The following is a 63,156-nucleotide window of genomic DNA, read 5'->3' as shown; positions in this document are numbered from 1 at the left end:
TACCGAACCGAACCGAACCGAAAATAGAAATATGTTTGGTTTTGATATATACATATAAACCGAATGGATATAATTTTATAAAAACCGTAGGATTTGGATATGGTTTGGTATATAACCGATTAAACCGAATAAACCGAACAAAACCGATTAAAAGTAGAAACATGTAAATATGTATCTATTTTATAACAATACATTAAAATCTATTTGTTACATAACTTAAATTTGTGTTAATAACTATTACCATAATTTTATAGTAATAAAAAACCTTAATTTGTAAAACACTTGAACTATAACTAAATAACAATACATCGTAATTCAGACATCTTATTTCTATGTCTTTTTTGATCTTTTTGATTTATTTTAGTCTTCACTAAATTAATATGAAGATTATAAATTTGATAGACAATAATAATGGAAAATTTTCGATTGAAAAAGCATGACTTTAATGAACATTAAGTATGGAAGAGTGGAAAAACTTTTCTTTCATGTTTCTGTTTTGTTTCATATTTTTATTTTCAAATTTCAAGCTTTGATTTTAGTTATAGATTTGATTATTTTATTTGATGGTAGAAGCATTTTTTATTTTTTTGTTCATTTATTTGAACATGTAATATATTTTTAATAAATGACTGTGTTGACAATATGACTCTAAAATTCATATAATATGATCTCAAACAAATAATTATGTTTTTTGGTATAAAACCAAATAAACCGAAAACCGACGGTATATAAACCGAACCGAACCGAAGTAAATATGGATTTAGAATGGTAGTTATATTTTACTAACCGAAATACCAAAAACCGAAAAAAACCGAACCGAAACGAACCGATATCCGGATTGAACACCCCTATATCAAATTAATATCATACGTATATAACAATAATGATAAATCTATTGACAAAACGGTGGATATATATTGATTGGTAACGAGTTTGACTTAGGATGAGATTTTTTTTTTTTGAACACAAATAATATTAAAAATTAAACAGGTTCTACAATATAATATATATTCATTTTTCATTAAAATAAACCTTTTAAATATTTAATTAATTTCGTATTTATTTAAAATAAATGTATATTTAATTTTCACTTAAACAAACTTTTAAATATTTAGTTAATTTTGCGTATTTAAAAACTAAATGTATATTTCATTTTAACTAAAACAAACTTTTTAAGTATCTAATTAATAATGTAATTATAACTAATCTCATGTACTTAAATTTGTGATATTAATTTTATATATTAATTTTCAATTACATTTTTACCATTAATCAATAAGATTTTTCAATTTTTAATTTGTATCACGTGATATAAAATATGCTATTACTGAAAACTAAAAATAAAAATAAATTACTGCATGTGAACTATTAAAATGGTTGTGTTTTAAAATTTTATGTTAAACAATTGGTAATATAATAAATATTAAAATTAATCATGTAAAACAAATACTTATGTGGATAAAAATGAAATAATTATCTGCGCGGTTGTTTATGTCAAGATCTAGTATCTTATAAATTAAAACAAAAGTCAGAATTTTGATTCATGTGTGATTTTAAAAAATGGATCTTATGGACCTATTCTTAGAAAGTCATGTTATATTTTATATATAATCTTATCATTTAAATTTTGGACCTACCAGAAATTTTTATTGGCAATCAATAATTAGATTTAAACAATAGATGATCTATTGGATTTATAAATAGTTTTAATTAAATAGATATAATTTAATGTTGTAATACTATATATTTATATGCTAAATATTTAAATATTTATCGATGTTAACTTTTAAAATTATAAAGATTTTTTTTTAAATAAAAAAAATCATATTATCTAACAATGATTAATCTTTACTATCTTAAACAATGAAACAAATTTTAAACTATATAGTTTATTATAAAAAATTTTTAAAACTCTAAATGTTTAATTATTTACTCGATAATATAAATCCATGAAGCAAAAAATTAATTTTTAAAATTTTTCTAAATTTGTGTAATGTTACAATATCTTTGAATATAACAATAAAATAATATTTTACTAATCTTTATATATATTGTTACGATTTTAATAATAAAATAATAATCTGAAAAAATATATATAGAAGAAGATACAAATACATGTGAAAGTTTCAAAAATCTATTCAATGAAAAAATATACAGTAAATTTATTATGTTTTAAAAAAAAATTTTCACATATGTATTATAATATATATTAATTTAGAATTGAAAACAAAATATTTATATAAAATAAATGAAAACAAAAACCCGCGCCGTTGCGCAGGTCAAGATATTGTCTTATTCTATTAAAATAAAAGTCATGACTTTTTTATGTGTGATTTTTTTAATTTAGACCATCATTTAGAAATTTTATTAAATGTAATTTATTAAGACTAATAATATATAAAATCTTTGAAATACTAAAATCATAATATATTTAATATCTTTCATTTTAAAAATAATTATATTTAGTAATAAAAAATCTAACAGGTCTGATTTAAAATCTTTTCACAAGATCTTCATTTCAAAAAAGCTATTTAAATATTTTCACTAATTTCGAAATTAGTTATTATAAATTAGTGTTGACATATTATTATACATTAATATATTCAATTATTATCTTAAAAATGAAAAATAAAAATTATATCCTATTTCATCTATTGTATAATCATAATCAATCATATTAAAATAAAATTATTATATTGAGATAAATTTAATAAAATTTTAATAAATGTATAAATTTATATATTTTATTTGCATAAGCATAAAATATTATGTTCAATATTAAAAATATAATATTTTGTTAAGGCGGGTTAAATTAGCAAACTATATGATACATGTATAAAATTTATATGTATTTTATTAAAGCTAATAATAAAAAAAAATTATAACCACTTTTATCATGATATCTTTTCATTTTACATATAAATGTATATTTATTTATTATATTTTATAAATTCTAATAAATATTTTTAAAAATATTCTAACCATATCCTAAAATTCAAAAAGTTATTTAAATTTTTCACTAATTTCGTAATTAGCAATGAATTATTATTATGTATTAATATATATTAATTTTCAATAATGAAATAAAAAATTAACTAAATATGATAAAAAGTATATTAAGTTGATAAATTTTATTTTCATAAATATAAACTATATATGTTAAAAATATATATTATTTATGACATAACGGTTTAAAATTAGCAAACTATATAATACTTGTCAAAAATTAGTATATCTTAGATTTTTGTATATACAATAGTATATTATCTAAAATGCATAAGCATAAAAGATATTGCTAAAAGGAAATCAAGTTTTTAAGCACAGGTCATAATTTAATAAGAATTAAATATAAAATAATTTTTAAATATGTTTCTCATCAATATATTAATTCGCTTAATAACTAAAAGTAAATACAATAAAATAAATATACAATAAAAATGACAAATACATTCGGTTTTAAACATTTGATTAATTATAACAAATAAATTATAAAATTATTGTATTTGAAATATTTGTATAAACATTCAAGTATATGATTAACGTTAAAAATATATTCTAATCTAAAACAGATATCTATGTATAGCACATTCTTACCCAGTATCCCTGAAGTAAGGTCCACAACATGAGAAGGCCTAGTTTTGTATCTTATATTCTATCATATATTCATTTAGATAGTTATCAATAATGCAACGAAAACTATAACAACGCCTCTAAGATTTTATCAGATGCAATCGGTGGGGTTTCTTTACTAAATTTTGGAATTTTTGTTTTTCAGCTAGCGTAAAGAAAAAAAAAGAAAAGTATTCGTCAATATATCTCATAGTCAAGACAGTATTTTAACTGTTTTAAAGTCAAATCAGGGTGTTTAATCTGTTGTTATTCCATACAAAATATATTTAGAAAGGAGAAAACGACCATTAAACCCCTAGAATTTCAAATTAAAGCAATAAACCTTCAATATGGATTTAAGTAAAAAAACAATTTCAATTTTTAAATATCGACTGTTTTAATTCTTATATGTTGTTTCTACTTCTTGTTTTCATCAGAGATTGTTTCTAAATTGATTTGGAAATATGAAATCAAATTCAAGAGTAAGTTTCGAGTGAGGAAGATGATATAAATCAATTTAAAATTTCTTAAATAAAATATTTTTTAAAAAACGTCATCATATCCGATATAACAGTTGTTATTCGAGTTTAGTAACTGACTATCTGAGTTTATTAAATGGTTGAGTCAACAAAAAATATAAATAAAAATGGCAAATATTTAAAAGTTGAATATTGTTTTGGCTAAATTCAAGTGAATTTTTTTTTTAATTTGAAAATTCAGGATTTTGATGGTTATTTCTCATGTACAAAGTCCCGTATGATCTCTATCCCAGACCCTCATGCACCAGATCTCGATTAAATGATTCATTAGTTTCAGTTACATTTTCGTTTGAGTAAATCGCAAATATATCACACGCCAAATAAATCTAAAATCTTGGTTATGATCATATCGAAAAACTAAACTTTTGCATAATATACTTTCAGTGGACGTTGAAATAGTCTAATACTAATGGATACGGAGACTCGTTTGTATTTATTTTGGAGTTACCACCAGTTCTTTGGTATTATTTGTCACGATAAGTAGAAAATAAAAACCAGCAAAAATAGAAATGAGTAGGACATGTAAAAAGAGAAATGTGGGTTTTTATTTCTACTAAGTTGGACCTTAATTAGAAACATATGAGTCATTGAGAATTCATGCATGTGGCTGTGTGTGAGTTTGTCCTAGCAACCAAGCAAATGCAAAATCAAGGAGATATTGAAAAGATAAGCCAAAGTGAACATGGGACATGTCTTCAACTCTTAAGCTGATGTTTTTATTTTTGCGAATTTTCATTGGCATTGGCACATGTGAAATTGTACTATACACATGTAGCATGACCTCTCTGGCCATGGTTATATAGTAATGTGTAAATACAAAAAAACAATAATTTAATAGAGTTTCCTTTATTTTTAATTGATAATATTGGGCCTCTGATTTAATAATCTATATATATAAAGTTGGGTTATGCTCTCTCCATAGGCTTCCACGACATAAAGGAGAGGGGTGCTTTTCGCGACACGTGTCAGTTTGGTAGTACGTCTGTGTATCCCACGCTTTCTCTTCCTTCTCGCGCGTCATTGACTAAGCTATTCTTCCAAGGAAACACTAATTTGACTATTCCTATTCGTCTTCATTGTTCGTTTTCTAATTTTCCTGGCCATTATCTCCTAATGCGATTCTCACCCTTAAGGCATACCATAAATCACACTAATCAATCCATTCCCGTAACTCTTGCAGATGCAGCCCTTTGGAATCCCTCTCCTTCACTCATATATATCTTCAGTGTGATAATCAGCGATCGGAGATATACTTTTGACCTTCTCTTGGGTTATCCTCTCCATGACCTTTGGTTTACATACGACGGTGAATGTCTCCACCGACGATTTTCAGAGAATCAGTTGGGTACCGCCGGATATCACCACGCCTCCGATTTCGTCGATGTCTCCACTACACCATCATATTCGGTGGCGCTAGGTTCAGACCTTTCGGAAACACCGCCTTCTACCCCGCCGGTTATACCCTTTTCACCTTGGCTATCAGATTTTGCTTGCTCAAGTATACTACTAATCTAAGATCCACCTTCTCTTAGTTTTTTTTTGTTTCACATATATTCCTTCATTAATACTGCTCAGTGATCCTTTTTCTAGCTGATTAAGAGAAACTCACCACTTTGGATAGAGAAAGATGAAGATGATGACTGCGAAATTAGATTCCACTTTGAATTCGAGCAGTTGTTTCCTTTCACGAGTTTTTGCTTGGGTTTCCAGTCCACTCAAACTATGCTAATAAACTCTACTCAAACTTTTGTTTCCTTTCTGAGTGGATCAGGACAAGAACGGATTAAATCAGCAAAAGCTTGAGAATTGTGATCCAGAAGGAAAAGCTGCTGACTTTAGGGAAGTTCTTACTCATGCTTCAGAAGATCGGTTCGTACTTGATTATGTCTTACTGTCCATTACCCGTCAGGTTATCCATTTTCTTAGTTATTTGTGCTATCTGTACCTGTTCTTCTCCCCATCTTGGTTTCTCTCTTTATTACACAATAGCAATGCATCTTCACGTTTTATTTTCACTTATGTATAGATTAACCATATATGATTAGTACTGCTCAGTAATTCAATGTCCCTGTAAATTTTGGTTTTTTAACTAAGGCTGTGTATGTTTTATCTCACATTGGAGTCGTGCAGATTTAGACTGTTCAAGAAAAGAGAATTTGTTTACAGACTTCAGTTATCAAACATGTCTCTTTGTTTCAGGGAAAGTGTTTGTTTAGCATCCACGTTAGTTTTTAAAACGCAAATCATAGCTGAGTGTGTGGTTTTTGTTTTAGGAGTGTCTCTTTGTTGCCTATATGTATAAAATGTGCTCTGCATCAATGATTACAACGTGAGTTTGGTTTGGATTTTCTGTTCAAATGGTTCAAGTATAGCTGCTCTATTTTGTGAGCATTCAAAACTCTCATTCTCAGAATTGTAAGAATGATTTTGTAGATTGCTCTTTTAAGGATTGTTGGCCTCTATAAAATTGAATTTTTAAAACTGCTATTTTGTAGATTGCTCTTTTAAGGATTGTTGGCCTCTATAAAATTGAGGATTTTTAAAACTTACCAGGGGGCATCTATGAGCAAGCTGCTATTTGGAACCTAAAAACTGAGGATCAAGATGCTTTTCAGATATTTTTTCTTTTGACATTGGCAAAGGTGTATCTCTGAAAGGGGTATGATTTTGTTAAGCATGAAAAATGTGGAGAGAAGCCTCAAGGAAGTTACTACAGGCAAGTGGATCAATTATATGAGGGTTTCGGATCTGAAACTGGGGGCAGCGTAAAAAGCTTCTTCGAAGAGCATAGCGTAGGATTCAATCGCTCAGAAATGATCAGTTGCATAAGGCTTTCCATCCTCTTAGAAGGAAGGTAGTGAAATAATCTCTAAGCAAATAATAGTTGATATGTTTCGTTTGATGACACTAATTCATTGAAGCATCCTTGATGTCTAAGTGTGTTGTTATCGAGATCAAGGAGCCTGAATCAGCAGCTTCTGCTGGTAACCTTCTTAATTTCTATTGAATGATTGAATCTTCAGAATTACCGGCAAATCGGTAACCTTTATCCTGATATCTCTGTTGAGTTGCATGTTATGGCTTCTAAGGTTGCAATGAGAACATAGTAATGTTTGAGAAAGCAAAAGCCACGACCAAGTTATTTATTTCCTGATCTGGAACATCTTTTATCCTATACAGATATGTTTCCCCGATGACATGATCATATAAATTTATTGTGTTGTGTGAATCAAGAGCAAACAAATCTTTGGATATGAACATGTTTTTTTTTTTAGCACTGAATAAGAACATTTTACCAAAGCCTTCTTTTTTTTTTGAAGTTCTTACAGCTCATTTATAACCATAGTTGAACTGCTCTAAATTATGGATTATAGTTCATATCGTAAAGAAAAAGTGAGGATTAACCAAAAGCTCAATAAATAAATAAAAAAAGGGGATAGGCATTCAAGATATGTGCCCTTTCGGAGCTTCCAAAAATACTCACAAGTTCTGAGGATAGCACTGTTCGCATTTGACACACCACGACTTGCAAGTGTTTTATCTAAAACCTTTTCTGTCAATAGACATAACAATGCTGTTTCTTTTTTTTCGTATTTAAGTTAACTACGCCTTGGACACGTGAGATTCTTTCCTGACTTCATTTTCACAGTAGATTTGTTTTCTTTATTTTGTCTTTTGGTTTGTTTTTGTATTTTATATTTTTCAGGCTAGAGAACATTCTAAATTATGTTCTCGAGAGAGTTTGGACCATTAGTTACATAAAAGGATCGGGCCGGTGAGTTTCTGTATTTTTGCTTCGGCATTTTATGTTTCTATAAGTCAATATTTGTTAGATTACTTTCCATGAGTAGATGTTCTATCTTGGTAGAATCTTTGTTTCTGATTTGTTCTTAGTTCTCTTCTGAAAATGACGATTTGGAGAGCTAATGGCGACTAGGATCTTGCTAAGAGCTGTTGCGGGATCAGTGTTATACAAGACCATCAACAAAAAATGTGTTTGCATTTTACAGGGTTGTACTTGGATACGATGCACGAACCATCACGTTAAACCTACTACCTAGACCAAAGAATGATCAACCTCCAGTGTCAAATATCAGCAGACTATTAAAATCAACCACGACGATTACATCCCTATAATATACCCCATCCATATTAAGTAAAACCATAGAATGTGTGACCTGCACGTCAAAATTATAGAGCCACGATCACCTGATAACTCATAAATGGTCCAACTTGATTTGCTAACACATTAGGCTCCCCAAAAATAACAAAAAACAATACAAGATAATAAAAGCCCAGACGTCTAAGTAATTATATAGTGAAATTAATTAGAATTGTTACATCTTTTTAAATGGATGATTTCCAAAATACCCTATTAGGATTTGAAATTTGGAAAAAAATACTGCTTTATTACTTTAAAAATAATTACATTTATTCATATGTAATAAGACTTTTGGTCCATATACTGATATTCAAATATCAAATATTTGAAAATATACTGACTTTAATTATTAAATACATAAAATATATATACATAACTCTTAATTATGTGAAATATTTAATTATGTACTTATTCTATTTGTTTATTTGGAGTGTATAATTTATCGGATGTAGAACCACAAAAAATAAACTACATTGATGACATATGATCTCTTCTACAACTCAAATGTGAATGACATAGGAGGAGATACAGATGGTTAAGTCCATGCTGCCACATGTAGAAGCCACTCATCTTTTTCATGTATGGAACATGAATGTTGCTTAATCATATCTCTATCAATTTTGACTCTCCAAAATATATGGATCCACTATTAGAATCTCCTCCTTATGGATAAGGATATGCTTTGCTTCAATATTGTTGATTCACTTTGCCAACTATGTAACAAATGTCAGTAAAAATATAGATTTTCATTTTAATTAATAGAATACACATGAGTTTTGTCAGTAAAAATATAGATGCTACACCAAATCAAATCTTCAGATCTTGAGAATATAGTGACCATGGAAGCAAGTTAGATAAATAGGACCAGTGTGAATCAATTGGAGTAGATAGATGCAAATAAAAAGGGTAAACTCTAGACTTCTCCTGATTGGGATAAGACAAGTTTTGTGTAATTTAAAATTAATTTCAATTTGAGACAAAAATATTATAAACTTCTACTTAAACTTCTAATTTGGTTATTTATTAATTTCACGTATAAATAAGTGCAGATTTCAAAAATAATTATAAATGCCATATTTCTCAAAATATAATCTCATTTACATGTATTTACAATGAGTAAATTTTAAATTTAATTTGCACATTTATCCAATACATTATTAAGCACAAAAGGTGACTACAAACCATACATATGTCTAACATGAAAAGTTTCTTCTACTTCCATGAACGAAACACATCAAACATCAACAATACGACCCCATTGACACCAGTAGACAAACCATCGTATGCATTTCATATTAGACAACAAACATACAAATTGATATTTTAGTTGAATATAAAATTAGACAAACATACCAAAAAAAACTGACCATATCTAAATAACTCAAAACAAAATAATACACTATTGTCACTAACCTATCAAATAAATTAAAAAACAATTTTGAATTCATTAGAGAATAAAATACATGAACCCGGCGCGTAGCGCCGGAATACCACTAGTAAGAAAATAATCTAAGCTAATATACACATCACAGTAACTGGATCTGCATTTATGGTTGCAATATAATCATCTAATTAATATACAATATATTTGAGTTAGTACATAAATTTCTTGTAGATAAAAAGGTTTGTATTAACATTTAACAATCATCTACCAAACGCTTATATCCTCCACCTTCTCTAACCGGTATGAAAACTCAATCAACCAATCGCCTTGCTGATTGGTAGCCACAGTAGAAGCAATTTGTTTCCCAATCACAGCATTGTGTATCGAATTCCCACTAATGAAGCTTTGAGATGTTATAATTTATAGGGAATTTATAAGAGAACTATGCATATAGATTTATTTCAAAACTTGGGGCTGGATCCGAATCAATCGATATTTTTGTAGGCCCAAATAAAGAGGCATTATGAACCACTAGATACATTTTGAAAGTTCGATTTAATATTCCAAGGCCCATGAAATCGAAATTTCGGTTTCATTCACATTTCACAACATATAATTGCCGCTTTACCAGACGTAAACAAAGGCGACTCCTACGCCTAAAAACACACAAAAATAAATAAACTAATACCAAATGTTCGTAAATTATACTGTCTTCACCTATAGTCAATTTTTATATCCAGTATTTCTAGTTTAAAATTTTGAATCATTTTAAGTCTAAATTCAATGGATAGAAATAAATATGCAAAAGGAATGAATATGCAACTTTTTGTTAGAAAACTTAAAAGTGATTTTATTTGTGAAAGCTTCGTTAGTTTGGTTTAAAAAATAGTTCATTAATGCTTTTATACGAAAAAAAATATGATTTTCAATTTTTGAAAAAAGCGAATTATGCAGAATATTTATAAAAAATATTTTGCATCGCACAAAAAATATCGTCAGCAATGGATTTCATAGAACGGCTCAGAGTGATGTAGTTATACATAAATCATTATACGTAATATAGAATTGCTGATTGTAATATACTTTATTTAATTGTCTTTATAGTTTGTGATAAAATAATTATCTAATTTTTTTTAGCAAATAAATAAATACGTGTTGGCAACATATTAACAAACATTTTTTTTGTCAGCTATTAACGAACATATATATGTATATTAAAACATTAAACTATGTAACAAATTCAATGCATTAATTTTTTTACAAAGTTTATCATGTGAAATAATGTTGCCAGAAAACTCATTTAACAAACTAATTTTTGGCATGATAGTATTATTTAGTTAACAAAATTAATCGCCTACAATAAATTATAAGGGATTTCTTTAGATTTATTTTGAATAAAAAATATATTTAATAATAAGTGTAATTGACAAAAATATTAACGATCATATAATATTAATTATAATATAAAAATTGAATTTGGAACACGTGTTTGACTTTTTTTTTCGGTCAATTGAAATTTTTATTAAAAGGGCTGACAGCCCAACTAACCCATTACAAAAGGCCAAGTAAACGGGTCTAAAAAAACACAAATCACAAACCGGGTTCAAGGCCCACCTACGACACCCGATCAACCCGAAGAAGCCCCGCCGCTGCGCTGACAAACGCTACGGCTCCGACGTCGTCCCCTTTCGAAACATCACCGGGTAAACCAACCGTCGATTCACCCGAGAGAATCGGAAACCACTCAATCCACACATCACCACCGCAAACGCCTTCCACTCCGGTGAAAACTAAACTCGGAGAGCGTCAATCGAGAGTTCGAGATCTCATCCGACACCGTTCAAACCCATCACCGAGATAGAAGCTTCGCGCAACCCAACACAGTTAACCGTGGTCGAGTTTCGATCACCCTCTTACGGGATCTCCACCCACCCAAACAAGCCAGAACCGTAAAACTAAAAGAAAGATGAGAACAAACCCTAAAACGAAACCTAGGGACCAAAGGCGGCGAGGCAAAGCAGCGAAACGCTTTCACCCCCCGGGATCTAGACCGATGACGTCAGAGCTAAGATAGCCTCTACCTCGCGGAGACAGGAACCGGCATCGACGGAGCTGAAGGAGCCTCCGCCTCCCGGAGACAAAACCAAATAACCGAACGAGAAACCTCACCGCGCCTTCCTTACCCCGACTGAAAGTTCAGGGACTACCAGATATAAGAACTAAAATACAAAATACCAAGAACGCTTTCTTGTATATTAGAAATCTGTTAAACAATCTTCCTAGATCTGTTTAATCCGATTTACTCTCAGTCACACACGACTAGAGACGGACCAATTCCTAATCTTTCAAAACAGAAAGTACGAGCTACACCTTTGAGTACTCGTCTTTCTTAAGCTCTCAAGAACAAACCTCTTGCTCTAGCTTTTCAATTAATCAAAACGGCTAACCTAGATACGCACAAAGTAATCAGGTTAAATACCCTTAACACAATACCCTAGTTGCCTAAATATTGTGATAAGCCCAAATCTTCCAAATCTTCTTTGCTTCTCGCCAAAGTAACATCTTGGAACCAATGAGACATTGACACGTCATCGTCTCATAACCGACTTGTAACAGCAAGTCACACTTCCTTTATTGTGCATAGCACATCCTCCGTTTCTCAATCCGACAAGCTCCTTTTCTTGAGCTTACATTCTCCCCCTTTTTATCTGAATGTGACAACCTATGCAACCTGCAATGTAAACATCCACGCAGCACACATATCCAATACAAAGAAACTACTCAATCAGTGATCATCAACTGAAAACACCAAACATGTTAAATAAGTTGCACAAGGAATAGATAAAAGCACAGTCGAACCACATAGTCTGAGTCTTAAATAGTACAAGCCGGATTAAAACTTAAAAATGACATTAAGCAACAAGACATGATCATCCTACGCGTCTTCCTCATCTTCATCCTGCTCGTCGTTTTCTTCAAACCCTGGATGAGGAACATGTTGCTCATATTCTCCCCCTGCATAGGTGCACATTTAGAGAAAAAATCATTCGTTAGACATAGAGTAGACAGTAAGACAAAACACTGTGCATCTCCCTTACTCCTCAGGCGAACTCGAATGGCTTTGAGTCCCGCAATGGCGCGATCGATGTCGACCTCAAGGCTGGCAGCACTTGAGTCTGCTCCAGACCCTCGACCAGCCTTAACATCCTTGACAACAAGCTTCGGTGTCCCAGTGAACTCATCATGAAGCAACTCAGGAGTTATAGTTCGCTGAAAGTGGATGACCTGCTGAATCAAGTTAGGGAACATGATGCACCGAGTCTTCTCTGTCTGAGTGTTCGCTGCCATTGCTATGATCTGATCATAGACGAGTTTCCCGAAGTCAAATCCATCATGATGATGAAGCATGTAGACGAACCTGAGTCGCCTTTGGTTCATTGAGGTGTAGTTCCTGGTGGGAATCCAATTCGAGCATACGAGCTTATACAGAACCTGATTCGTAGCTGTGAGATACTTCGAACTCATGTTCTCACCTCGTCTTATTCGTCCATCAGTGAGAAAACCACAAACTTCATCAAGACGTTCATCCATCCAGTTAGGATCTTCTTCAAACCCCGGAATGCAATACATTGAATTAATCAGACTCGGAGAGAAATCAACAAGAGATCCTCTAACATACACCGCTACACCATCATCTCAATCCTCAGCTTCAGGAAGATTAGCGAGGAATTCGCGGATTACATTGGGCTGATAAGGGTCGAGATCAGTGAGGGTATGAATCAGGCCTGCCCCGATCACAATTCTTCTGACATCAGAGAGATTCTCGTCCGTGAGTGAGATAGACTGCTGAGGAATGAAGTTCCGCCCTCGGAGCTCTCTGAAACGCTCAGTCGCCTCGATTGAGAAGAACCGTTCAGTCATTGGCATCCTTGTAGGGCGCATAAGCTCTGGATAGAACTGAGCTTTAGTTTGATACACATTCCGACTCTCCTCAAATCTCTGTTCTTTGGAGCGGTTTGGAGGAGTGTCTGCTGCCATTGGAGCTTCGTCGGAGTGGTCATCTGAGGATTCCCCATCCGAGAGAGACTCAACTTCAAGCTCAGAGTTCTTGGGTAGAGACGCAGTGTCACCAGCTGAGACACGACGGCGACTCCTCTTGCGCGAGGATGACCCAGAAGAGAGATCAAACGTGTTCATCGGAGTAGCCCCGACATTCTTCAGTTTCATGAGCCGCGAGCTTCTCCTTGTTGGTTGCATGTTGAGAGAGATCGATTGCGCCGGTGAGAGAGAGAGAGAGATGTAACACTTGAAGACAGCTGCATCATACACTTCTCAAAAATAACCCTAATTATACTCACCAAGCCCGTTAGACACAAGCAATGGGCCCAAGACATTAGACCAAAAATGTTTAAAACGTGCAATAGACACAGCCATATTTGTTTAAACAAAATATCGACAGCACCTCAGTTTGTGAGAGAGAGAAATTGTGAGATTGATAATCATGTCCTTGCAAGTGATGCAGCACACAAAAAGGAACAGCAACAAAAGCACCTTGCCAGAAGACATACTCAAGAATGTCTTTTAGCGTCCAGAGGAGAGAGACGGAGATTGCTTCCCACTTGTACTCAGCCACCAAGAAGTTTTTGATAAAGAATCAGTGAGACCAACCCACATCTGTAGCTGTTTCTCAGCCGAGTAGCTGTCACAGACATGATCCTATCATGCAACTCACTCACACCTGAACTTCTGCAGCACAGTCATTTGTATGGTCTGGAAACACAGTGTAGACATCTTGTGTGTCTGTCTCTTCAACTCGACAGTTATTGTAACCTTGATCTGTAGCTGTTTCTCAGCCGAGTAGCTGTCACAGAAAACAATTTTTTTTTTTTTTTTTTTTTTTTTTTTTTTTTACCAATCAGAGTTGACATCAATCCTGCCCCATCCAGACAGTGATCGAAATTAGAGTCTGAAAGTTGTGTCTTCCAGCTCCATTACGAGTGTCCATCATTCAGGGCCTTTTGTTTTTCTTTTCTGTTGAGTAATCCAGGACACTCTTCTTACCCAAACTCCACGCAGTCTCTGCTGTGTTTCCTCATTCAATCCAGACAGTGATCAATGCTCAGATCGAAAATGTTGCAGCATCTTGATCCAAGATGAGTGTCTTTCACCAGTGAATCAAATGACTTTACTGTTAAGGAGGCAGGTGAAATAAGCTGCACAATCGAACTTGTTGACTCAGAGTTTTGTGATTGTGGTGGCCTATTGACAAGCAGTAACACATATATACAACAGCCATGCTCTCCTCTTCTGACATGACTTATTCAGAGATTCACAATTCCCAAGGCCTTTCGAAGACCTAGGAACGTGTTGTAGTCTAGAGGTTTGGTGAATAGATCAGCCAGTTGCCTTTCAGTAGATACATGCTCCAAAATCACGATTTTCATCTCAACTAACTCTCTCACAAAGTGATGTCGAATGTCAACATGTTTGGTGCGTGAATGTTGAACCGGATTTTTAGACAAGTTTATGGCACTCATATTATCACAGTGAACAAGCATAGGGTCAGAGATGATACAATAATCAACGAGCATTTGGCGCATCCAAAGTAACTGAGTGCAACAGCTTCCGAGAGCAATATACTCAGCCTCAGCAGTTGAGAGAGAGACGCAATTTTGTTTCTTGCTGTGCCATGCCACCAAGTTGTTCCCAAGAAAGAAACATCCGCCAGAAGTACTATGACGATCATCCAGACACCCTGTCCAATCAGCATCACAAAATCCTGCAAGATTCTCGTTAGTTTCAAAGGTGTAGTGAAGACCAAAATCCAATGTACCTTTCACATATTTGATAACCCGTTTTACTGCATTCATATGTGACTCTTTTGGATTAGCCTGGTATCGAGCACAAATGCCGACGCTTAGACACAAGTCAGGTCGACTCGCGGTAAGATACAGCAAGCTCCCTATCATAGCTCTATACAGTTTCTCATCAACTGGTTTCCCATCCTCATCTCGCGACAGCTTTGTTGTTGTGCTCATCGGAGTATTGGCTGTCTTGCTCGTCTGCATCCCGAATCTTTTGATGAGATTCTTTGCATATGTGCTTTGTGAGACTGTGATTCCATCGTCTAACTGCTTGACTTGTAGTCCAAGAAAGTAACTCAGTTCTCCCACCATGCTCATTTCAAATTCAGAAGTCATCGTCTTTACGAACTCATCAACCATTGCCTGAGATGTTCCTCCAAATATTATATCATCGACATATACTTGAATGATGAGGATATCTCTTCCATCCTCTCCAATGAACAGGGTTTTATCAACTCCTCCTCTTTGAAATCCAGCCTGAGTAAGGAACACCGTCAGACGATCATACCATGCTCGAGGAGCCTGTTTAAGCCCATACAATGCCTTCTTGAGTTTGTAAACATGATCTGGAAACTGAGGATCCTCAAAACCTTTAGGCTGTGTGACATAGACTTCTTCTTGTCGTAAACCATTCAGAAATGCACTTTTCACATCCATCTGATATAGTTTGATCTTCAGATTACAAGCCATTCCAAACAACAGTCTGATTGACTCTAGTCGAGCAACTGGCGCGAAAGTCTCGTCAAAATCCACACCTTCGATTTGAGTGTAACCCTGTCCCACTAGTCTGGATTTGTTCCTGATCACGTTTCCTTTCTCATCGGTCTTATTCTTGTGAATCCACTTAGTGCCAATGATATTCACACCATCAGGTCGTGGTACCAGTTCCCAAACTTGTAAGCGATCAAACTGTTCAAGCTCCAAGTGCATAGATTCTGTCCAAAACTCATCGTTCAGTGCTTCTTGAAGTGTCTTTGGTTCAATCAACGAGACAAAACACTCTAGCTCGTTCATCTCAGCAGTGAAGCACGCAAGCTTGACCATTTGTTGAAAATCAATCTGTTTCTTTCGTGTGACTCTTTCACCAAACACTTCACCAATCACATCAGCTGAGGAATGATTCTTATGCACTTTGGTTTGGTTCAGATCCACTTGTTGATCCTCAGACTGTTCGTCATCTTCTTCTGACTCTTCTTTGACCCTTACGTCAGAGGATGCTTCAGCTGGTGGTGTAACACACTCAATCTTCTGAGTGACTCGAGCTTGATAGAATCCAATACTGTCGTCAAACACGACATTTACTTTGTCTCCAATGAATTTGGTACGTTGATTGAACACTCTATATGCCGAGCTGTTAGTTGAGTATCCAAGGAACATACCTACATCACTTTTTGCATCAAACTTACCAAGATGATCTTTGTCATTGAGTATGTAGACTAAGCACCCGAAGACATGCATATGACTGAGGTTCGGAGTCTTCCCTCTGAAAACTTCATACGGAGTAGTCTTTGTGTTGGGTTTGACATACACTCGATTTATGACATAGCATGCAGTGGCTATAGCTTCTGCCCAAAACCCGGATGGCACACTGTTCCCACATATCATCGCTCTTGCCATCTCCTGTAGAGTTCTGTTCTTCCTTTCAACTACTCCATTTTGTTGAGGGGTTCTAGGAGCTGTATATAGGTGCTTGATTCCTTGACTGTGACAGAATTTATCAAATTCCTCATTCTGAAATTCTCCTCCGTGATCACTCTTGATCTGCACAATGCCACCCTTTTCTTGTTTAAGTTGCAAGGCCAAAATACGGAAGCTCTCCAACGCGTCAGACTTATTTCTCAGGAAGTCCACCCACGTGTATCTAGAAAAGTCATCTACTAGGACAAAGATGTATTTTTTCCCAGCAATGCTGTCTGGAGTAATTGGTCCCATGAGATCCATGTGTACTAACTCGAGTATTCCCTTGGATCTAATCTCTGAAATCTGTTTGTGCTGGACCTTCACTTGTTTACCTTGACAGCATTCTCCACACACTGTATCGGTCTGTTTCTCAAGTTCTGGAATTCCCCTAACAACCTCAGCGTTGATTAGTCGGGTCAGACCATTAGTATTCATATGTCCGAGCTTCCTGTGCCACAGATCAAATTTAGACTCCTTAGCTGAGTAGCATAGGTGTGACGGCTTCCACATGTAACAGTTGTTTCCAGACCTTACTCCACATAGAACAATGTTCCCTTTAGCATCAACAGCTCGACATTCTTTGTTGTTGAAGATAACTTCTAACCCCTCATCACACAATTGACTGACACTGATGAGATTTGCTTTAAGACCATCCACATAGAAGACATTAACAAGCTTAGGTAAGACAGACCTGTCCAGTTCTCCAACTCCTCGTATCTTTCCTTGTCCTCCATCACCAAAGGTCACTTTGCCTCCTTTGATAAACTCAAGTTTCTCAAAGAAATCCTGATTTCCAGTCATATGTTTTGAGCAGCCACTGTCGAAGTACCAGGGGGTATCAAACTGTGAGTTAGAATCAGAACTTGTGTACGCGACGTTGCTTACCAGCTCAGTTCCAGTGGATAGGTTCGCGAAGTTGCAGATGATAGATTGCTTTACATCAGTGCGTGTTTCAGACTTCTCACTGTGTGCAACAGTCAAGGCTTTCTGCTTATAGTTTGGGTACAGGTCTTTCTTAGCTATCCAAACATGACCATACAGTGATGGTTCCATAAAACAAAGATTCATCCTCCATGCACGTTGATACTGACTTTTACGAAAGAAACAATATCTGACATTATGACCACGCTTTCCACAGAAATGGCACCCGTTTCCTCGTCGTGTAGCAGCAGTCTTCTTTAGGTTCTCTCCTTTCTGATTATTAATCTGTACCTTCGTCGTGGTTTGAATTTCTTTTTCATTCGAACTCCCTTTCACGAACACTGTTTCTTCCGCAGATTTGGGGGTAACTCCTTGAAAACCTAATCCCCAGTTACTGCTAGGACACTGACCAATGGTGAGAAGATGATCTAGAGTTGTTGTACCAGTCGTGAGCATCCTTACTTTCTTGAGATTGTCAGCTAGTTGATTCTCTAGTAATTTGTTCTTGTCCATCTCCTTGGTTAGTAGCTCATTCAGACAATTCATCTTCAGTTCAACCTGCTTTTGAACCCTCTCTTGTTCAGTCATCGCTCGTTTCAATGATAGCAGTTCTTGGTCTGAGTTCTTGAGTATAGACAACTCAGTAGCTTGTTCAGAGGGTTTCTCCAATTCCAGAATATTCACCTGAGCTTTCAGCATTGCCTTATCTTTAAGTAGTTGTAGATTCTCATGACTGAGTTCAACAAACTTGTCGAAAAGAGACTTGTATTCTGATTCAAGATCGTTGTTGAGATCATCTTCATCCTCTTCCATACCTGAATCCATTTTTGGTTCTTCTTCCTTGCTGACAAGTGCCATAAAGTTTAAATGAAGCTCATCTCTGTCGCTGTCACTCTCTGACTCTGTATCACTGAAACACATAAGTGACTTGTCCTTTTTCAGATTGTTAGGACATTCACTTCGAGTGTGTCCAAATCCCTTGCAGTCAATACACTTGAGCTCTTTGCGTTTAGCTAGTGGACACTCATTGCGAAAGTGTCCATACCCCTCACACTCATGACATTGTAACTCCTTCTTCTTAGAGTTCTTCGAGTCTTGCCTGGTGTTTTGAGAGCTGCTTCGATCTGAGTCGTTCCTCTGAAATCGTGAGTTTGATCTGTTCCCTCCTTTATCCATTCGCTTAATGAATTTGTTGAAGTTTCGAGCCATAAGCCCCAAGTTCTCTTCTATCTTTGTGACTCGGTCCTGTTCGTTTGAGTCAGATACAAAGGCGATGCTCTTTTGAGAGTTTGTAGTTCGATTGGATTTCTCCAGGTCATGGACCTTCAAGATACCAGACAATTGATCAAACTTCATTTCATCTGTGTTGACAGCTATATCCAGTACTGCCTTGTAAGCTTCAAACCGTGGAGGCAGACATCTTAACAGCTTTTTCACCAAATCCTTCTCATCATATTTCTTTCCAAGAACAGAAGCTTCACTGGCAAGTTCACTGATCTTGGATATGAATCCATCAATTGGTTCATCATCAGTCATGCGGAGATTTTCAAACTTTGAAGCTAAGTGATCGATCCTTGTTCTTCGCACGCTAGTATTTCCTTCAAAGTGGTTGGTCAAAATATCCCAAGCTTCCTTAGCAGACTCACATCCCTGGATGATCTTGAACTGATCCAGATCTACTGAAGAGAAGATTGCGGTAAGAGCTTTTGAGTTGAATTTGGAAGCTGCCTTTTCAGGATCAGTCTACTGATTCTTTTGTTTTGGAGCAAGAGTTTTGTCGTCAGTCATCATCGTAGGCACTGACCACCCTTCTTCTACTGCAGTCCACGCATCCTCGTCAATTCCTCTGATCAACTGTCGCATCCTTGCCTTCCAATGACCAAAGTTGCAGCTGTCCAGCATAATGGGTTTATGAATTCCAAATAGTTCCTTCATGGTGTCCATGAAATCCGCAGGATCTCAACCTGTTAGTAGTGTATGATACCACAGAGGTTTCCCGCTCTGATACCAAATGAAAGTTCAGGGACTACCAGATATAAGAACTAAAACACAAAATACCAAGAACGCTTTCTTGTATATTAGAAATCTGTTAAACAATCTTCCTAGATCTGTTTAATCCGATTTACTCTCAGTCACACACGACTAGAGACGGACCAATTCCTAATCTTTCAAAACAGAAAGTACGAGCTACACCTTTGAGTACTCGTCTTTCTTAAGCTCTCAAGAACAAACCTCTTGCTCTAGCTTTTCAATCAATCAAAACGGCTAACCTAGATACGAACAAAGTAATCAGGTTAAATACCCTTAACACAATACCCTAGTTGCCTAAATATTGTGATAAGCCCAAATCTTCCAAATCTTCTTTGCTTCTCGCCAAAGTAACATCTTGGAACCAATGAGACATTGACACGTCATCGTCTCATAACCGACTTGTAACAGCAAGTTACACTTCCTTTATTGTGCATAGCACATCCTCCGTTTCTCAATCCGACAAGCTCCTTTTCTTGAGCTTACACCGACCGCGCCCTTGCGCCAGAGACAGATCCGCCATGGACGACCTTGTTCCATAGCTCAAGCAAGGTGGCTAGAAGAGGAGACGAAACCGAAGCTGAAATCGACAGTTTTACTGGTGGCTGGAGGGCTCCGGTGACGGCACGCGCGCTAACGCGCCGCCAGTCACCGGATCCAATAACAGATCTGCTTTCTCTTTCTTAAACTCTCTCTCTCTCGATTGATTATTCTATTTTGCTACTATCAACACGTGTTTGACTTAGAAAGGGAATATATATATATATACACAAATATTTTTTTGATTAAAAAATATATATATATGTATTATGCAATACAGCTGTACTAGATGCTATAAAACCAACGTGATTACCACTATTACTATTCTTAATTTTATCCTCTCACGTGGTAGCTAAATACTGCAAGATTAAATTAGCAGTTAGTATAAAATGCGCGTAAGCTGGTAAAAAAAAATATATTGATAATTTAGGAGTATTCGATGGGTCGAAACCCAATCGATAGTCTTCTGAAGTTTGTTTACGACGGTGCCAAACAAACTCGGTTGCTCGTAAAGACAATTAGATATCCATATATCTTAGCCACACAAAAGAATAAATTTGGATTTGGTGGATTCCAAACCCGAAATTGTGTTTAACATCTTTTTAATTTTGTCGTACTACTCAGACCATCCAGGTGTGTGGTTAAGCTGGTAAATATTACTATTAGTTTTCTTGCTGATGTGGATATATATCTCTCATTTAGCATGTTACTTACTAGTATGTTTTAAGTTATGAACTATGGTTTTAGTTTATTAATTGAGTGTCCAATAAATTGTTTGCATTTTTATATTTAAAATACCTCTCCATATATTGTATTAATTGTATGTCATTAAAAGAAACACATGCTGTAGAAAAGAAGAAGTTGACTAGCGTAAAATCAGTTAAAAAATAATCAAAAGCCAAAACAATACGTTAAAATTCAATGGACGTGGCACATGGATTTTTATAATTCAGGTTTTATTACTTTATATACGAAATACCATTTTTCTTAGTTTTAACTATTGAAACATTAAAATATCAATTGCATAATTAAATATATTATTTTTATGTTTCTTTATATGCAATCGTTTGGCATTTTTTTTGTTTTGCTTTATTTTATTTTTAAAAAACATGTATACTTATTCATTCTGACATTATTTTAATATGAATGAATAAATTGTATAGCACATAGTATTTTATCAGTTAAACTAATTTCAATTTTTCTGTCGATAGTTAAATTGCTTTTAATATGAGTATAAAATAAAATTTTACATATTTTAAATATAATTCTTTGGGTAACACCGTAATTTTAGCTTCTTATAAAACAATGATAAATTAATATTTTTGGTCGGTGATTGATCCATAATTAAAACCAAAAAACAAACAAAATTGCGTTAAGATTTCAACTGGATCTCATCACTAGATGTTTGTATACATATATTGACTTACCTATCATCATGATCTTGTTCTAATATTGGTTAATTATATAACATTTGGTACTATTAACTAGATTATACTCCAAATGTGGAATTTAACTTTAGATTTTGATTCTAATAACAGAAATTAAAATATCAGGTTTTGTCAGGATATTGAAAAATTTATTTAGAGAGGTTATTGGGAAAAAAATTCTTAAGAAATCTATCAACTTATAAAATTTCAAATTTTACACAAATCAATTTCTCAATAATTCCCCTTTGATTTGAATATATTAAACCATGTTTTATTGATATTGTATATCATGAGAATTATAACAATTTACATATGTAGTTTTATGTTTTTAAATTATATATTCGTCTCGGTTTTAAGTTAATAACTAGATTTTGACCCGCGCTTTAAAAAGCGCGGAATTAATTCTCTTTTAAAATTCTTCAAATTTTTTAATTATAAAATTTTATTTTAAATTATAAGATTATGTGTTTTTATATATGATAACCATATACATTTAAAATTTACTGATTGTTTATGTTATAATCATAGATATTAGATATGATATATAAAAAATTTATATTTATATTTATGAAATTATTTTTAAAGAAGTTAATTGTTTAGAAAAATATTGTATTAATTTTAATTTATTCTAAAGTATTATATTTATATACTAAAGATATTTTCTCATTACATATTTTAATATTATTTTTGCACATCTTATTTTTTATTGATAATATTTTATTTGATCATTTAGATGCATATATTTGTTCCAATTATATAAAAACACTACTATATAAGTTGAAAAAATGAATGATATTTCACATTGCATATTTTAATATTATTCTTTGCAGATTTTAACTTTTAATGATTATTTATTTATTTATTTATTTACTTAGATGCATATATTTGTTCCACCATATAAAACTCAACTATAAAAATTGTAAAATGGAAAGTTTATGATTTTTTTATTTCTCATATTAGGAAAATACACTACAAAAAAACACTTCAATTAATTTGTATCTAATAAATAAATTATATTAGTTTAATTTATTTATTATCCACAAAATTAAGTATATTTCATATGATTAAAAATATCTAATTATTCAAAAACAAATCTAGTCGAAACAATTTTGCTATGGATATGATAAAGTTTTACCTATAGTAAATGCTAATAGTTAATTAGCATTATGGTTTTGTTTTGGTTTGTAAAGAAAATTTATTTGTTACCATAAATATGAGATATTTCTATTATTTTGTAAATATGATTAAAATTCTAGGGTAGAATCCTAAATTTTTAAAATAGGATCATGCTTTAATAGTATAGATGTTGCAACATAACAATCATGACGTTGGGTGATAAAATATTTTTTAATGGTTATTTTTGTATAAAATATCATTGAATATGATCTTATTAATAAATATGTTATACTGCTATTTATGGCTTTGGGACTGAAATAGTGATATATTAGAATACAATGGTTGATTAAAATATTAAAATAAATATTTTACTTTTAGTTAAACGTGAATTGCAGAAGATAATTATTTTATATGATTAGTTTTTCTTTGGCAATCGTAGAAGATTTTATTTATAAATATAGTTGTGTAAAATTGCAATTAACTGATCTTTCCTAAAATGCAGGAGATTATAACTATTCCCTTATATTATTTAGGATATGTTATGTGTAGAGATTAAATAATGTGTCTAACTAAATTCTAATTAATAGGTCCAAACAACCTTTATAAGTAGATTTATTAAAAATGCTTCCCTTTTAATAGAATAGATTAATCGCAACATTTTGACTTGACATTTTATATGATTAGTTTTTCTTTGGCAATCGTAGAAGATTTCATTTATAAATATAGTTGTGTAATATTTCCTATAAATATAGTTCGAATCGTCTATGTAATATTTCCTATATCATAATTGTAAGATCATAATAAATCAGCGTTAAAAAAAAATATAGTTGTGTAAATATTGCAATTAACTGATCTTTCCTAAAATGCAGGAGATTATAACTATTCCCTTATATTATTTAGGATATGCTATGTGTAGAGATTAAATAATGTATCTAACTAAATTCTAATTAATAGGTCCAAACAACCTTTATAAGTAGATTTATTAAGAATGCTTCCCTTTTAATAGAATAGATTAATCGCAACATTTGACTTGACATTTACCCCCCCCCTCTCCCCCCCCCCCCCCCCCTCCCCCAAAACTTTAAATAGACTATTAAGTTCAAAAGTCGATGTGTTAAAAAAAAAAATTCAAAAGTCGACAAAGGGGAAGAAGATACATAACAATACCTAGGCGCGCTAAAAAATTCTACTAAGACAAAAAAAAGGGACTAAAATCTGAAATGGACCAAAAGGCCAAAAACAAGTCTCACACATCCAAAAAAAATCTGTATGGACCAAGTGATTGTAAACTACTATTTTACCCTTAATGAATGAATAATATGAACCATTGGATTCTATAATCTTTCTATAAATCACAACCGTCGGATTAAGAGAAGAAAAGAGGAATGTTATATTTACAAAAATGCCATTAATGAAACTCCAACCAGAGCCATTGATCATATTTTCTATGTTTTAATCTTGGCCACACGCTTTCACAGATCTCTCATTCTCTATCCTCTCCCCCTCTTTAATCTGATGCATAAATAACTCAGAGCCACACGATTTTCATTATTTCATTCTCTCATTCGACTAGGTACAACTAGTATAACTCATACAACTATACATGTTAAAAAATAATATAATTGGTACAACTAGTATATAAATGTTATAATTTATGTACAATTTGCAGCTACTTAACTCAACTATTAAATCATTTTTTACATATGATGATAAATTTCATCTATTTTTTCTGAGGTTCTTCAATTATTGTTAAATTATTAAATCACACTACCAATTTTATATAAGATATCTTATACTTTTAAGGTTTGTTAATTAGATTGACCATATTATTATGAAAAATAAACATCAAAAATATATTTACAAAGTTATAATGTGAAAAAATTGGTACAACTCCTAAAACTAAACATATAAAAAATTTGGTATATTTTTTTATTATATATTAGTTTACATGATCTACCTTATACTTTTAAGGTTTATTAACTTGTTTGTCTACATAATTTATGGAAAACATACATGAAATGTATTTTAACAGTTATGAAATGTATTTACCGGACTAGTAATACTGATATAACTAGTACAACTACTCAGGTTTTGAAATTTAAATATTCCTTCGAGTATGTCATATGAAAAAAATCAATAAAGTGGCTAAATTGTAAAGTATTTATAAAGGTTCCTTATGATATTTCATGGGGGGTTTTTTTTTTTTGCAAATCTAACACAATCACATAAGTTTGCATAATCTACCTTATACTTTTAAGGTTTGTTAACTTCTTTGTCCACATAATTTTTGGAAAACATACATGAAATGTATTTTAACAAAATTTATGATTTCATTTTATTGGGGCACAGACATGTACACATAATGAAGTGGTACAACTGTGTTATTTCATTTTATATTGTGCATTACATTTTAAACGTGTATCATGTCTTAAACATTATGGTTGAATATTAAATCAAGTTGTTGTACTAATAGTACTATTCCTAGATATTTTTGTGTAGTTTAACCTGTTATCTATTTCTTTTGGTTGAAATACATTAAATCAAAGTCGATAAAATTAAGAGAAAAATTTGTTAGGTACGTAAATACAACACGTAAAACTAAATAATATTTATAAAAAAAATAGATATTAAAAAAACTGATGGTATTGGGATTATAAATTTTATAATTTTTTAAAAACTTCATAAATTTTTGAAGATTTATTTTTTTGTAGGAAAAAATTTAAATTATAAAATAGAATTAAATAATAAACTGAGTGAAATGTACGAATTTGCAAACATAAGAATCAAAAACTATTTGAAATCAAATTTGTAGATACAACAAACATATGTATATCATATTTTATATCAAAATATGCAAGTTTCACCATGTTCTTTTTGTGTATGTGATTACAATTGCTCTATTTCTTGTAATATTTTCATGTCCATATCAAGAAAATGAACTTTGAGGCGATAAACCTACTAACCAACACTAGAAAAACACAAATCAAGTGTTGCCACAATTAAACTAGTAATAGTACTACTGTAGTTAAACCGGTTAAACTATTATTGTTGTAGTCCAAATACCAAATATTAATGTTTATGTATTTTTTTCAAACTCGTGATGGCTTATGCATTAATTATATTTTGGACTATACTCTTCCAGATCTTAAACTGCAATCTTTTCTCACTTGGCAGTTGTCTTATTTGGCTTCGGGAGCAAAAACGTGAAGATAATTTTCTTCCATATATAATACAACTAGTACAAATGGTAAAATAAATCATTATCAAAACAAATATTATATAAACAAACTATTAACATATTTTGACACATCCATGAAAATTAAACCAATATTTTCATTGGTGATACATCATCCCTTTCTAAAATATCATTCATACGTTGAAAACAAAAATTAAATATAATCATATTAATTGTAAAATTGTAGTAAATATACATGGTACAACTAGTTTTTTCGATTTCAATGCCAAAGTATAACTATGTACAAACTGGTACAACAATATACAAACCAATACAATTCAATTACTAGTACAACTATGTTATTTCATCTTGTATTGTGCATCATTTTTTAAACGTGTATCATATTTTAAACATTATGGTTGAACTACATGTGAAGATAATTTTTTCCGTAAATAGTATAACTAGTACAACTGGTACAATTGGTGAACAATAACTATCCAAATAAATATTATAAAATAACTTTAAACATATTTCGACAAATCCATATAGTGGAAGATTATACCAACTTTTTCATTGGTTCTACATCATCCTCTTCTATAACATCATTCGCATGCTGAAAACAAAAAGCTAATATACCATATTAATGGTAAAGTTATACTAGTTATACACGTTCTAATTATATTAGTCATACTAGCTAAATTTGTTGTAGTTGTATTAGTTATTCACGTTCTAGTTGTACCAGTTATATTAGTTTCAGTTGTACTAGTTGTACTAGTAATACTCTGTGTTTTTCATTGTCGGAAATTTTGTACATTGAACACGAGATTCAATTTTATATAAGAGAAAATGGATTGAGAAAGATGGAGAATTGATCGATTTGGGATAAGAATGAAATTTCATAAAGTTTGAAGAATTTTTCGATTTTGATTTGGATAATGAGATGAAACAATTTTGATATGAAATAAAAAAAAATTAAAATCTGGGTTCTTAACATTATGAATCATGATTGATTATGGAATAGATAAAATTGAGTAACACAAGAGGAATCAGGTGGATGTTACATGATTTTAGTTTGATTTTGAAAAAATAGTAATGAAAGATGAAGGTGAAAATCGTGAGAGGGAGGATGTTTGAGAAACAAAGATTTGGAGATTTAGGGATCAATTGAGTAGGATCGGGTTAGTGGGTTAGGATAGTGTGTGGTTGGGTTAGTAAATAAGTAGAACTTTCTAGGCTTCATGGTCTTTTCCTCCTATTTTTGATTTAATTTTAATTCATTTTTAAAATAAAAAGGCAAGAGGTCCATATGAGATTATTTTGATCCCTTGTGGTCCATTACAGCATTTGTTCCAAAAAAAAGATTTCACCGTGAAATATGGTTTAATTGTAAATGGAAAAAGACTCACCACACCACAAATTCACATGCAAAACCAACGGCACCTCCTCGCACGCCACACGTCTTCATCAGACGGCTACTATTACATAATGAAAGCAAACAAATATATAAAAACAAAATAATTTTGAACCAAAAGATACTCATAATTTCATTAAAAAAATCGCCATTTTCAACCCTTTTTCATTTTTTACTGCCAAAAACTAAAGTTTAAGGAAGCAGAATAGAGAATGACATATGCGTGGGATGTGTATAAATAGAAAACATATGCGTGGGATGATCGACATGCAACGATGAAATCATCATCGGTTTTCTGGGAAAGCTCAGAGAAAACACAGAGATGGATAGCTTCAAACATGGGAAGATCATCGCCATTCCTCTCGCCTTTTCTTTGTATAACGCTCTTCTTCACCGTTTTCTTGGTTTACCATCAAAGTCCTTTCAGGTCCATCTCCGATCAAAATGTTCCCACTCCCCAACCTCAAATCGGTAAGGTAACACAAAAGAGAATATAGAATATGGTTTTGTGAGGATTGGTTTCTCCACGAGCTTAGGTTATGGGAACAAGGATTATTTGTACTTTTAGACTTATGAATATATAATTTTATTTGTAACCATTCCTATATTATTGTACCATTCATTTTTTTCTTTTGTTCTTGGGCTATTTTTGGAAAATTCTACTGACTTATTTTATTTTTGTTCTTGTTGTTGGTGTGGCTTGGTTAGATCCTGAATGTAATTTGTTCAAGGGACATTGGGTTCCAGACAAAAGAGGATCTTTGTACACAAACTCAAGCTGTTCCACTATTCCTGCTTCCAAGAACTGCATAAAACATGGGCGATCAGACAGAGATTTCTTGTTTTGGAGATGGAAACCCGATGGCTGCGATCTCCCTAGATTTAACCCTAAGGCGTTTCTCAGTATGGTTAGAGGCAAGAAGATGAGTTTTATTGGTGATTATGTAGCAAGAAACCACATGGAATCTCTTCTTTGCTTGTTGTCAATGGTGAAGTTCAATCTTTTTTTTTTTTTAAGATGTATCTGTTGCTTGGTTTACAAGAAAGTTAAAAAATAGCGTTTGCTTCTGCAGGAAGAAACTCCTAGAGAGATCTACAAGGATGGAGAAGACAGAAACAGGATTTGGTACTTTCCTAGTCATGATTTCACACAATCTACATCTTGGACTAAGTTTCTTGTGGCGGGACAAGAGAGGGTAGACAGTAACAAGACCGGAACTGGATTGTTTGATATAGATCTTGCCAAGATGGATGAAGGGTGGTCCAAGGGTCTGCCAAATACAGACATTTCTATTGTCTCGGCTGCTCACCGGTTCTTCAGACCAATAATCATCCATAGAGGAGACGAGACGCTTGGTTGCATCTACTGTAACTTACCAAACATGACTCAGATAAGCCCGGACGAAGGGTTTAAGCTTGTTTACTCAGCGCTATTTAAGCACATCAGTGAGTGTAAGAACTGCAAGGAAGACTTAGTTACGGTCCTGAGGACTATTTCCCCTTCCCATTTCGAGAACGGGACTTGGGATACTGGAGGAGCGTGCAGCAGGATAAGTCCTTTTGGTGAGAACCAGATCGATCTCCAGAGTAACGAGATGAAGATCAGGACATCTCAGATTCAGCAGCTTGAAGGTGTAACAAAAGGAGACTATGAAGGAAAGAAGTTTGCGGTTTTGGATGTGACTAAGGTTATGCTGATGAGACCTGATGGGCATCCTAATGGTCATTGGGGAAATAAATGGATGAAAGGTTATAATGACTGCGTCCACTGGTGTTTGCCAGGGCCTATTGATGCGTGGAACGAGTTTCTAATGGCCGTAATTAGACAATTAAGATGATCCATTTGTGGATTTTTTTTTTTTTCTGAACAACTATGATCCATTTGTGGATAAACATACAAAAATATACTTTTGTATATATAGAAGTAGACCTCCAAATTAGGGAAACTTTATATAAAAAAAAACTTTTAAAAGAAATGTTTATATCCTCCTCCCCAAAATCTCAGATCTAGCCCCGGAGCCACCAGTGAGCTGTCCTTACAGAAAACTGATAAGCTTGTTTAGCTGTATTTCCACAAAATGAGAAGAGAAGTGTTGACTGAGAAGTCAAAGAAGAAAGACTCTCTTCCACTTGGAGGCTTTGCCGTTGAGATGAAGATCACATATAAATAGAGTTGAGAGTCCGTTGGAGAAGGCAGCTTTGTATTTTGGATTGAGACGAGAGTCCTGAGGAGATTACGAGTGGGTTAAGCCATCGTATCTCAAGTTGGTTCTTGATACAAAGTGTAGTGCATTGTTCCACTGATTCAATAAAGTGTTTGGAGAGTTTGTGATTGAGTTTGAGAGAGCGTGCGTTTGTGATTGAATCGATAGCTCAAACTCTATCAAAACCATGATCCAACGTAACTTGAAACAGAAAAATAACAGCTAAGTTCTTCAGCAACCATTGAACTACAAAGCTTATGTAGTGTTCCACCAGCAACCACGATGTCCTTAAGATCGATCTTAGACAGAACAAGCTCGAAAGCTTTTGTACTCAGATATTAATTGTTTCAGTAGTCAATATTCATATCCAAAGGAATAAACTACAGTCATCAAACCTTAGTGACACAGATACAGCGAGACAAATGATAATCAATACTCTACATTGTTATCACCAAGAACAAAAGAGAAGACTTCACGAACGGGAGAGAACTCAACAAGACAATATCCATGGCGTAACCATTCACCGGAAGCTTCAAATCTCTCAAAACAGAGAAAGCATAGGCCATACGGGGCTTAGGAACTTCAAGCGCCACAGTACATAAAGGAACCCACGAATCAAGATGATACTCTTCCCCAGCCTCAACACTTTAATTATTTCTTCATCGCATTGCATAGCTGAATATAATTTTGTAGAGTTTATCTTTAAATATAGAAAATAATAATAAGAAAAACATTGAAAATAATATTAAATAATTAGAAAATAATTTTGTAAAATACATACGTCGAATTTCACTTATCAAAAATACATTCAATAAAAAAAATCCTAACAAGCCTAAAGTTAGAATTTCCCCTACCGTTAATTAGTTTTAACAATTAGATGACCATTTTCAAGTTCTACACAGTACACATAGTATGTTTTTTTTCCCTACAAAATACTAATAGTATGTTCAGACCAAAAAAAGAAACGATATACTATATGCATGTACACATTCTAAAGTATGGTTACAAATTGTTTCAAATAATTAAATTTGGTCGTCGTTGTGATTCAACAGAAGAGGCGTTTTCTCGTTTTCTAAAAGTGTCAACAACCGAGTCTTGTCTTCGTTTGCTTTCCCCCACATTACAGCGTAAAACCCTAACGTTATCAAAACTCCTCCTATCAAACTGCAACATAAAGCACAATATGATTAGATTTGTTTTTTTATTTCCAAAATAAGTAGATCAAAACCAATGATGCATATATATACCATCCGAGATAGAGAGAATCGCCGAGAAAAATAGCACTCATAACAACCGCTATTAAAATGGACAATGGCTTAAATATCGCTAAGTAAAGAGGTCCTTTGTAACGCACTGTCCATGAATGAATCACGTAGTATACTGGAGTGAATATTCCCTGAAATGTTTTACAAGTAAATACTATGTTAAGACAAAAACAAAGGAAGTTTGATTTAACATTTGAAACTATATATAGATCGTACCATAGTTACAATGCTTATCAATGTAATGTCGAATCTAATGATCCAAATGCTTGGATTGTCCTTCTCGACCACGAGTCCAGTCAACGAGGTCAAGATTGAAACACACATCGAATAGAAAAAGGAGACAGTAAATGCTGCTGGGTATTCAGTCATTATATGTGCCTGCCCAATATATGTATAATAAATATTGCAATGAATTGATGTTTGATATATAGGAAAAAATCAATTAATTTCGTATAGGTTAAACCGATCATTAGTTTGATATATGTTTAGAATATAGTTTAAAAGCATTTTTAAATGTAGCAATCACTGAAGGAGTCATAAAAGAACCTGAAGTATGAAAGAAATAGAAACGAAGATGTCTTTAATGGTAAGAAGACATCCACCGATGATCCAGTCGGAGTTTGAAGAAGATAACGACGGAGAAAGCTGACGGAAGTGTAGATACGGCGGAGAAGATGCAACGAAGACACTTGGACCGTGGTACAGAACTACCACAAGTGCGCCTACTAACGACAATACTGTCCCCATCACTTTGGCTACACTGCTCCTTTCTTTGAAATTTACTTTCTCCATTCTTTTTCATAAATTAAAAATTAATGATTCTGTCACGTTTTATTATTCTAACTGATTTTAAACGATATAGTATCTTTTGTCAAATTGACAAAAAACAAAAGGCTGGCTGCCAAAGAAAATCCGATATATACGCATCTTGTCTAATAATGCAAGCAGCCTTGTTAGATATAAGTACATGGTACCAATGAACAGCAGCGTGTTGTTCACCACAAAGTAGGATTGTGATTGTGCGATACTGATATATAAACTTATTTTATTATTTACCGAACCTGAATAATTGTATCCATCGAAAGGAAGAAGGAAAACTAAATAATATAGAGATCCCAATAATATATGCATTAAAACAAATTTCCTTCAGAATTATCTATGCATTAAACATTCCTTTAGTACAGACTAAAGAAATATAAAAATAAATATTCTCCGTTTTTTCTTCTGTTAAAATTACAAAAGATAGTATAAAAGCTGGTAAATCAAATAATTTATATATAATTTATATATACTTTATTTTGGTGATGTCAAAAAAAAATTATATATACTCCTATCAAATAGATTTTAATTTGTAGCTGAGACAGTGGTAGTGGTGCTAAATAGTTGGCTCAAAAAATTAGTTAGCTATAAAAAATGTGGTTAAGTGTATTGATAGTAAATTAAATTTAACCACCATGAGTTTACTTTAAGAATATGAAGTTGTCGAACTGAAAAAATCATTAAGCAAAATTACATTTTGTTGATTTGAATTAAAAATCAGTTTTAAGTTGCTTATTACAGTTTACAATTAGCCTAAAACAATCATTACCATTTTTTGACTCATTAACAAGATATGATAATGAAAATATATTTTTATTCTTAAAAATAATCAGAAATCAACTGCAAAATTCCATAATTAGCTGACAAAAAAAACTCCATGATTAGGGAAAAGAGAAAGAAAAACCTGAAGATAATGGCTAGGATAAAGGTAAGAGCAGGAGTGATATTGCTAATAGCTGAAGCTAAGGTTGGGTTGCTGTATTTAACGCCTATATACCCTGTGATCACATACATTGAACTATCAAAACAAAAAAAATAATTATATTAGCAACACTTAAGTGGAAGATAGTTCCATATTCATAATTGTATGAAGAATTATATAGATGGATTTACCCTAATAGTCCAAGAAGTCCTATCTTAGAAAGTATTGAGAAACTTAATGGAGGAAGTGATCTTGACCTGTTAGAAATACGTACAGAATCAAATGAAACCAAAAAATAAATGGTTACGAACTACCAAATAGATTGGATTGCTAGAAACCTGTTGGAGATGATATTTGAAGGAAGAAGTAGAAGGGAAGCAAGAAGATAAGAATAGCCTAGGAAAGCGTAAGAGTTGAGTCCCTTTGAAGTCGCTGCTTTGAAAAGAGTATTCATTCCTACGATACCAGTTTCGGACGCAAGCATGGCCGTCAAGAACACGGCCTCTCTCCTCCAGAGACTTACGGCTCCGGCCATTATTAGAAATGATAAATTCTTAGTGTTGAATGAGAGCTGTGATTTATTATTCCTCTGTTTTTCTCTTTATGCTATAAATTCTTAGTGTTGAAATGTCGTTTTGTGGTCCATAAGTGTCGGTTTTATACTTTTAAAAGTTATTTGTAAGGTTACGAATGGAGAAAGCGGATAAAGTGTTGCGGATCGAAAAAATCAAACAGATTGAACGGAACAAAAATGGTTCAAGTAAATCGAATGGTACAATCTATCTGTTCATAACATATATTTGAATAGTGAAAATGGATAAAAAGCGGTTCTAAGTACTTCAAAAATTTAATTATATAAAATTTAAATACTATTTCTTTTCATAATTTAAAAGCTATTTTAAATATACTTTAGAAATAAAATATATAAAATTTTATTCAAAATAATAGAAAATTATTTTAAACATATTTATTATTATTTTGAATTTTAAAATTAAATATTAGAATGAGTGAAACTAAAACAAATCAGATGGATCAAATGAAGCACTAGTGAATCAAACGATTAAAACATTTATATTAATATATTTTATCATAAAATATATATTATTTGCATATTTTAATATTTTATAATATTATATGCTTATAGGAGTATTAAATAATGAATTTTAAATTATAGGAGTATTAAATAATGAGAGGTATATTGAACAATCTTATACTATAAAGAAGAGACTCTCTCCTTCTAAGGAGTGCCACGTCAGAAATTAGGTTCATTAGGCGTCGACACGTGTCTAAACACACATCCAAGCCGCGTTTCATTTAGATGTTGTTTCGTGGGTTTTATTATTTGTTGGGTCATCTTATATTTAGCTAAAGAGCTCATTATCAAAACTATGAAGCCCATCATAATTAATAATCGGTGATCATCTGAAACGCTGCAATCACTTTCTTTTCCATTTAACTTTCGGTTTACCCTGTCTCCTCATCTCCTTCTCTTTCTCAGCCTCTGATAAACGTTCATCTCTCAACCATTGCAATGAGTGATCCCTTCACATTAAACTCGCTTTACTATCAAAGCCTGAAGCATTGTATAACCGAAAAACACATGAAAACCTATAAATATATGAGGGTTGAGATTGGAATATATCATCTAATACACAGGCTTTGAGATTCTCTTACGTCTAACCCTAGATCACTCCTTTGAAAATTTCTTCCTCAGTTCTTCCGATGCAATTGTTTCTCAATCTGATACTCCCCCCCCACGCCCCCCCCCCCACCGGCCACCAATTTTTACTTTGACCTGAGAATTGCTGCCATCAAAGCTTTCACAACCCAGGTACGTCGCAAGTCTCACGTTTTACAAAACTGCCAGAAAAATTAGCAATAGTTTATATCATATTAAACATATGCTTTGGTAACTATTTGTAGGAATTTTAACATTAAATCAATGTGTTCGTGTAAGTTTTTGATTCCGTTATTAGCTTTGCCTTTAGTGTTATGAGTGCCTTTAGCAGTGCACATAGTACAAAACTGGCGTTTATTAGCAATTTGGAGGGTCAATCGAAACCAATGAAGAGACGTAGCAAAATATGCTTCTCTTCTAAAGAATATACTGAGAAGCTTGAAAAGGCATTGCCTTTTGCACTTTTATTTTTGTTGCGTTTATGGTGGCAGACTGTTATTTTACTGATTTTTGGTTGCTTTATTGGTTTTGCAGGAAAACATGACACTGATAAAAGCTCTAGCACACAGAAAGTAACCATCTTTCTCTTTTATGAGTTTGATGAGCGTGGTTTTTGGTGGTGAATGTTTGTTTTTTTTTTTTTGTGGTTGCAGTAAAAGTTTTGATCTTAGCGGGGTTGAGTTTCAGAAACTGAGGATCAACTTAAGGAATGTGCAGGAAAAGAATTTGCAACTTGCACAGGCAAACAGTCATACGTTGGATGTGTGTTCTCCATCTTTTTATTGTTCAGTTTTGAGATGATTAAGAGATTATTTGAAATACTATGGTCAAAGTATGGCGTCTTCGTCTTTTATTTTTCCTGGCAGGAGCTCAGTACAAACAGAGACAGGGCATGCTTTTCTGGAATTGAAGTCGCTCAAAACGAGGCTTTCCTATTTCATTATATTGCAGCTTCCATGACCAACTGACATTGTGTGTACGTTTTCAGCTCAAGCTGCAAGAATGTATTACTCGAATCCAAGAAAATGCATACTGAGGGCAATAGTGTATATCAAATCCTTCCTTGATAAATTCTGATCTTTAACTCTATGTATGTCCTTCTTGCGAATCATATTATATGCTTTCGTAACCATTTGTAGGCATTTTAACACTAAATCCATGTGTTCGTATCCATTTTAAAATAATTATACTGTTTACAGATTGAGAGGTGCGGCTACAAAGCTCTTCCCACGTGTAGAACTTGTGACACCTGGGGATTTTCATACAAACCTCTGCAAGTCAACCGATCAGATAACTTTTACTCTATTATCTTCTAAAAAATATCGTATCTTTTTTGGTCAAAGATATATTGTATCATTTTCAATTGCCTTTGTGAAGATCAAGAAGCTAACTTCCTGTTCAGAGCTCAGATCGTCAGTGGGGTCCAGCAAAATGGATGGTCTTATGTTTTTTGCACCAGTTGCAGCACGAAGTTGGAGAAATCACTGACTTCACTCCATTTCAACAAACGTGTGTCACCAAACCGGTTTTAACAGATTTTGATAATTCATACTTAATCTCAGCTATACAATATCCATATTTGATTAACAAATCCAACTTAGCACACTGCATCTCGGGTAACGTGTCGTGTTTGACACACAAGACGAAACTCACCAAGATAGAAGCAGCCTCACTGGCTCTTGAGGAGGTTTGCCTCCACAAACACACTCCATTTATCTGACGTTTCTGCTACCACGCTATTGTCATTAACAAGCAAAGCTTATATGAACTTGCTGGCAAGCAATACGTCTTTTAGATTTTGGTGATGCCCTACAATTTTACTACCAACCACCGCACCTTCACAGTGTCTACATTTACTGAAGATGTGGCTGTGAAGACTCATCCAGGGGTATGCTAAGCTTTCGTCAAATACCATCTTGACCCAAAATAATAACCCACATACTTATTAGTTTCAGGTTGAAAGCATCAGCACAGTCCCACAAGCCAGAGTGACAACCACTTGCTTCTGGCAGCCAACCGTGACTGAATGTTGGAACTGTATCAGTTAAATGTTTTGTATGAAACTAAGTTTACTGAGATAGGTACATAATTCAACACAACCAAATCCTTAAACAACCATCACCTTATAAATATTTTAATTAATATCATAATATTTTTTTGGTTCCAATTTTTAAATGACGTTTTCAGATTTATATGCAGAACTTTAATGTAGTTTAATATTTTTGACTAATTTTACTCTATCCAAATTTTTGTATTGGGTGGATTAGCTTTAATTAATAATAAAATTAACAATTTATTAATGAGTGTGCAACATCAACTAAATTGAAGCAAAGGGAGTAATATGTTATTACTAAAAACCACCTTTAGCCTGTCATCAATTTAAGATAAACTCCTTTTTTCGAAAAGCATGATGAAATTTTTTATTTTGTTTAAAGGTGTCCGCCAATTGTTATTGATGATATAACGTCTCTTTGATAAAATTAATTTTTGTTAAAAAATATTTGTTTGATTTTAATTATAGATTTGCAAATAGACTTTCATGGTTTATAACTACCACGAAATTATCTCCATTAAACACATTTCAATTAGTTCGATCCTTAAAAAACATATCTGCTGAGCTATATTATCATATATTAACAACTGTAATAGTTATCAACATAAAACAGCCTTAATACCCTTAAAGCTTCGGCTAATATCCAGACATTGAAATGTTAATGAGCTATATAACCTCCTTATAAGTGTGAAAATGATTATTATTAACTTGCGTCTGACTTAACTCCGACGAACAATAAGTAGAAGAGTCCAACCTCATCCGTTGTTGCTAATATAAATGAACCCTTACAACACAGTCGAGAAAAAACAAGAAACCTAGAAAAGCAGAGCCTACTTTATCACTCACGCTATACGGAGCCAAACAAAACGGTAATGAGCAGGCTCAAACAACATCAAAAGACACACACAAGTCAAGTGGTCGTGATTTACAAGTCCTCATCGACTAAACCAAGTATAAACCTACACCTCCCTACTAATGTCCCCATCCACAACCCTCTGCATATACAAATATCTGCAACACAACAACACACGTTTAAGAACAACCTCAAATACTGGATATTCTCCTTAAATTAAGCAACAACATCTACAACCCCGCGCTTGCGCGGGGCTCCGCCCCTAGTGATTAAAAAGGTATCTGAAAGGACAATGATTACGCGAATCCGAATCATTTTTAACAATTTCCAGCTAAATTGAACAAAAGTCATTCTTCTGCCAAACATACACTATTGAATTGTACATAATTATTTTGTTTGTCATCTAAAATTCATTGATTTGTTATGCGTACACTAGATTATATAATTGTGATTAGAAGAAATTTGATTCCTAAAATTAAAGATCACATTTGTATCGTCAAATAAATTAAAAGACTTTTACATATCAAATTTTCATACACAAACACAAATATAGAGAGCTGTATTAACTGGTTGATGATACTTATACATGCTCATCGTTCTTGTAACTTTCCAAGAGAGGAGCCTTCTGTGAACCTGATGGAGAATCAAGGTCAGCTTCGTTAGCATCCTCGTTGTTAGCCTTGTTGTCATCTTCGACTAAGGCCATTTCCTTAGCTTTGCCCCACATCACCGTGTAAAACCCGATGGTTATTACCGTTGCCCCTATCAAGCTGAGATCAAAAACATTCACCAGACAGTTCGTAAATGGAAACAAAATAGTTAACTAAAGCAGAAAAAGATTGGTCTGAACTTAAGTGGTTAGGCTTATCAAACTATTCGATTCACTAGATTAAAAAGGTATCTGAAAGGACAATGATTACGCGAATCCGAATCATTTTTAACAATTTCCAGCTAAATTGAACAAAAGTCATTCTTCTGCCAAACATACACTATTGAATTGTACATAATTATTTTGTTTGTCATCTAAAATTCATTGATTTGTTATGCGTACACTAGATTATATAATTGTGATTAGAAGAAATTTGATTCCTAAAATTAAAGATCACATTTGTATCGTCAAATAAATTAAAAGACTTTTACATATCAAATTTTCATACACAAACACAAATATAGAGAGCTGTATTAACTGGTTGATGATACTTATACATGCTCATCGTTCTTGTAACTTTCCAAGAGAGGAGCCTTCTGTGAACCTGATGGAGAATCAAGGTCAGCTTCGTTAGCATCCTCGTTGTTAGCCTTGTTGTCATCTTCGACTAAGGCCATTTCCTTAGCTTTGCCCCACATCACCGTGTAAAACCCGATGGTTATTACCGTTGCCCCTATCAAGCTGAGATCAAAAACATTCACCAGACAGTTCGTAAATGGAAACAAAATAGTTAACTAAAGCAGAAAAAGATTGGTCTGAACTTAAGTGGTTAGGCTTATCAAACTATTCGATTCACTAGTTACTATGTATATATTCCTCAATAGCCAAGTGAGCACAATCTAACTACTAGACTGGATTTATATGTACATTGTTTTCAAGTGTGAGTTTTATTCACCTGCCGATGTAAAGAGAATCCCGGAGGAATATCACGCCCATTGCGACGGCAATGGCAATGGACAGAGGCTTGAACATTGCAACGAATAAAGGTCCCTTGATCCTCAACGCCCACGTGTGGATTGTATTGTTTATGCAAGATCCAAACAATCCCTAAACATATAAACATAAACAAAAATTTATTGTATACTAGTGTCGAGGAACACACATCAACCCATAGTTATATTCTCACCGAGCAAACGATTGATACTAAAGCTATATTTGGTTTTATCTTCCATGCACTCAAGTCACTCCCTTCAGTGAACAACGTGACCAGCCCGGTCCAAAAGCTCACTCCAAAGCTATAATAGCAAACAACGGTGAACTCGGATGGATACTCTCTCATGATTTGAGTCTACAAAGAGAAATATTAAGATCATAACATGCATAAAACAATTACCATATATATAGAGGTGAAATTATATATATATATATATATATATATATATATATATATATATATATATATGAAAATATAGTTTGATTAAAGTCAGACCTGAACAATGTACCACAACGGAACCATGAAATACTCGACGGCAAGAAAACCCGCACCAATGATCCAATCGTGGTTTGGAGATTGCGATCTCAGAGAAATGGACGGTGGTGACATATTGATCACCACAGGACCATTGTAAAGAGTCACAATAAATGCTCCTCCAATGGAGACTATGGTTCCTAACATTTTAGCCACACTACTTGTTCTCTTGAAAGATACACTCTCCATCCTAATACCAAACTCCAAATAATTTAACAAATGATGCCTCATGGGCTGAACTCAATGCCCAAATATGCTTCATGGGCCGAGGGTATTTTAGGGAATTGATAGTGTAAAAAGAATATATAAGAGGATAATAAACCTGAAAAGGATGGCCAGCAAGAAGGTGAACGCAGGAGTGAGGTTGCTGATTGCAGAAGCAAGTGTTGGAGAGCTATAGTTAATGCCTGTGTAGCCCATTATGTTTGAGCAGCATCTATATTATTTTTAACACCATTTTTATTAACTTATTTATATAACAAAATAGTACTATTAGATTTCGATTATAACGAAGATGAAAGCATCCCCTTTTAAAAAAATAGATAAAAAGAATATATTAAAAAGGAAAACAAAAGAAAATGGGGTATATTTTGCAGTACAGTTTGCTAAAATTAGGTTGATCAAAAAGAAAAAGTTTTGCTAAAATTAGTACATGTCCTTGTATTTCCCCATTATGTTCTAACAGCATCTATATTAATTAAGAATATTTAATTTATTAGATAACTATGTAATAAAGGGTTCGATTTTAGAGTAAAATAGAGTAACATATTTAGGTGAAAAGTGATGGAAAATAAATTGATTAAAAAGAAGTAAGAGAAAAGTAAAATGGAGCAAATGTATTACCAAAACTCAAGAGTAAACATGAGTGTGCAATTTCCTTTTTAGAATAGTAAGTGGAGTAAACATGAGAAAATTATGTTTCACTGGATTGGTAAAAATTTAGAAAAATCTAGAATACTTTAAAGTTTGTACTAAATATTTACTCTTATAATAACTATCCAGTCATAACAAAAAGAATCCGGTTATTACGAAGTTATGAAGATCATGAAAATAACACCTCAAAAATAAAAAAATAATTCATAATAAAGGAAAATAAAAATTAAAAGAATAGGGTTAGATTTTTGCAGAACAGTTGCAGCTTTTGGGAGCAACTTTTAGCCAAGTGTCCTCTCTTAACATAAAGAAAAATTTGAGAATTTGAGGAACTCTCATGCAAATAATTTCTAATTGCTTTTAATAAAGAAAAATATAGCAAAAATGATACTTTACCCAATTAACCCAAGAAGCACGACTTTGTAGAGAATTGAGAAATTCATCGGTGGAAGCGTTCTTGATCTGACAAATTAACAAGAATCCATCAATCTATTTCAAGAAAAACATGAAAACTTCAGCTCAAACTGGTAAAGATCGGATCAAACTAGTAAGGAGAGAAAGAAACTGTAATCTAACCTGTAGGAGAAGAAAAGAGAAGGAAGGAGAAGAAGAGCAGCGAGACCATAAGAGTAAACGATGAAGACATGGAACCCCATGCCTTGTAAAGTGGCTGCCTTGAACAGAGTGTTTAAGCCCACGTTGGCACATTCCATTATTACCAGCGCCGTCACCGGCAACACCTCTCTCTGAAAATATTTTCGCGTCATCTCTACTCTCTCGGCTCTTCTCTCTTCCTCGCTCTGTTATTTATCGTGTAGATGTGGAGATTCGAAGAAGTGATTCTTTTTTTGAAATGAGAGATGTAAAGATGAGAAACAGAGTCGTTTAGTTTTTTTCTTTGGGGAAGAAAAGGAAGAAAGTGCTAATAGTGTGAGTGGGTGAAAGTTAGATTTTCAGGCAAATGTGTACTGACGCACACTTGTGAAGGACGTGAAGCAGACATGTAACATGCTGACACATATGTACATGTAGGGACTTTACTCCGTCCCAAATTGAATTTTGTCAGGAAATGTCAACAAGTTGAAGTTCATTGATCAGTCTTGATTAGTCAGTAAATCATTGTTTACTCTTACCTCTCTTATGTTTCTAAAAATTGATCGCTTTCCTAGCTTACAGATGTGGACTTGTATTATGTAGTAAAGGGTGGTTTATAATAATATAAGGTATATCATTATCACGCAAAGCAGCAAAACTAATTGTTTATGTTATGATTCATCAATACCAAATCACATGGTTTAGGCCGTTGGTCTACTACGATGGACGCATGCATCTTCCACCCGTCATAATATAAAATCTACTTACCTCATTAACAATTATCTAGTCTAAGAAAAATAGTATATATCCTATTTGAAAACTGGAAACTAAAAATCATCATAAATAAACACATGACATGAGACGAGAAAATAAGAATAATAATAATAATTAATATGATTTCTTATAAGGTTTTAGTTGTTTTGTTTTTAGAGATTATGTGTACTATATTTATATGTGTTCAAAAAGTGTACTATATTTATATTTAGAATATTGTGTCTGTATATTAAAAATGATACGCTCAACTCTAGTTTTATATATAGAGTGATTGAGTTTATTTAATGTATACCAATATATACAAGAACATTTTGGTATGACTTGGACGTCAGCGCCTATACAAGAAAATAACAAGACTAAAAAGAATTAATATAGTTAGTCGTGATGCGCTTGTGTTTGTGTAAATCAACTTGATAGAAAACTACGGCGTAAGATAACACTTAGTGATAAGAGTTTTTGCCCCACAAGTTAATTAAAAGAATACGAAACTTTTTATTAGATAATGGAAAACGACGTAGAAAACATAAGGACAATAGAGAACAGCTTTCACAGGGTTAAATGCCACCATTATTGTGTGTCTATCATACTTACCCGATTCTAGGCTTTCTAGCCACTAAAAACTCTTTTAAAAATGTCAGTAACTATTGTACATTTGTACTATTGGTTAATTATACAGTTGTACTATCTGCTAGCTAAAAACACATATAAAATTATCAGGAACAGCCCTATTAACGAACAATGATCAATGATCGTTAAGATGATGATATAACAGTAAAAAGAACACGTTGTGAGAACTCGAACATTGTTGCTAAGTATCACGAAGCTGTCTTTACCGTACTCCACGGGTTTGCGACCAGCCAGGAGTTCGAGTCCGTAAACATCGCATTTTTCTTCGACATTTAAATTATGTCAGTCTAATTCAGGCGTTACGTAACCTGTGGGTAGAGCTGTAAACTGGGCGAGCCCATGTCCATTAGCCCATATCCATTTGTCCATTCATTGTTTGTGGACAGCAAAGTGACTATGTCCATTAAGAACCATGTCCATTAAAGACCATACCCACTAACACCCATATTTTTATGGGCTGCCATGGGATCCATAATGACCATATAAGAAAATTTTAAATTTTAATTTATAAGCATACAATTATATATAAAAGTTCATAAAATTAAAATTCATCCATAAATTCAAAAGTACAACAATACATAAGTTCATAAATACAACAATTACGGTTTTGGTGGGAAAAATTGATTTTGCAGTTTTGGCGGAAAAACTCGATTTTGCAGTTTTGACGGAAAAACTCGATTTTGCAGTTTTGACGGAAAAATTCGATTTTTCAGTTTTGGCGGAAAAAACTCATTTTTGCGGTTTTGGCGGAAAACTCGATTTTCTGATTTTGGCAGAGAAACTCGATTTTTCGGTTTTGCCATGGGGTCTATAATGACCATATAAGAAAATTTTAATTTATAAGCATACAATTACATATACAAGTTCATAAAATTAAAATTCATCCATAAATTCATAAGTACAATAATACATAAGTTCATAAGTACAACAATTTTGGTTTTGGCGAGAAAAATCGATTTTGCGGTTTTGGCAGAAAAACTCGATTTTCCGGTTTTGGCGGGAAAATTCGATTTTGCGTTTTGAAGAAAAACTCGATTTTCTGGTTCTGACGGGAAAATTTGATATTAAAATTTAAGCGAAAAAATCGATTTTACGAGTTCAGCGGAAAAACTTAAATTTTATAAGCCTTAGGTTTTGTGACCATTGGACAGTCCACGTCCATAAAGCCCAAAACCAATAAAGACCATTTTCTTAATGGTCTTCCACATTTTGTCCAATGAAAACTAATGGAAAAAATGGGTTTGTCCATATTAAGCCCGTTTGTATATGGACATGGGCAACCATTGGACGGCCCGCCCATTTGACACCTCTACCTGTGGGCTGTGGAGGATCAAGAAATAACTTTAATCCGGGGAAAAATTATAAAAACTGATTGAAAAATCATTATAAAACTACACTGATTTTTAAAATTCATGGTGGGTAACTGCATCTGCATCTCCCACATTCAAGAAAGCTTCGCCACCTAAAGCATTTTAAAACCTGTTATTTTTATCATGTTCCCGTCTTGTCTTTTAGAATATGAGAGTCCAAAATGGGTCAAATTTTTCGTGGAGGAGGATGTTGGTCGGTTTCAGGTTGAAGTGGACGTTTGTTGGACGGAATGTGTGGTGGAGATAAGCTAGTTCTTTCTTTGGCTGTACCGAGGATGATTCAGTACTTGCCTCCCAAAACAGAGGTGGCGTTGAGGGTTTTCTTTAGTGGAACTTAGACTGCAAGTTTTCAGTTGAAGGATCTGTAGACTCTTAACCGGTTCTTTTGATCAAGCATACACTACCAAAAGATTTAGCAACAGTTGTTTTGTCTTTTTCTAACATGGGCCCTAATATAAGATATGAGGCTTTGGGCTTTGATAGTGTTAGAGATTGATGGCCTTGTATGATAAAAGTCTTATAGGTGAGTTTGCTTGCTAATCAAATCAGATCAAAAGTATATATGCATGCATAAAATAATACTGATGCCCAATTATTATTCGCGCTAAGTACTTTCTTTCCTTCATTTTCAATTATTTTATATTCGTCTTTATATGAGATATCATCGACTTATTCTTAAGTCCACTCCATAGGGTGAACTTCTAGGTTCACCAACCAATAAAATTGTTTTATTTTATATTCGATATTTTTTAAAAAAGGAAACAAAATATTGTCAAATTATATTATGTTTTTAAAATTAAAAGATAAAAAAAATAATAATAATTACAAAAAAAAATATTTTACGTCGTCAGCATAACATTAAACCCTAAACCCTAAATTCTAATCCCTAAACCCTTAATCCTAAACCCTAAACCCTTAGATAAACCCTAAACTCTAGGATAAATCCTTAACTCTAAATCAAAATCACTATACACTAAAACATTCAAGCGTTTAGGGTTTAGGGTTTTAGTCGTTTTTTATTTAGATTTTAGGATTTATCCAAGGGTTTAAGGTTTACCCAAGGGTTTAGGGTTTACCCAGGGGTTTAGGGTTTATGATTTAGGGTTTAGGGATTAGGATTTAGGGTTTAGTGTATTGTTGACAACATTAAAAATATTTTTTTTTTAATTTTTTTTCTATAACTATTATCTTTTTTTACTTTTTTATTTTAAAAACATAATATAATTTGAGAATATTTTGTTTCCTTTTTTAAAAATATCGAATTTGAAATAATAAAATTCTATTGGTTGGTGAACCTAGGAGGTGAACCCATGAATGATTCGTTTCAAAAATCGATATCGGGTAACCGTGTCACTGATGATCCTACCCAACACGATGGGAAAAATAATGAAATGGCCGACAAAAATAGAAAAGCAAGAACACCAAAAGCAAAAAGAAAAAGGCTAATTTGTATGTTACTAAAAAATCGAAATATTTTTAGTCACATTCAAATAGTGATATGAAAAAACAAAAATAGTTACACTATCGTTTGTTAATCATTGATTGTAATATTTTAGCATTTCGTGGAGTTTAAGGAAACACATAAATATATATTTTTTTAAAAAAATTGAAACATCTTTTAACATTTAATGAAAAATAATTTAACCAACCAACAAAAATACAGCATAATATAAGTGTTTAACTACTTTATAAACATTTTAAATATCTTGAATAATTCAAAGAAGTATATCATTTTGGGTAAGAAAACTTACTTTAAAAATTGTGTACCAAACACGATGAATGTTAACAAGGGCATTACAAACCGTCCATATATTAAGAAATAGTCGTTTTGAAACACTAAGAAACAGTCTAAATAACAAAAAGCAAAAGCTCTGCGGTACATCTCTTACAAATAGAGACATAAATATTGAATTATTGCATCATGTTGTACTATATACTATATACTATATGAACCAAGGGAAATTCACCACCGAACAATTCATCTTGTTGAATGTGGTAATATAACCAAACATCTTAAGAGGGTGACAAATTTGATTTGTGTGATACCAATTTTGGCCTACTAAAAACGTTCGGTGACACTGTTACAGTGGAAATGATGAACAGCGAGGGTGAATACAGTGTATTGGCCATAAGAATATGTTATTTCATCTTTTCGATTGCATAGCAACAAAAAGAAAGTATTTCAGTATATTTCAAGTTTCCGTAGCTCTCTACGGATTAGTCTTCTCTGTGACGAACAGTTCCGATACCACTGTCATGGTGTCACCATTCATTTTTCTTTGTTATACTAAGATTGTGATTGGTAATTTTAGAATAAATGAGAGAAAAATTAAAAAGTGAAAAAGAGTGAAAAGGTAAAAATGGGAAAGAAAAAAAGTGGAGTAAATATTTTGTCCATTTTTCCCATTTCAATAGTAATTGGAGGGGATAAAAGAAAATATGTTTTCACTTGATTAGTAGTTTACGAGAGTAGTTAAGAGTAACTAACTTTTCTACTTAAATATTTATTCTAAAAGAGATTTTCAGTGAAAGCTTAAGATTATATCATGTTTTTCATTTCTATAGAAGTACATAGAAACAAATTGCAGAAGTCCAAGAATATAAGCTAAACAGAGCGTCTAAAATGATGAAACTTAAAAAAAAGAGAGGCCTGGACCGACATTAAGAAGCATGATCAGACTGAGCTTTCGGTTTAAGCGAGCTACCAAAAAAAGAATAAATAAATTATTTTTGAAGTATCTTGATCATAAAATTATTATTATTATTATTCCTTATTCAATGGAATATGAAAGAAAAATTGTAGTAATTTTATTAACAATCCATGTCAGGTTTTAACCGGTTTTAAAACTATTTTATTATTATTATATAAAATCCGGAGGCATCTCTGCGGATCAAGGTCCGAATGATTAATGTCCTTGGAATTTGTTTATCGACACCAAACGGATCCAATTGTTTGCAATGAGAACTAGATATTACGTTGCATAACCACGCAAGCGGGATATATATGTGTTGTTGCTAAAGGGTTTGCAATTAATTATAGTTTGTTGACCACAAAAAAAACAGTGATCTAATTGCAGGTATACCTTACCCATCACTAAGTGTTTATATATACACATAATTTATATGTACATTATAATATCAATTCAAAGCGCCCGCGCGCATACACAAATTATATTGCGGTTTTATCATCCACTGAATCCATAAAGAAAGAAAATGATCGTTAGAAGAATGGTTACATCGGAATCCAAATTCGAAATCGACACAGTCGCATGCTTAGTTTACTTTTGTATTGCTTTCTTCTACAAGAAAAAATCATTTTTATTATTATATCGGTTGATCCGGTCGGTTCCGGGAAGAATCACACTTAATGGTACAGGGTAAATTGGTTACCATACTATCTGATCCGAGTTTATAATACTTTCCGACTAATCTCAGAAAATAGACCGATAATCTATTACGATCTACCATGTTAACCACTTTAACTGAAATTCAAACCTAAACTGACCAAATAATGATAATTTTGTTTCTAGGAGAAATCGATCTCATAAATGATGTGGATACATACCAAACCCTAAAAATTGCCATTAGAATACCACCACTTAGTTAAAAGAGAAAAATCATTGCTTTGTCTGCCTTCTCACAAGTCGCAACACATGTAAATGCAGATCCCTTTTGCTTGAAAATTGATTAGTCATCTGAAGCTTTTGTTAGTTGTGACTAAATCTCTATAACTCTTTATTTCACCCATTAAAATTTATACTCATTTAGATTTATCAGGATATAGAATATCTGAATTCTTTTTTTTTTTAATGTAATACAAAGACTTCATTCAAGACTGGTTCATAATATATTTGAGATAAAAAAAATTAAAGTAGTTTTCCTTTTTCAAACATAAATTGTTCGCTGTTACTAAAATATAAGAACTTAATAATGATTTTATATTATTCAAGCTTTGGATGGATCAAATATGTAACATTTTAAAGAAAAATATAGATTATGCGGAATTATATATAGATTGCGTTAGTTCACAGAAAAAATGATTAACCCAATATTTTCCAAAAATATGGGATATCTCTAAAACAGAAATGAAGAGAAAGATACTCAACCATGAAGATTAGCAAACCTTTTACCTTTTCTATCATATGAAACGTATAATTTAATATGACAACACAAGTTTAGAAATTTGGTTCTAAAAGTTCGAAAAAAAGAACAAATAAATGCTGAGAAATTTGGTTTTCTATCAGCTTGCTCGCTTACACTAACGTGGATCTCTCTGAATAGTGTTATTTTGTAAATTAACTATGGCCGTGAATAAGATTATTACAACTAAAATAACTTACATACGCACATGCATGTGATATATATATACACGTATTCTCTTTAATTAGGGTAGGAACAATTATAATCATGGCTCCAAAACAATAAGCCAGCGAGGTATTGCAAGATAGTCAGATAAGTGTCATGATTGTTTCCTTGAACGGGAAGGAGAAACGCAAGGTCGCTTTCATTTCAATTCCTTAAACTTCTTGAGTTTCGCTTCGTCATCAAATACATATATATACATACTTGTCTATGTATGCATCAGTACATATATTTATACCAACGTCTCATCGTGTTTCTATAAATATAAGCAAACCCACACACACATATTCACATCTCTCTTCTCTTGTGTTCTTCCTTCTTATCATTTAGAATTTGCTTTTAACGTAAAATGGTTAGCGCGACAGTTGCAAGAAACATTGCCGGCATTTTTGGTAAGCACAAAATACATACAAAGATTGGTTTGAATTGTGTTACGAACTACATTTAAAGAATTTCTAACATTTTTGGCTATTATATTATAAATTATTTGTCAATTGTCGCAGGAAATGTCATCTCCTTGTTCTTGTTCCTCTCTCCCATGTAATCATTAATCCCTCACACATAGCTAACATTAACATACATACCATAGTTTGAAATATTGAACAATTAATGTTTATAGAATGTATATGAATAATTAATGCAGACCAACATTCATAACAATATACAAGATGAAGAAGGTGGAGGAATACAAAGCCGACCCGTACTTAGCCACCGTGCTGAATTGCGCATTATGGGTCTTTTATGGCTTACCCATAGTCCATCCAGATAGCCTTCTTGTGATCACTATTAATGTCACTGGTCTGGCCATTGAACTCTTCTATCTCTCAGTCTTCTTCTACTTTTCTCCCACCCAACGCAAGGTAAAATAGTATCCTTACATATCTCTCTTCTATTAATTTTTAGCATAGTTTTTGATCATTCTTATGCACAAAAAACCAAAATTATAAAACCATATCAAATCAGGTTAAGTTTTAGTTTCCATCTAGATTCTAGTTAATTAGTATGAATCATATTTTTCTCCTAGAGATACCCCTAGAGATATATAAGTACAAGGTAACAAAATACAGCTAATTTTTTATGTGTGATCATTTATGGTTACTGTTTAACTTTTTGTTATAATATTTAACAGTTAATTATTTAATATATTGGTATGATTATAAAATTCCACAGAAGATTTTGAAAGAATTAAAACGAGAGTGGTATATAATCTTATATTTCAGTTTTGTGATTTAACAACTAACATAATTTATATTCTGTTTAACATAAATTGAGCTCTGGTTCAATGGTAATCAAATCGAAGTGAAACAAAATTGAGCCAAGTCCATTCAATCATGGTCTTTTGCTTGAAATGAACGCTAAGACACTGTAGCAACGAGCAATAGTCGACAATGACTGATTCTGGTTTTAGGATGGTGATAGGCAAGACAAAGTTTATGCAATTTATTCTGAGTTGGTTTAATTAAATTGATTTTTGGTGCAGGTGAAAGTGGGGATATGGCTGATAGGAGAGATGGTGTTTGTAGGAATAGTAGCCACATGCACATTGCTATTGTTCCACACACATAACCAGAGATCTACTTTTGTTGGAATCATTTGTGTCATTTTTATTAGCATCATGTATATTGCTCCTCTCACCATCATGGTACGATATTTTAATTTCCTCTTTTCCCTAAACCTTTATATATTTTTTACCTTTTATAATAAAAAATACATCTTTGTTTTGACTTATCCAGAGTAAGGTGATCAAAACCAAAAGTGTGAAGTACATGCCGTTCTCTCTCTCACTTGCCAACTTTCTGAACGGAGTCATTTGGATTATTTATGCCCTTATTAAATTCGATCTTTTCATTTTGGTAAACCATTTAAGTTTAACTACAGACTACAGTATATGTTTATCACTAGTGTCTTCTGTTTAGAAGTACTAACTAGTTTTGTTTATTTTATTATAGATTGGAAATGGACTAGGAACAATATCAGGAGTAGTACAGCTTATACTATATGCTTGTTATTACAAGACAACACCAAAAGATGAAGAAGAGGACAATCTTTCTAAGGCTAACTTGCAACTCAGTGGTAACGAGGAACATGCAAAGCGAGTTTCAGCTTGATTACATCTTGGATTAATCAAATATTCAATTGGTTTTCTTTTTCTAATTTAAGCTTTCGTGTGATTTATCTAAAAGTACTAAGATGCGATATTATATTTAGTTCTCAATCTGTGAAAGTCAAACTCCTTTTTCGTCTAAGAAAGATATTAACTAGCACATGCTACAGATATAAATCTGTGTATTTGAGGAAAGTTTGCTGAGTTAATATGCATGCACAATCAAAATTAAGTAGTCACCAACCGTAAAGGGGGAAAATCAGTGTCTTCTCGAGAAAAATTGGTGATATTTTATTTCTTTAAGTGAAAATGTGGAAAAGGAATAAGAGTCAATTTTCGTTTTTCATATATGTTATAAGTAACTGGAAATTCTCTTGCCTCCAAAACATTTTTGGAAAACAAATTTTACATGGTCGATACATATCATAGCTGATAGCTGTCGCAACTCGTAAAAAAAATTGGTTAACAGATAATACTAAAACAAATTAATACGTATATTTGAGATTAACAATATAAGAACTAAATGGTCATATATGTTATTTTGTTTGAGGACTATTCATGCAAAATGGAATGAATGTATCAAATTGTGTTCCACACTTGAAATAGTTTTGTATGTACTTAAAAACATTATATATATATATATATACGTATCTCTTCGTCAGACAATACATTTTTTCTGCATGAAATCTAGTATCATCAAGAGAAATCAATGTGTATCATATCACAGGCTTCATAGCACAAAACAAGTAACACTAGCTTCTTTGACCTTGACTACATCTCTTTTTAAGCCAAATTCGACAATAGTAGATTACCATCACGTATGTTATGACTTTTTAATATATGGATCTGAGGATGACGATCATAAATTGACTTAATGACACTTTGTATTGTAGTCAATCCTAATCTGTAAACATTCATATCTAATTAAAGATAACACATGAAGAAATATATTTAGCCATTTTACCAAGAAAGTAATTACCCTCTAACTTAACTCTGTTATTTTTCTATTAATGTTGTAGTTTAATCTATATTAATAATAGGAATCTCATTTAATGTTGAAAGGTTACGTTTTCCCATTTATGTAACTATTGGAAACAAAAGATTGTGTCTTCTCAATCATGTAACTATTGAAAAAAATAATGATCAAATGTTGTGTCTTTTAAAACATGTAAATGTTAAAAATAGTTGAAGAAAAATGTTTAGATATGTTTTCTCATCTTTAAAATATATATTTGAAATCTTAATTAATGTAAAGAGTTATGTATTTCCACTGTAAAAGACAAAGGAGTTCTTTAAAAAATTGTCAATATATGTTATAAGTTCCTTTCTATAATTATGATGTATTTTGTAATGATGTGTCTCTTCAAAATATATTGTAAAGATATCATTTTAAAATAACTACCTATAATCTGAAAGTCATGATTATTCATATATGATTTTAAAAAACTATAAATAGTTTTTTTCCATGAGTTTTTATTATAAATCTTTCACAATTTTAAGAAAAATATGTTAAGGAAGAAGATATCTAAAAATTACCATCAAATCATATTTTTGACCACATACGTCTAAAATGGTTTCAAATAAATCATGAATATTTGAGTTATCGTTATAAATTACCTTATTAACTTAGTAAATGGTAATATTAGAATGTGTTTAATTTTTAATTAGTTTCAAATATTCAGTTGGTTTCGATATTTCTAAATAACTTAGTTAAACGGATAACAAGACATATATCTTATTTAGTATTGACATATTTATAATTTTATTACAACCAACCTATAAATTAACAAAACATAGAATTTTAGTATTATCAGTAAAGAAATAAAACTGCATACAAGAAAATTATGTAATACTTGTATTTTTCCTAAATATTTATATAAAATGTGGCATATTTTTCTTTATAAAATGAGTTCTGTGCGATTACCTAGTGTTAACAGTCATATATTTAATGCATACCATGTTTGAGAAAAAATGTCTCACTACTTACGGTTGTATTATGTGTGTTCCAAAAATAGAAATTTTGCATAATTTTTATATGCATTAAAAGTCTAAAACAAACAGAGATGTACAAGTACTAATTAGTAATTAATTTTTAACTAAAAGTAATTAATCATTGAAAAGCAATGCATTATTACAAGTACAGTAACAATTTATATGCGTCTCACACGACACATACTATAAAATTTATATACTAGTACATATTAAAAATAACAACTGATTCTTATTCGACATTACGCTACTAAATTTATTATCTTCAAAAAGTTTACGAAGTTATTATGTGAAATTCCTCAACTTAACCCCAGAGTTTCAGAAATCAAGCGAGGGAGTCCAAGCACCAGCAATAGTAGTCGGAGCGAGAGATGGAAAGCATTTCATCAGGAGACATCCTCTCGAACTCGTTCTGCCTCCAAACCACTTGATTGCTACGGTTGTGCGCGTCGGCAGCTAAAGGATAAGCTTCAATCTTGTGTTTCTGATATCTCATTCTCGTGTAAAGCCTCATCGTCGCTACACAATCTTCGTATGGGTCTTGTATCCCAACATGAACATCATACCTATAGGCACATCAATAATCATCATTAATATATGGTCTTGATTCTTGAACATTAGACAATTAATGTGTATATAATTGATCTCAAGTGTTTTAGATTACTTATACGGTTGATGGACACGAACATATATTATATATTGAACATATGGTATGAGGCATACACACTACTCATCCCTAAAATATGACTTATTTTTGGGTTCACCCCCTAGAGTAAACCTCTAACTTTATCAACCAATAAAATTGTGTTATTTTATATTTGATATTTTTTTTAAATGAAACAAAATATTGTCAAATTATATTATGTTTTAAAAATAAAAAATTAATAAATAAATAAATTTAAAATAGTAGTAGTTACAAAAAAAAAAAATATATATATATATATATATTTAACGTCGTCAGCAAAACATTAAATTCTAAATCTTAATCCATATATAAATCCTAAACATTTGGGTAAACTCTAAGCCCTTGGATAAATATTAATTTCTAAATCAAAACACTAAACACTAAAACACTCAAGGATTTAGGATTTAGGGTTTAGTGTTTAGTGTTTTTGATTTAGAGTTTAGGATTTATCTAATGGTTTAGGGGTTATCCAATGGTTTATGGTTTAGCATTTAGGGTTTAGTGTTTTACTGACGACGTTAAAAATATTTTTTTAAATTATTTTGTTGTAACTACTATTATTTTTTTTTTTTACTTTTTTATTTTAAAAACATAATATAATTTGATAATATTTTGTCTCATTTTTTTGAAAGATATCGAATATGAAATAACAAAATCTTATTAGTTGGTAAACCTAAAGGGTGAACCTAGGAATAAATCTTAAAATATTACATACAGAAAAGAAGGGTATATACTATTGGAACTATATATTTGCGTTAAAAAGAAAAGAAAATGAAATAACCAGGTTGATGTAAGGAAAATCAACGCTAATAAGTATTAAGTATCTAGGGTAAAGTAAAATTTCTAACCATGTAAATTTGTTTTTATTATAATGAATTCATTTTATTTACTTCAATGATATTTCTAGTCACACAAACTATATATATATGTTTATGTGTAAATTTTGAAATGAATATATTAGAAAACATGTGAATCTTACGTTTTGAAGCCCTCCCTTATAACTTTAAGCCCATACAAAGCATCAACACCCGGTTTGAAAATATTATTACAAAAACAAAATTAGATATATTACCCGAGATAGGCTTGGGTCAAGTACTTGAGGGAATTGCTCAGCTTGCTTGTTTTCATCAAGGGAGGGTATTTCGCAGTATCCCTACATACAGCAATAAGATCATACAAAATCCCGTCATATAAAAAACACACATAAAATCATTGGCTATATTGAAAGATTTCAAGTAACACTAAAGGAATCTAGTGACAATTGTCAATAATAGCACCTTTTGAGTTTTTATCTCAAAAATAACATTAGAAGGAAAAAGTCACAAAAATGACATTCATTAAATGATAAAATATGTCTAATACTTTTGGTTTAAAATTAAATTAACAAACAAAATAAATAAAAACAAATAAAATAAAAATAAAAAAAAATGAAATTTTTTTTTATAGTTTCAGATTATATGTTTTCAGATTCGACATTTTTTATAATTTTTTTTCGAAATTTTTTTTATTTTTTTTTTAAATTTTCTTTTTATAATTCAAAAATACTTTTTGAAACTGTTTTTTTAATTTTTATTTTTAATTTTTTAGTATTTATTTTTTATTTTATAAAATTTTAAACTCTAATTCAAAAACTCCACCCCTAACTCTAAACCCTAAGAGTATATTTATCTTTTTAATGAAACCTATTTTTGTGACTTTGATCCTTGAGTGCTAGTTTGAGGAAAAACTTGGTTTGGTGCTATGCTAGTCTTTTTCTATTATATATATATCCTCTTTATATTTTTTCTTTATAGAAATGCCACCTTATCATGGAAGAAGGATATTCAAGTTGAAGGCGGTCAAGATCGTGATCGAGGCCATGTCCCACGAGAATCCTCCCTTTCCCACCTCTTGGACGAATCTTCCACATGGGTTCTCCATTACAAAGAAACTCTTGAATCTTTCTTTGTGCATGTTTCAAGGGCATTGCGTCCCTTAGATTCTCCGGACGTATGCCGGTCTTTTCATACCTATAGTTCGTCACGGCCATTGACGGTTTCACGTACGTATGGAACACAACATTGTCGCCCTCATCCGTTATGCAAACCCTTGCACATAGATCCAGCGACCCGTCGCTTCCCCCTCCTACCATCTTGCAAGAAAGTGCAACCACTTTTGGGGACCTAGACGACGTGTAGTCGATCATGTCCTTATCTCTTATGCCTAAGGCCGCCATACGAGTCGTCAATCCCTGAAACAGAGAAAATCATATCATATATGTAAGAATAAATATATTTTGTGCGGTTGATTATTAACAATTTTAATTATGCAAATATGAGAAGAAAAGATTACCGCATTGACGCTCGAAAATTGGCATCTCTCTTGATGGATCCTACGAGCGTTCGGGGTTTCGAGGATCATCAAGCAGAATCTGCATCCGAGAATGCTGAAAATGTTCTTGCATTCTTGTTTTGGCAATGGCCCTATGTATATAACACAATTAAAAATAAATACACATATGCGTCGTGAATGTATAAAACGATACATTTCTCTTAATATATATAGGTTATCATTTACCTATGAGGTGTTCTCGGAGGGACTCAAAAGATCGGCAATGTTTCTTGCAAACGCCGCAGGTAGGCTCATGACCGGAGTGATACGAGATCTTCATGTGCTCCACTAAATGTTCCATTTTGTTGAATTGCTTATAACAAGCTGCGCATTTGTTCCTGCACGTACGTGTACATATGTATAAAACTATAATTTAAGGAAAACAAATTATTTCTAGTTTTTCATCAATTGATTATAGAATTTGGATGTGATAGTGGATGACACCCTCCCTGAGTTCTTTTCGATATTTTCATATAAACGCTTGATATAATCTAATACACGTACGATGGAGGATAGGTTACCTTAGGGTTTCCGATGACTCCATAGATCTGCAATCCATGGTACGTATCGGAAAATACAAACAAAAACGTAGCAACTTAAGATATGAGAGAGTTTAAGCAACTGTTTTGATGATTTTTTTTGTATTATAGATGTGTGTGAAGAATGGAGAAGGTGTGAGAAGGTATTTATAGATGAATATATAGAAGAATGAGAAGAAAAGCAAAGCTGACCATTCTCTGATATGACCTTTTAGAGTTTTGATAAGATTATTACAAAAACAAACAAACACAAATTGAAGTAGATGCCTTAATGCGGTGGGGTCGCTTTTTTTTTTTTGAACTGAAAAAAAAAAAAAAAGAAGTGACCCCACCGAGTACTAGTAAGATGCTACTAGCATATGTGTGCACGTTGCGTGTGAATTCTTGAATTCCATCGAGTTTTTTTTATAAACAAGAACCGGTACCTAAGGGAATACCAAGTGATTGCATGGAAAAAATATATAAATTAAGTCTCACAAATACAAACATCAAGTAATTTATTTATGTTATTAAAATAATGTCTCTCGAACATTGAGTTACAAATTGTTAACAATTGTTAATGGATGATTAAAATAAGACTATGATAACATGCGTTTTTAAACTCTGATTTTTTCTACTTCAGTTATTTCTCAAGAGGGTGACATTCTAGAGATTTGAAGTTTTTGGAACATACACTTAGAAGACCATCTTTTTGACCGATCAATGGGCCAAGTCTAAGATTCTAATTTATAGTGTTTGATCCAAAAAGATTCCGATTTCTTATAAAAAGTATTATTCATGAGCAAAATAGTGTTAAAGAACAGAAAAAGCTAATGGTCCTTTGGTATCAGACAGTGTATATACACCTATCTAGCATTTTTTTGCCTCAAAAATCAAAGTAAGAATGTTTTTTGGTTAAAAATATTTCCTCAATACGTTTCATCCATAATACATTGTTTACTTTTTATCAACTAGCCGGCATGTAATTAAATCAAATATTGGTCCGAAGAAAATATGTTCCAAAGAATAATGATCTTCTGTTTTATATAAGATATACGAGAATCTTAAAAACCAAACATGTGAAAACTGAAATGAAACAAATTCTAAAGAAAATGCCAGAACTATGCGCCTTTATACTTGAATTCATCATAGACTTATTCACATTCATTAAGATTTTCATCAATTAATAGCACAATCTACTTTTTTGAAGTATACATTTTCCGCATTTGTATACACATATTTTGTTCATGAAATTCTTTTTCCACATATATTTAAGTTTGTATTTAGAGGCGGCAGGGCATGGCTGGTTCTTGCACATGTATTTACTAGGTTGACAAAGTTAGCATATTCTCCATATTCAGATGCTCTGTTGTCATGTTTCATGACTACATCTATTCATATATATATTAATTTAGACTAACAAAATCAAACTACATATAAAACTATAAAAAAACAACCCACAAAATATTTAGCTCTTTCTAGAAATATACACTTTTGATCAGATTTCCTTACATAAAACCTCATGTCATAAACATTTTAATTTTTTTACTTCCTCTGAAATTGTTATAAGCGTTATATTTATTTGCAAACACTATATAGTTATAGTTCTTTTTGACTGAGGCTATAGTTATATTGCAACGGGCTGATTCGTATAATATCCGGAGTATGAATGACCTAATGCCATCAATAATAAAAGTTAGAACTAATGTAAGAAACAAAGGCGATGATTGGAAAGTGATAAAATATATATATATTTTTTACAACAATTTTTTTTCTAAATCACAAATCTCTTTCAATGGTGCTTTAGAAAAAAAAATTCAAAACTATTGTGTTTTCTAGCTTTTTTTTTTTGAACATCAGTGTTTTTTAGCTTTAGAAAGCAAAATACCTAGAACACTTATGTCTTTGTTTTAGAAAATTTACAAGTAAATAACTAAATCTCCTCAAATCTATAACCAAAATTCAACAAAAAAAAAATTATACAGTCACAGCAAAAAAGTATAAACATTAATTCTACAGAAAAATATATAAAGCTACATCGTATTCTAATCAAGCCCAAATATATGTTTGTAGTATATTACCGTTAGTTAATTAACCATGAATTTTGGGGTCACAGATATTTCATAAATAATTAAAGAAAGCTGAATTTTGATCGGTAATTTTTGTAGGTAGATGATTAACCTTATGTTATATCTAAAATATATATCCCTAAACGTGATATTTTAGAATATAATTCAAATTCGACATAACTAAAATAACATCATTATAGTCGGCCCATTGAGTTAACTACGTCTAGCTAGTTTTAAAGATTGTATATTTTCCTCTATATATCGAGGTATAATGTATTTCTCCTTGTTCTTTAACTTCACTGAAATCTAAATAGAAAGAGATACATGCATACACGGATGAATTGGCCATGGACTCATTGGAAAACATGAAGCCACTATGAGGCAGTCAACCTTTCTTCACAACCATTCGTACACTTAAAGCAAACATAATGTTCTTCTCTTTTGTTTTTAGCTTGTAAAGTGGGAAATAAAAGTAATTTTGAAAAAATGTAATTTTCAGAGAACCTTTATAAAGATTTAAAGATTCTTATTTGACCAAGAAAATCAATAAGCTTTTTGGATTTTAGTTTTACCATGGAATTTATTTTTACCTATATGTGGTTCAGTTTGGTGGGTTTTTTGAATATATTATATATCTTTTTAATTGAAAATAGTTTTGAAACATCTATTTGCTGCCTCTTTTGTTCCAGCTGGTCCATCTCCCATCCAATGCAACTCCAGACCTGTAATGACTCGAAAAGGACTAGAAAGACACGATAAAGACTTGAAAACCAATTTAAAAGCATATATACAAGATGTATAAAACACCATATATCAATTCCCCCAGACTTAGATCCTTGTTTGTCCTCAAACAATGTCAAGTATCAAGAACAGGGAGAAAGGTTTGAAAGTGTGGGAACTCTCCTATTCTCAGCAACCATACTTTAACCACGAATCTCTGAACCATACAAGCAGTAAAACTAGGACAACACACCCTTACCGGAACCCCACTGACTGCTGTTCAAAAATCGGCTCCATACTCTTCATCCCAAACCTGAAAAAGCAACACTATCGAGACAGAACTCCCTACATTCATTTAAGAGTAGCGTGAGCTTCTCATCACAGGCATCATTCAGGGTAGACGGTCTAGGTGTGGAACAGGCTATGTAATGGTGGAGTTAAGAGTGTTTAGGGGCTACCATTTCATTGAAGAGGATGCAGGATATCACACAAAATGGCAAGAGAGGATAGATCCATTGATGTCCACAGCCTCTACTCATTTTTGCTATATCTGGTGCGACTGTTCTGATGACGGAACAGGCAACTGATTGTTCTGCTTTCCTCTACACACTCTTCAATACTTGGTACCAACTTCTTGCTCGACCTTTCCAGTGGCTCCATGTTTCTTTTCTTTCTTCCCCTTCTCCATCACATTAATCTAATTTTTTTTTTTTTTTTTTGAAGACTGATATGGTGATGTGACGAAGAAGGAGGTAATACATGATCGTTCTGAGTGCCACTGGTGGTTCTGATTTCGCGACCATTCTGGTTCTCCACCCCTGCTCTTGTGCAGTTCATTGGTTATGTAGCGGTTGCTCCCTTAATCTGCTTGTTCTCCCTTCTGACATAATTTTTGCAGCAGTAACGAGTAGGAGGCTGCGTTGATCCTTTCCTCTCCGACCTTTTTGCACATATCTGCACATATGACACTGAAAAACAAATGCATGAAGGTGGAATAAAGGTTAAGGTGCAGGGTGGGAACTAGCTAAAGATGAGCCAGCCACTCAGGATCAGCAAGATGGATAAAAAGGATAAGAAGTCCTGAGTGTGTTCTCGTTTCCCTGATCTAATGCCCATAACAAGAAGAATTTCAGTCAAGATTAGGTTCAAGTAAGGTGGAGTTATGTCTACCCAGTGTAACCTGATCGGCTGAGAACTTCTGGAGAATCAAGTGAGATATGTCAGGGTGTTCCAGGTCCACATGTGTGTCTTTCGCCACTGCTAAGGTCACTGAATAAGATAACTAAAGCACGAGGTGGTCAGTGATCAACACGGAATAAGGTCCTAATTCCCACAAAGTTTTGACTGACTCAATCATAAAAACTGACTCAAACTGACTTAAAAGAAAAACAAAAGAAAGAAACAAGTTAGTAAACGACGAAAACCCTCCCCCAGACTTACTTCACAACGTCCCTGGTGTGAAAATAAATCAAAGAGAAGGTGAAATCAAGAATAAACATTTTTTCGAGATACTTACCTGGCGCGGAGCAGCCTGACAGAGCAAGATGCGGTTGCTCCGGTAAAGGATGCTCTGGAATGAGAGCAGCCAACTGCTTGCTCCAGTCAAGGGTCTCGGATTTTCTGATTTATGACCTGAGACTCAACAAACTAAAAACAAAAATAAGTAAAAAGAAAATCCTAATGTTAATGACACTCACCAGTGGGTTGCCTCCCACCAAGCGCTTGGTTTAAGTCTCTAGCTTGACTTGGTGATTGGGATCAGTCGGATTGAGCAGGAGGGCCTGTTCCGAAACAAGCTCCACAATCAGACATGTTCAGCTTCAGAACTCTGCTCAGCAACCCTTTCACAGCAGCGTCTCCTTTCTCCTTCAGCTCATGTGTGAGAATGGCTCTGACTTTAGAGAACGGTTTGGAGGTACCCTTGCACTTTACCTCATACTCAATGGAGTTCTCATCACACTTGAGAGGTATCAAAATCATTGTAGGATCTCCGTTGATCCTTTTCTTCTGGACTTTCTGTTTCACCCTTGAATTCCCTCTGAATTTAGTAGGATCAGTGCTAGGATCTTCATCAGAGAACAGCCTGCTCTCACCCTTATCACCATGCTCCTTCTCTGGAACAACCTTCAGCTTTTCTACATCAAACACTGAGATGCGAGAGGCGTGTGATGAGGAAGATCTGGTGGGTACAGCCTTGTAGAAAACTTTCTTGTCGATGTTGGAGAAGCAGACTCTCTTGTTGGGCATATCGATGGTTGCTCCAACAGTAGCCATGAATGTCCTTCCAAATATTAAAGGCATCTCATGATCCTTGTTCATCTCAACAACTTGAAACTCAGCAGGAACAATGCATTCCCCTACTTGAACATGAAGGCTGTGGATGGTTCCATATGGGACTGCTCTGGAAGAGTTTGCAAAGGTCAAGGTCAGCTGAGAACGCTCAATATCAGCAATACCCAAATCGTCTACAATAGCCTTTGAGACGAGATTCACACAAGAACCAGAGTCACACAGAGCATCCTTGAAGGTTGTTCCTGCGATGGAGCATGGGAAAACAAACTTTCCAGGATCATCAACCTTAGGCAATACCTTCAATGCTGGTGTAGACAGTGCTTTGATATAGAGGACCTTGATCTCCTCTTGAGTCTCTCTACAGTGTTTAAAGAACTGGAGCAATGGACGAATCTGCAGAGCATCTTCGAATGCAAGTTCTTTAGGAAGCCTTCTCACCATCTTGTTAAAACCTATCAGCTGCTCTTCACTAATGGGATCCATCAGATGTCTAGGTGGAATTGGATACGGAACCTTGGGAACATAGAGTCGAGATGGTGGAGTCTCAGCAGGTTCGCTAGGAGCAGTCACTCCAGAGCTAATAGACTGCTCTGCTCTCTCTTCTGCGCCTGAAGCAGTCTCAGCAAACGGCTGCTCTATTGCATTACAGTGCTCAGTCCTAGGATTTTTATCAGTTCTTCCAGGAAGCGTCTCTTGTTGCCTCTTGACACTCTCAACTGTTTGAGCAAGCTGAACATCGATCTTTCTTATATGGATCGCAAGATTGTCATACTTGTTATTCAGCTCAGTGAACATGTTGCCCATCCTGGTGTCTATTTCCGTGGTTACCTGATTCAACGCCTTGGCCTGAACCTGCTGACCCTGCAACAGCTGTTGCATCATCATACCCAGACCCTTCAGCTCATCTGGTTGACTGTTCCCGGTAGCTGGAACAGCATGCGGATTGCTCTGCGGTTGTCGCTGGTTCTGGTTCTGAATATGCCCGGCCGTAGGTTGTTCCATGCTGAAAACGTGTCCTTGGTTGTTTTTCAGTAGCTGATCAACCTTGGCAGTCAGCTCATCTATTTTCTGGGCGTCAGAACTGTTTCCTTTCTTGGAGCAATCACTCTCCTCTTTCTTATTAGCTGAGCTAGCAGCCATGTTCTCAATCAGCTTAAACGCTTCAGCAGTGGTTTGAGTCATGAAGTCTCCATTGCTCGCAGAATTTAGAGCACCTTGGTATTTCCAGTCCACTCCATCGTAGAAAATGTCCAGGATATAATCATCATCAAATCCATGGTGAGGACATTCTCTGCGATAGTCATTGAAGCGCTCCCATGCGTCGCAGCAGAAAAGCTCATCAGTGAGCTGTTGAAAGGAGGGTGATCTTTTCCTCAAGCAGTTGTTCTCGCCTTAGAGTAGAAAATGGCTGAGGAACGCTGATCGGACCTTTCCATGAAGTGAGAGAGCCGGTAGGGAAAGAGTTCAACCACCGTGCGCTTTTCCATCAGAGAGAATGGGAATAACATGCACGTGATGTAGTCTGTGGAACACCATTCACGCGAGTGAAACTGCAGACTTTTCAAGCTATCTAATATGCTCCATTGGAATTCTGTAGAGAGACCAGGAGAACACCTTTCTCTGTACTAGACCGATCAAAGCAGGTTGATCTCAAAGTCCTGCCTAGTACAAGGTGGAGGAAACAATGGCAGAGCGCTAGTAGGAATGTTTACGCGGAAGGTTCTCTGCCCGATTGGAACAGTCTGCGCCTGTTTGTTCCTGCTGCGCCGAGAGCAGCACTGTTCAGCAGCATCCTGCTGAGCTTGGATGGTCTGCTGCATTTGTTGCATCTGCTGCTGCATGAGTGCCATAGCTGCAGCGAGAGATCATCCTGATTGGCGTGATCACCCATAGTGGTGTCAGTTTTCCTTGGCTGTTGACAATGTTCTTTCTAACCTTGCTAGCTCCTGGTTGGTAAATGTAACTAACTCTCCTGTTGCGTT

At 33.2% G+C, this 63,156-nt stretch overlaps 5 protein-coding genes, 1 long non-coding RNA gene and 1 pseudogene across 15 annotated transcripts; 4 read left to right on the top strand and 3 right to left on the bottom strand.

Moving 5' to 3' along the window:
• The first annotated feature begins 27,210 nt into the window (after nucleotides 1-27,210).
• LOC125597916 (xyloglucan O-acetyltransferase 2-like) lies at nucleotides 27,211-29,832 on the top strand. The gene is made up of 3 exons (XM_048772378.1): nucleotides 27,211-28,327; nucleotides 28,565-28,845; nucleotides 28,930-29,832. Exons 1-3 carry the CDS (start codon nucleotides 28,132-28,134, stop codon nucleotides 29,692-29,694), a joined length of 1,242 nt encoding a protein of 413 aa, XP_048628335.1. The 5' UTR covers nucleotides 27,211-28,131; the 3' UTR covers nucleotides 29,695-29,832.
• Nucleotides 29,833-31,072: 1,240 nt separating this feature from the next.
• On the bottom strand, nucleotides 31,073-33,686 carry LOC125597917 (WAT1-related protein At3g28100). Of its 2 annotated transcripts, none has more exons than XM_048772379.1 (7): nucleotides 33,405-33,686; nucleotides 33,258-33,323; nucleotides 33,049-33,162; nucleotides 31,872-32,118; nucleotides 31,542-31,703; nucleotides 31,308-31,456; nucleotides 31,073-31,224 (listed from the first exon to the last, which is right to left on the bottom strand). In XM_048772379.1, exons 1-7 carry the CDS (start codon nucleotides 33,599-33,601, stop codon nucleotides 31,083-31,085), a joined length of 1,077 nt encoding a protein of 358 aa, XP_048628336.1. In that variant the 5' UTR covers nucleotides 33,602-33,686; the 3' UTR covers nucleotides 31,073-31,082. The 2 variants fall into 2 exon arrangements, with proteins under 2 accessions (XP_048628336.1, XP_048628337.1); XM_048772380.1 differs by having other exon boundaries at nucleotides 33,049-33,142; nucleotides 33,405-33,504.
• A 766-nt stretch (nucleotides 33,687-34,452) lies between these two features.
• LOC125597918 lies at nucleotides 34,453-36,911 on the top strand. 8 transcript variants are annotated; one of them, XR_007332056.1, is made up of 6 exons: nucleotides 34,453-34,897; nucleotides 35,279-35,316; nucleotides 35,398-35,834; nucleotides 35,944-36,253; nucleotides 36,346-36,632; nucleotides 36,694-36,911. It is a non-coding gene; the product is annotated as an uncharacterized LOC125597918 (long non-coding RNA). The 8 variants fall into 8 exon arrangements; XR_007332055.1 differs by having other exon boundaries at nucleotides 34,455-34,897; nucleotides 35,944-36,431; nucleotides 36,540-36,632; nucleotides 36,700-36,911; XR_007332057.1 differs by having other exon boundaries at nucleotides 34,455-34,897; nucleotides 35,944-36,431; nucleotides 36,525-36,632; nucleotides 36,700-36,911.
• Nucleotides 36,912-38,101: 1,190 nt separating this feature from the next.
• On the bottom strand, nucleotides 38,102-41,692 carry LOC106401661 (WAT1-related protein At3g28050). 2 transcript variants are annotated; one of them, XM_048772381.1, is made up of 7 exons: nucleotides 41,277-41,692; nucleotides 41,097-41,162; nucleotides 40,150-40,263; nucleotides 39,789-40,017; nucleotides 39,486-39,647; nucleotides 39,255-39,406; nucleotides 38,102-39,040 (listed from the first exon to the last, which is right to left on the bottom strand). In XM_048772381.1, exons 1-7 carry the CDS (start codon nucleotides 41,465-41,467, stop codon nucleotides 38,851-38,853), a joined length of 1,104 nt encoding a protein of 367 aa, XP_048628338.1. In that variant the 5' UTR covers nucleotides 41,468-41,692; the 3' UTR covers nucleotides 38,102-38,850. The 2 variants fall into 2 exon arrangements, with proteins under 2 accessions (XP_048628338.1, XP_048628339.1); XM_048772382.1 differs by having other exon boundaries at nucleotides 41,097-41,189; nucleotides 41,277-41,502.
• A 6,980-nt stretch (nucleotides 41,693-48,672) lies between these two features.
• LOC125597919 (bidirectional sugar transporter SWEET4-like) lies at nucleotides 48,673-50,708 on the top strand. The gene is made up of 6 exons (XM_048772383.1): nucleotides 48,673-48,819; nucleotides 48,931-48,967; nucleotides 49,071-49,287; nucleotides 49,908-50,069; nucleotides 50,161-50,280; nucleotides 50,377-50,708. Exons 1-6 carry the CDS (start codon nucleotides 48,777-48,779, stop codon nucleotides 50,533-50,535), a joined length of 738 nt encoding a protein of 245 aa, XP_048628340.1. The 5' UTR covers nucleotides 48,673-48,776; the 3' UTR covers nucleotides 50,536-50,708.
• Nucleotides 50,535-56,301, bottom strand: LOC106424624 (RNA exonuclease 4). Its single transcript, XM_013865391.3, has 6 exons — nucleotides 56,097-56,301; nucleotides 55,762-55,913; nucleotides 55,537-55,667; nucleotides 55,008-55,435; nucleotides 54,278-54,358; nucleotides 50,535-53,086 (listed from the first exon to the last, which is right to left on the bottom strand). Exons 1-6 carry the CDS (start codon nucleotides 56,132-56,134, stop codon nucleotides 52,846-52,848), a joined length of 1,071 nt encoding a protein of 356 aa, XP_013720845.1. The 5' UTR covers nucleotides 56,135-56,301; the 3' UTR covers nucleotides 50,535-52,845.
• A 6,143-nt stretch (nucleotides 56,302-62,444) lies between these two features.
• Nucleotides 62,445-62,523, top strand: LOC125597920 (annotated as a pseudogene).
• Nucleotides 62,524-63,156: the final 633 nt, after the last annotated feature.

This window comes from Brassica napus, unplaced genomic scaffold (assembly GCF_020379485.1).
Source record: "Brassica napus cultivar Da-Ae unplaced genomic scaffold, Da-Ae ScsIHWf_157;HRSCAF=285, whole genome shotgun sequence".
Lineage (NCBI taxonomy): Eukaryota > Viridiplantae > Streptophyta > Magnoliopsida > Brassicales > Brassicaceae > Brassica > Brassica napus.
Note: the sequence above shows the minus strand (reverse complement) of the source record. Positions and strands in the feature narration are given on the sequence as shown.

Bases quoted from the DNA above. Each gene is read 5' to 3' on its own strand.
- LOC106401661 (XM_048772381.1), bottom strand. From the start codon at position 41,467: ATGACGCGAAAATATTTTCAGAGAGAGGTGTTGCCGGTGACGGCGCTG. The intron at 41,163-41,276 runs GTTAGATTACAG...TTAATTTGTCAG, and splicing joins TCTCTTTTCTTCTCCTACAG to ATCAAGAACGCTTCCACCGA. The intron at 40,018-40,149 runs GTTTATTATCCT...GTTTGGTATTAG, and splicing joins TTGCTGGCCATCCTTTTCAG to GATGGAGAGTGTATCTTTCA.
- LOC106424624 (XM_013865391.3), bottom strand. From the start codon at position 56,134: ATGGATTGCAGATCTATGGAGTCATCGGAAACCCTAAG. The intron at 55,436-55,536 runs GTAATCTTTTCT...TCTCTGTTTCAG, and splicing joins AATTTTCGAGCGTCAATGCG to GGATTGACGACTCGTATGGC. The intron at 53,087-54,277 runs GTAATATATCTA...ATGTGCCTATAG, and splicing joins TTGACCCAAGCCTATCTCGG to GTATGATGTTCATGTTGGGA.
- LOC125597916 (XM_048772378.1), top strand. From the start codon at position 28,132: ATGAAATCATCATCGGTTTTCTGGGAAAGCTCAGAGAAAACACAGAGA. The intron at 28,328-28,564 runs GTAAGGTAACAC...TGGCTTGGTTAG, and splicing joins CACTCCCCAACCTCAAATCG to ATCCTGAATGTAATTTGTTC. The intron at 28,846-28,929 runs GTGAAGTTCAAT...TTGCTTCTGCAG, and splicing joins TTCTTTGCTTGTTGTCAATG to GAAGAAACTCCTAGAGAGAT.
- LOC125597917 (XM_048772379.1), bottom strand. From the start codon at position 33,601: ATGGCCGGAGCCGTAAGTCTCTGGAGGAGAGAGGCCGTGTTCTTGACG. The intron at 33,163-33,257 runs GTAAATCCATCT...TTGTTTTGATAG, and splicing joins GGACTTCTTGGACTATTAGG to TTCAATGTATGTGATCACAG. The intron at 32,119-33,048 runs GTTTTTCTTTCT...TTTATGAAAAAG, and splicing joins ATCCTAGCCATTATCTTCAG to AATGGAGAAAGTAAATTTCA.
- LOC125597919 (XM_048772383.1), top strand. From the start codon at position 48,777: ATGGTTAGCGCGACAGTTGCAAGAAACATTGCCGGCATTTTTG. The intron at 48,820-48,930 runs GTAAGCACAAAA...CAATTGTCGCAG, and splicing joins AAACATTGCCGGCATTTTTG to GAAATGTCATCTCCTTGTTC. The intron at 48,968-49,070 runs GTAATCATTAAT...TAATTAATGCAG, and splicing joins TTCTTGTTCCTCTCTCCCAT to ACCAACATTCATAACAATAT.